Genomic DNA, 72,089 nt, shown 5'->3' with positions numbered 1-72,089 from the left:
ATAATAATAATGAGCCAAAACGTCTAAATGACTCTGAAATATCTGACATAACATAACTGACTAGTCTATGAAACCTCTGACATGAATCTAATTACTAAATTGTTTATCGTGACAAGGCCCCCGGCATACCTTAAGTGCATAACTGAAATAACATAAATGAAGCTAAAACCCCGAATAGAATGGGGCTCACCAAAAGCTGATACATGATGAGTCCTAAGGTGCTGATCCGTCATCCTGTAAATCTGCATTGTGAAATGCAGGCCCCCAGGCAAATAAAGGGGACATCAGTACACTTTAATTGTACTGGTATGTAAAGCAACTGAATGAAGTAAAGCATGGCACATAAAGTAATAGAACCGAAACTGAAACTGTAAGCTGAATCATGAACATGAATATCATCTAACGTGAATATATAAGTATAACATGAGTAAAATATTCTAAGTCTATAAAGATATTTGTATGAGAGCATTATTATAACCAACATGTAACCACCACGTAAGCACGTGGCATCTGGTCTCTGCCCGACTAGCTAAGCCATCTCGTACCTTGTGGGGGTACAAGACATGAACATAAACATGAATGGATCCAATAACCACAAATGGGTAAACATGAAGGTATCGTCCTAACTGGGCAGAGTGATCCTTATCCTACGCTGACATATGTAGTTTCAGGCTGTCTGAGCCTTCTTGGTAATCTATACTACTCCCAAAACATGAACATGGATATAGTTGGATTAGTAGCCCATGAATGATATAACTTGCTTGTAAACATGATTCTTACTTGTATTACAACATGAAAATAATATATAATATGACTTGTATGAAAACATAGAGACATGTAGGAGTTTCATGAAAATAAGCATAATAGTTCATATCTTGCATGTAAGGACCCATGGAATGCAAAGTATGGGTTTTCATGGAATACAGACAGATTCTCAATATCCAAAAGGGAATATTAAGAACACAATAACGAAGTAATCATACAAACATGGTATATCATGGTACATGAACTTAGGGTTATCATAAACATGGCTAAAACTCTAGTTTTGGTGAACTCTTGTATAATCATGGAAGAACAAGGCGTGGGAAAGAACAATGATGTTTTCACTAGTAGATAGAAACCCTACATACTTTGTATGCTCCAAACTTGCAATAAAAATCTGAACTTTGAATAAGAATCCCAAAGCTAAAATCTTGAATCCCTCTAATTGAGTTTTCTTGAAACCCTAGGTTAAGAACAACGATTTTCTTATTTAGATTATATGAATACATGTTAGAATTTGACCCGGAATGATTGGAATAGGATTACCTTAGATTATCTTGAAGGTTGGGAGAAAAGAACTTCGTGCTAGGGCTTAGGAATGTGAAAAGTGAGAAATAAAACCGAAGTCTCAAATTTATACTGTTCAGTGAAGCGGGAGATGTACGGGCGCAAAGTACGTCCTGTACCTTGAAGTATGGCCCGTACCTGGAATGAAAATTCCAATAGCTGGGTTAAATCACTGAGAAGTACGAGATGGAAGTGCGTCCCTGTTACACCTCGGGAATTCCCCCGTGAACGTACAGTGAATAGACTAACGAAGAATACGAGAATATGATGTTTTAATAAGAAGGGAATGACGTTTGACGACCCTAAGTAAGATTTCAAAGGCAATTGCAATGAAAGGTAGGTTATGCTCCACAATGACTAATTGTAGGTTTTGGAAATGTGAAAAGTTGCAGGTTTGCATTCTAGCCAGTTGGTCGTAAAATGAAATACGGACCGTAAAGTGGTATACGGTCCGTAAACTGCCATGGCGTATTTCAGCTTCCAAAAACTTCAACTTTCTGTCAAATGCTGGAATGGTTAAAGACGACTTGGAATACGGACCGTAAACTGAAATACGGCCCGTAAACTGAGTCGTAAACCACCATGTCCTCAGCCTGACTTTCTATTTCTGTCATCCTTAAATACGACCACGAAATACAGTCCGTAAACTGGAATACGAACCGTAAACTGTGTTTACGACCACTGTGCACTTTCGACGACTGTTCATTTAAGATCAGATTTTGGGTTATTAATAAGAGACCAAGTTCATTATTTCATTTCCACATGACACCCCCTTCTCTCTAAAACCTCTCTCTACATTTACTCCACAAGGATTCAAGGATTATTAGTGAACAACAACATAAACTAAGTGAATCAAGTATAAGAAAACCCATTAAGGATCATACAAGTCAAGAAATCTCATTGGAGATAAACTAGGGTTTTGCTCAAGTGGAGTATTATCAACCAAGGCTTGTTCCTACGACATCTAAGGTAAGATTTATGATGTTTCTATGTTGTTTAAGGTATTTAAGAGTTGAAATACTTGGATTGTAGAGAGGTATGGCAAAATGGGTCATGAATGTGGAATAGTGCCATTTTGAGAAATAGTTTGAATTGAGTTATGAGTCTTGATGTATTGTAATGTAAATGTGTTACAAATGATGTTGAGAACATGAGATGAGCAATGTACGTGAATGGACATAGTCGTGTGTTATGGCCATGGATATGGATGATTGAAAAGTGAGTCTAGGATATGGATTATGTGGATGAATAATGACTATTATTGTATTATTGTGAATGTATTGTTGACGTTTGAGAGTTGACAGTTCCCTATACATTCGGGCTATTCTATGACCAGTGCACCTCCACGGTTTTCAGGCCAGAGCCTTGATAGATCTACTCATCCCGGGCCGAGTCAGAGTTATTCGGGGTCCCAGTTTAGAGGCAATTCAGGCCAGTCAAGGCCACCTATACCACAATGTTCCCAGTGTGGGAAGTCGCATTGGGGTCAATGCCGATTGGGTTCAGATGTTTGCTATTCATGTGGTCGACCAGGCCATATTATGCGTGATTGCCCCTCAGTACATGGTAGAGGTACGACCCAACCATCAGGGTCGGTAGCCGGATCTTCGGCATCTGTACGCCCTACGGGGCCAGGTTCACATGCGCCAGTTGGCCATGGTAGAGGTAGAGGCAAAGCTCCCAGTACTAGCGGCCCTCAGCACCGTATTTATGCCTTGGCTGGACGCCAAGATCTAGAGTCTTCTCCTGACGTGGTCACAGGTATATTATCGGTGTTTTCTCATGATGTATATGATTTGATTGATCCGGGCTCCACGTTATCATATGTTACTCCTTATATTGCGGGTCAATTTATAGTTGAGCCGGAGTCGATCAAACCTTTTGAGGTGTCCACACCCGTGGGTGAATCGGTAATAGCTAGCCGAGTATATAGGGATTGTATAGTCACGATTTGTGACCGTCGTACAATGATTTATTTGCATGAGCTAGAAATGGTAGATTTTGATGTTATTATAGGCATGGATTGGTTGGCTTCTTGTTATGCCAATGTTGATTGCCGAATGAAGATGGTTCGTTTCCAGTTTCCGGGAGAACCAGTCTTAGAATGGAAAGGTAATGCGGCATCACCAAAAGGCATATTTATTTCCTATCTAAAGGCAAGGAAGATGATCACGAAAGGATGTATTTATCATCTAGTGCGAGTTCAAGATGTAGAAGCTGAGTCACCGACTCTTCAGTCAGTTCCCGTAGTGAATGAATTTCCGGATGTGTTCCCGAAAGAGCTTCCAGGCCTTCCTCCCGAACGGGAGATTGATTTTACCATTGATGTGCTTCCAGGCCTTCATTAGGCCTAGTTCATCCCCGTGCGGAGCGCCCGTATTGTTCGTCCGAAAGAAAGATGGCTCCCTGAGAATGTGCATTGATTATAGGCAATTGAATAAAGTAACGATTAAGAATAAATATCCTCTCCCAAGGATTGATGACTTGTTTGATCAATTGCAAGGCGCCAAATGGTTTTCAAAGATTGATTTGAGGTCCGGGTTTCATCAAGTGAGAGTTAGGGAGAAAGATATCCCTAAGACAGCCTTCAGAACGAGATATGGTCATTTTGAATTTCAGGTGATGTCATTTGGGCTAACTAATGCGCCAGCGGTATTTATGGATTTGATGAATAATGTGTTCAGGTCCTTTCTGGACTTATTTGTAATCGTATTCATTGATGATATTTTGGTGTATTCTAGATCCGAAGCAGAACATGCGGATCATTTGCGTATTGTCTTTGGAGTTCTTCGAACTCAAGAATTGTTTGCAAAGTTTTCCAAATGTGAGTTTTGGTTGATCTCAGTGGCATTTTTAGGGCATATTGTGGCAGCCGATGGTATTCGAGTGGATAGTCAAAAGATTGAGGCCGTGAAGACTTGGCCAAGACCCACAACTCCTACAGAGGTTCGTAGCTTTCTGGGCTTAGCAGGTTATTACAGGAGATTCGTTGAAGGTTTTTCCTCTATTTCTGCACCACTCACAAAGTTGACACAGAAATCAGCCAAGTTTCAATGGACAGATGCTTGTGAACGTAGTTTCTAAGAGTTGAAGGGTCGGTTGACTTCTGCCCCAGTTCTGACACTTCCAGAGGGATTGGAAGGATACATTGTGTATTGTGACGCTTCATGTGTTGGGCTAAGCTGTGTGTTGATGCAACATGGCAAAGTGATTGCATATGCTTCAAGGCAATTGCGGAAACATGAGCAGAATTATCCTACCCATGACTTAGAATTGGCCGCGGTGGTCCATGCATTAAAGATATGGAGACATTACTTATATGGTGTCCACATGGATATTTACACAGATCATAAGAGTCTTCAATACATCTTCAAGCAGAAAGAGTTGAATTTGCGGCAACGACGATGGCTAGAGTTGCTAAAAGACTATGATGTTGAGATCCTGTACCACCCCGGAAAGGCAAATGTGGTGGCTGATGCTCTTAGTCGTAGGTCGATGGGAATTCTAAGTGATGTACGACCAGAAAAGAAAGAGATGGACCGTGAGCTTCAACAGTTAGCTAGCCTAGGAGTCCAAGTAGTGGACTCAGGTAGCAGCGGAGCTACTATCCAGAATACAGCAGTCTCGTCGCTAGTCGCAGAAGTGAAAGAGCGACAATATGAGGATCCCATGCAAATGCAGTACAGAAATACACTCCCTCAGAAAAAGAAGTCATCATTTGACATTTCAGGAGACGGAGTTCTCCGATGTAGAGGAAGATTATGTGTTCCCGATGTGGCAAGTTTACGCCACCAGATTTTGAGAGAAGCTCATAGTTCCCGTTATTCTGTTCACCCCGGAGCGACGAAGATGTATCATGATCTTAAGTCTATATATTGGTGGAATGGGATGAAGAAAGATATAGCGGAATTTGTAGCTCAGTGTCCTAATTGCCAACGAGTGAAGATTGAACACCAAAAGCCGGGTGGATTGTTGCAAGCTATAGAAATCCCAACTTGGAAGTGGGAAGTGATTAACATGGACTTCATTTCAGGCTTACCCCGTTCTCAACGTAAGTATGATTCCATATGGGTGATTGTGGATAGACTCACCAAGTCAGCTCATTTCTTACCGGTCAGGACGACCTATGAGGCAGAAGATTATGTGAAGCTTTATCTTAACGAGATAGTAAAACTCCATGGCGTCCCGGTATCTATTATCTCCGACAGAGGGACTCAGTTTACAGCTAAGTTTTGGAGGTCTTTCCAAGAGGGTTTATGGACCCGAGTTAGCCTTAGCACGACATTTCATCCCCAGACCGATGGACAAGCTGAACGTACTATTCAGACTCTTGAGGATATGTTACGAGCATGTATGATAGATTTTGGAGGAAATTGGGATGATCATTTGCCACTCATTGAATTTGCTTACAATAATAGTTATCATTCCAGCATTCAAATGGCACCATATGAAGCTTTATATGGGCGAAAGTGTAGATCCCCAATTGGGTGGTTTGAAACCGGAGAAACTAAATTGATAGGACCAGACTTGGTCCAGCAAGCTATAGAGAAAGTCAAGCTTATACAAGATCGGTTGCTAGCAGCCCAAAGTCGTCAGAAGTCCTATGCGGATAATCGTCGAAGAGACTTGGAGTTCAAAGTGAAGGATTGGGTATTCTTGAAAGTGTCGCCAATGAAAGGCGTTATGAGATTTGGCAAAAAGGGGAAGCTTAGTCCCCGATATATTGGACCATATGAGATTGTGAGCAAAATAGGCAAAATGGCCTATGAGTTAGATCTACCTCCGGAATTGGAGTCAGTCCATCCACTATTTCATGTCTCGATGCTTCGAAAATGTGTTGGAGATCCCACTAAGATCGTCCCAATAAACGATATGCAAGTGACAGAGAAATTGACGTATGAAGAGGTACTCATTTCCATATTAGACAGGCAAGTACGGAGGCTTAGAAACAAAGAGGTGGCCTCGGTTAAGGTTCTATGGAGAAGCAGTAAACGAGAGGAGATGACATGGGAAGCAAAAGAAAGTATGCAATCCAAATACCCACATTTATTTCAGCCCTTGGAAGAAGCCCAAGATGAGACGTCGACATCATAAGGTATGTATATTTTCCTTTTATGCTTTTGGATCATGTGTGGCCAAAATTTTATGTTGTTATGTTGTGGCCCTGTGTGGCATCGATATTATGGGTTGTTGTGGCAGGATGGTAGCGCCATATTATAAGGGAAACTCTGGCGAAATTTTTGTAGAATTCCCGAGCACTTTAACATTCGGGGACGAATGTTCTTAAGGGGGGAAGAATGTTACACCTCAGAAAAATTTTCCGTTGGTACGTAAGTGAACGAACTAGTGATAAGTATGAGTGCAAGATGTCCATAAGCAAGAAACGACGTTTGATGACCTTAGGCGAGATTTCGAAGGTATCCGATGTGAGATGAGAAAGTTGGCTAAATTAAGATGAGATATAAGGTGAGCAATGCATGTGCATGGACGTGGGTGATTAAAATGAGAAGTCTAAGAAATATGGAAAGTTGCAGAATTGCAACTGCCCAATGGTCGTAAAGTGCTAGGACGGACCGTAAACTGGTATACGGTCCGTAAACTAGCAGGTCGTAAACTGCCATGCAAGGCTTCAACTTTCTGCCAGCCGAGAAATGGTAAAATACGACCTGGAGGACGGACCGTAAAGTGATTTACGGCCCGTAAACCATGGTCGTAAATCACCATGCAAGCAGCCAAAGCTTCTGGTTCTGGAAATGGTTAAAGACGATCGCGAGGGACGGTCCGTAAACTGCAATACGGGCCGTAAACCATCGATGGACGACCACTGTTCACCTCAGCACAGATTTTGCAAGTCATTAAATAAAGGGACCAACACTTGTTTTATTTCATTACAACATTTCACCACTTCTCTCTAAAACCTCTCTCTACATTTATTATACAAGTTTTCAAGGATATTTGAGGATCAACAACATAAAACAAGGTGAATCAAGAGTAATAACATCATCAAAGATCATCTAGGTCAAGAAATCCAAATGGAGAAAAACTAGGGTTTTGCTCAAAGTGGAGTATTATTAACCAAAGCTTGTTCCTACAACTTCTAAGGTAAGATTCATGATTTTTACATGATGTTTAAGGTATTGAAGAGTTGAAATTCATGGATTGTAGAAAATATGGTCAAGTAGGTCATGAATGATGAATAGTGACATTTTGAGGAATAGTTTGAATTGAATCATGAATGTTGTTGTGTTGTGATATGAATGTATTATAAATGGTACTAAGATCATGAACTAGACACTTTAGACGAATGGACGAAGTTGGATATTATGACCATGAATATGGGTGAATTAGAGGCAAATTAAGGAATCTAGATAATGTGGATAATGTGAATGACTAATGGCCATTGTTATGATATTAATGAAGGTATAGACGCTAGCATTGGAAGGAAGCGTGTCAGTGTAGAATAGTCCGACGAAAAGGTATGTAAGGCTAACCCTTCTTTCATAAGGCATGGTTCCTTGGCCAAACTCTTAAATCCTCTATATGAGTATGTTGTATTCAAATGATTGACACTCCGAGCTCATAAGCTCACGATCCTCGATATGTGCTACGATTGTACTACGCACCCCATATGACGAGTAAGCATAAGATATAGATGTAGCGAAAATGATGATGATAGTGAGGACGATGATAATAATAATGATGCTAAAGGTACCTACGGGCTATTATACTTACATGTGCCTATGAAGGGCTATAATGACACCCCGAGCTTATAACGCCGGGTAGGATATATGTATATGAATATGTATAAAGTATGTATACGATTACGAAACGCGCGCACACCTCTGCAGATGGTACGGATAACCCTGAAGCCTTGGTAGGGCCAGGTATGAGTAACCTTGAGCCTTGGTTGGCCAAGTATGTATGAAACACCGATCCTATGAGGTCGGGTATGCTATGTAAATGCTATGTATATGAAATGACTATGTATATAATATGAATATGAATGTGATAAGACTATGTATAAGAATACGAATAAGGACATGTATACGAATATGAGCACAAGTATGGTACGAGTACTATTATGGAATACGGATGATGACGTAGGTGTACAAATACGTATGAAAAATGGAAAGTCCTACGAAAGGCAGGTAAGTGCTATGACGATGATATTATTGTCTCCCCCTCCTATGCTATTTCATATGCTGTTCATAATGCTTATTTATTGATGTTGCTCATGCTTTACATACTCAGTACATTCTTCGTATTGACTTCCTTTTGTTTGTGGACGCTGCGTCATGCCCGCAGGTGCACAGGGAGACATACTTGATCCATAGCTGCCTATTCGAAGATTACATAGAGAGCTCCATTTCCTTCGGAGCCATATCTTTTGGGTACTCATTCTTTTGTGTATATAATTATGGGCATAGTGGGGTCCTGTCCCGCTAATGTGATATGTTATACTCTTAGAGGCTCGTAGACATGTGTGTGTGTGGGTAGATGTGTTTGGCCTTGTCGGCCTATGTTTTGTATATCATTTTGTCGGCCACGTTGGCCCGTGTACATTGATGTGGCATAGATGCCTTTGATGATATAAATGTGTTGTTGTCCAAATGGGACTAGTTGACGAATGTGGTTCACCTAGATGTAAGCATAAGAGTAAGCTAAGAGGGTGTCCGGGTGGGCTAGCACCGGGTGCTTGTCGCGGCCCCGAGTCGGGTCGTGACACTCGATCCATAGCGGTATTCTCAGAGACCACCTAGCAAAGCTCCATTTCATTCGGAGCCATAACTTTTGGGTACTTATTATTTTGTGTGCATAATTATGGGCATAGCGGGGTCCTGTCCCGCTTATGTGATGTGTTATACTCTCCTTAGAGGCTCATAGTCACGTGTATATGGTTAGATATGTCTGGCCTTGTTGGCCTATATTTTGTATATCATTTTGTTAGTCTTGTCGGCTCATGTACATTGATGTGGCATAGGTGCCAATTATGATATAAAGACATTGTTTTCCAATGGGACTAGCATGATGAATGAATAGAAGTATGTTAAATTATGTGGCTCACCTAGATGTAAGTATAAGTGTAAGCCAAGGGGCGCCCGGGTGGGCTAGCACCGGGCGCTCGTCACGGCCCTCTAGACGGGTCGTGATAGTCCCGCACTTCAAAGTGCGGCCTACACATTGTGCCAGTACTTTGATGGCAATTTTCAGAAACTCCATTTTTCCCCATGCCAATTGCGGCTTAAAAGTACGGCCTGCACCTTGATTGTCAAAATACAAATTTCAATTTTTCAACACTTTTGTCTGATATTCTAAGTCCCAAATCCTGAATCATAGCCTAGTTTATGGTACGAGATGTTACAATTGTGATTTACTATTTACTGAATTAAATGATCTGTCACGCCCCGAACCTGGGCTTGGACGTAACACGACACCTGGTGCTTAACTACATGTGACCAAGCGAATTAATTGGTTGGCTGAATCAACATGTGATATCAAAACGTACTGAATGCAGAAATAAAACTAACACATACTGATCTACTAAAAGACTGGCTGAATAAATCATGAAGTACGGAAGTACTGAACAAAGTCTGAAGTATAACAAAGTTGACAGCATGGCTAACATGCATGTCTGCGCCTCTGACTGATGACTACTCTAGTCTATGAAGCCTCTAAAAAAGTACTGAAAATTGACTGTTTACTGAGACAAGGCCCCCAACATACCTGACTGTTTATAACTGCTATAAAGACTGTAAATAAATGAAAAGGCCCCGAAAGAACTGGGGCTCACCAATTAGCTGATATTGGAGATCCTAGCGAGCAGATGCGTCATCCGGTAAATCGTTACCTGCATCGCGAGATGCAAGCCCCTGGGAAAAGGGACATCAGTACATTTAAATTGCAATGGTATGTAAACCAACTGCAAGAAAGAACTGTGAGTGGGTTGCTCGAGAAAGGGTAGCCCAATAAATAAACAGGCATGCTGAAACTGAAATGAACAAGAGAAGTGGAGTTATGAGTACTTCCTATTGTGTATCTGAATCCCCTTTTTTCCTGTATTTATATGTGGGGCCTTGACCCAATAATAAATGCACAAAGCTATGGCCTTGGCTAAGTAAGTGTGTCAATCTATGGCCTTGGCCAAGTATACGTATACATGAGACAGTGTCCTTGGGAAAAAATACAAGAGTTGCCCTTGGGCAAAATACAAGGGCGGCCCTCGGGCAAAATGCAAGAGTTCAATATTTAACAATTATTATTAAAGAGCTGAGACCCTTGGAATAATGAATAATACTAAACTGAGGCATATATTCTAGAACTGATTATGAGATTTGAAGCCTTAATTTTTTCTAAGCATACAGAGTTTCTAAACTGAGACTCATGGGTATAAAACACGAGTCTACTTAGATTACATTCTGAGTTCGTAACTTTTGAAATGAAAGTCATGAATGAAATACGAAGATAAAGAATAGAGGTCAGCAACTATTCATGAAACTAAAGCACAACTATAACTCTGAGGCAAATCGTAATAGTCAATAAACCGTATCGTAGGGAGAATTATCAACATTCCCAAACATAGAGAGTTTCCCTCACATGCCTTAATTTCCTACCCTTGAGCGTAAAACGACGTTCGTCAACCCTTCCAATGTCACGACCCAAACCGAAAGGCTATGACGGGCACCCGAGCCCTACCTGTCTAGCACCGCTAAACATGCTTTCGTATCATAATCATCAGTAAGGGTGGATCATGAGGATAATCATATAATAATCTTCTAACTCATAAAAGAGAAATATGCTAAAAAGGGATGAGCCCGAAAGGACATACGTATATAACCATGCTGGACATGACTGTACTTGCCAACAAGGCCATCATAGACACCTATACTGCAAAAAATAGGCCGAGAGGACCATACACGTCTAACTATACCACAACTATCTACAAGCCTCTACTAAAGTACATGACATAATAAGGTTGGGACAGAGCCCCGCCATACCCATATGCATAACAAAAATACCATACCAAGACACGATGGCAACTCCGAGACAAGTGGAGTGCTCCAATATCAACTGAACAACAACCTACTGAAGTGGATCGTCACTCTATCTACCTGAACCTGCAAGCATGAAACAAAGCGTTCCCTAGGCGAAAGGGTCATCAGTACGAACAAAGTACTGAGTATGTAAGGCATGAAAGTAACATAAAAGAGACATAAAAATACATAGGATAAAAGGAATGCAACCTGTATATCTGAACAGCCTCTGTGGGCCAATGATATGCATAGGTACTATATGTATATGACTATATAATGCCTGCTCATATATATATATATATACATATATATATATATATATATATATATATATATATATATATATATATATATATATATATATATATAACGCCTATCAAGCCTCTGTAGGCATCCCATCGTATCACATCGGCCTCTGTGGGCATAATAATCATCATATGACCAGCTGATCAGGTGGTAGTGCGTATATAACGCCGTAACCTTCCCCATACCCCATATAGATATCATATAAATATATGCGTATACATGCCTACGGGGTCATAGTGTTTATATATATATATATATAATGCATGAGTATGACAGGAGTACATCCTGAATATATAGGAGTGACGTTAGGTTGTACATCTCCGATCATCGTTATGAGATAGTACTTTCATCAACATATGACTCTATGAAGCATACGAAATTTGGAGAAGAGCTTGCTAAGAACAATATTATGGGAACATAAATCAACATAGAATTCTAGATGTTAAGAACAGAATCATTATGAAGTAGCGTTACGTTTATGTTTTGTTCATATGGATCATGCCAAAAGAAGAAAAGTTAGCCTTAACATACCTCAGGTCGTCAGCACAATCCCACAACGAAATCCGTCGAACTAGTACTCCAATCCTATAACAAAGGAAGGCGTTTACAAGCTTAAATGGTACTAGTATATCACATAGACCCAACAATTAATCGATTCAAAAACAAAACGGGCAACATTTCCCCTATTTCTTAATTATCACACTTATCCAACAGCCAACAATCAACACAACCACCTCATATGATCCTTTTTAAACTCATGTCAACAACATTTAGAGATATATAATAAAACAGCTCGATATACGCTTCACATACGACACATATACACCTCTTTCTTCCAAATACACCAAGTATAACACCATCAAAATAGCTCAAAAACACATTAACAATCATGGCTCAAAATAGATTACAACTCAATATAAACTCAAGTTCATATTTGAACCTTTCCTCCAACTTCTTTCCTTCCAAAGCTAATATAACCAACCATCACATAAACTCATAAACATGGAATTAAGATGAATTATTACCTCAAAGACTCAAGAACACAACAACTCCAAGATTACTCACCTTGAAGTGTCCTCCAAAGCTACTACAAAGAGGAGAAACAAGCTTCAACAACATTTTGCAAACCTTTGGCAATTGATTCTCACTTTAATTCCTTAACTTCACTTGGAAAAATTGATCACATATGTTGGAGAGGGTTTCTAGAAGTGGTAGGGGTTTGGGGAAATGAAGAAAATGTGATAAAAAGAGGAAAGTAAGAATTATATTTTAAAAAAAGAGCTGCCACTGACTTCAATTTACGAACCGTAAAAATTATACGGTCCGTATAATTGGACCGTAAAAAGCCAACAGTGGCTCACCCCACTGTTATCATTTTATGGTGGGGGTCAACCAGATATATGGTCCGTATTATATATTACGGTCTATAATTTCAACCGTAAAATACCACTTTTGCCGAAACGCATTCTTATCAATTCGTTCAACTTCTAATCCTTCCAACACATACTAAGTATGAACTTAAACTCTCGTATGCTCAAGAATAAAGTCTAATTTTATAAAACCTCGAAGATAATTCTACTCTCCAAATCTATAACAACCAACTCATGAAGATACTTAACGTGCAAAAGTATGAGGTGTAACATTCAACTTTAATCTATAGCAACACAAGTCAAAGGAATTCCATATTAGCAACAATTCTCAAGTTCTGGCCATCTGGGCATTTTATTAAACACTTGGTGGACATAAAACTCCACAATCTTCTTTAATGGTGTTTTCTTCACCTAATTCCCATTCTCTTGCCCCTAGGTGATTCTACAACCTCAATTAGATATAACTAACACCAATATTCATCAGTCATAAGATTACAACAATCCTAAGTCAACAATCAAAAACCCTACCATAGTTCATATGATTCTCTTTATCAAACCCATTAGCTCGTCTCAAGAATATGTGGTTTATAATCATTAATCCAATACTATAATCAACTAAGGGATGAAGATAATACCTTTTTGATGTTCAAGAAGATTGAATTTGAATTCTAGGGCTCCTCGTCCAACAATAACATTTCAATCGAAGTTCTATGGATTAGAATGGTTTTAATCAAGTTAGAAGGGTATTAGAGACTTGAATTTATGCTAGAATCATTGAAGAACTCACCTTGGAGGGTTCTTGAGGCTTGAGACTTGTTCTCTCTATGTTTTTTTTTTTTTTTTTTTTTTGTGATTAGGGGTGTTAGGAAAATAACCCTAAGCTTAAATAGGAGTTAAAACACGAAAATCTGGCTTTTTGACATGAAACATGGGCCCAGGACGCATGGACATCGTGGGACCCTCTACAGGTTAGAGTTTAGAGAGCGTGATTTTGTGGACTGGGTCCACATCATGGGGCCATCACATGTGCCCCCATGCGCGATGGATGACCATCGAGGGTGGCCCGTGTTGGCTTCTTGTAACACTCCGTGAATTCGGGTTTAGGGCGAATGTGTTTAATTGGTGTTAATATGGAATTTTAGCTATATGAATCCCTTCGAGGTGAAATTGGGTGCAAGATAGTCGTTTTGGAAGTGAAACCAAGTAGTGAAGTTTGTAAGATTTCTTAAACTCGTCTATGTTTTGGTAGGCCTGACTTCTAGGAAAATTACATGAAAATACATTGAGAATTTGGGAAAAATTCCTTATGAAATTTGTAGGTCTTTGAAATACCTTTCCAATCATATATGGTGGAGCTCAAACGGAGCTCTTTACTAAGAGTTATGCCCATCTTACTAAACGTCGTTAGTGTAGTGGAAAATAAGGCGTGAGTGGTGCACCAGGCCAAATTTCCAGAAATTTCAAAATTTTGACACCGTAAAAAATATACCATGTGCAGCACGGGATGCAATGCCCCATGCACCGCACCAGGCCATTTTATGCCTGAAGCGATTTTTCCCGAATTTTATAAAAGCCTAACTTCGTAAAACCTTTCCCCACTTCTTTTTGGCCGACTTTTTGAGAGAAAACGACCCTAAGGCTCCCCCAAAAAATATAAGGTAAGTTCTTGATTAATTCCCATCATTAAAACATCAATCTAACATCAAATTAACACTAGTTCATCCTTCAAAACCATAGATTCTTCAAAATCGAAGAAACAAAAATTGAAGGAGACTTTGGGAAACTTCTTAAAGGTATGTTCTTTAATACTTACTTAATTATTTAGAGGATTTGGAATAGTGTAGGGTATTGGTAGAAATTCCATGGATGATTCATTGGGGATTCAAGAATAAGATTTAAAGCTTGGAAAAATCCCTAGTTTTCGAAATTAAAGGAAAACTCATAGAAGCGATTAAAGTTCTAATCTTTATCGTCTAAATCTCTTGTAGAGTGATTATTGAACCTTGGAAATTCCGTTGATACCATTTTTGTCACACTCCAAACCATAGGGCATAATGGGCACCAGGCTTTACCAGCCGAGTACCACCTGGCGTATATTCAACATATTCGACTTATAATAATTACGATAAATCATATGACATGTGTATATCGTAAAAGAATCACCTGCATGCAGAAAAGGCCCAACACAGTAATATACATACATATACGCAAGTCAACGAGACTGCCACTAATATCTATATATGATCACATGGCCGACAAGGCCACAACAACAACACTAGTACCAAACTAAGGCCGGCAAGGCCACATGTAACATCTATACATATAACACCTGTCTATGAGCCTCGAGTGAGCATAACATAACACAGCAGTCGGGACAGGGCCCTGCCATACCCAAGATATACATAAATGTAAACATAATATCATACCCAAAAGACCAGGCAATTACGAAACAAATGGAGCCTACTTACTATCCACTGATCCTGTGCAACCAACTGAGAAGGTCCTTCAAGCTATCTGTCAGGACCTGCAGCACGAAATGCAGCGTCCCGAGTAGTGGGATGTCAGTACTGATGAAATTACTGAGTATGTAAGGAAGAAATATAATAATAGCGCAGTGAAACAAGCATAAGTAGAAGAGGAACCACCTGAAAGCTGAAACTTGCCACGAATGGCATATGATATGCATGCTGTAACTTTGAAAACATAAATACATAAGTAGAATCATCATCATCATAACGTACCTAGCTATAGTAGGGCTCGGTGGAATCGTACCCGGCCATGTGAGGCTCGGTGGAAGCGTACCCGGCTGTTGACACCCAATTTTTGACCTGCAAAAATTTATATTAACTAGTTAAGCTTCTTGAATAGCAAACAGAGTAAGAGAATTATTCAGAAAATCCAAAATGCTTTTTAAAATAGCTTTTGGCGAGATTTTACCATCTCTTTGGCAAAATACCTTAATAAATGTTATATATATTTTTACATATAACTTTAAGTATAAATTATATCTATTTTATATATTTTAAATCAATTTATGACGGAAAAACAAGTGTTTATTTTAGTGCGCATCTTGTTGGTAAATTAAAGTCCTTCACTATGTAGCCAATTATTTTACTCTGTTAAGTCGAGAAGCTTAATTAGTTAGTTGGATATTTAATTTATCTCAAACTTATTTAAAATGGGTCAGATTTTACAAGATTTGGTTGAGTTGGCTAATTTTCACAAAAATGGGTTACCATTTAAATTCAATCATAGCCATATTTACTAAAACTTCAAAGACCAGCCTTTTCAACCCAATTAACACAAAAAACGTCCAACCCAATTATACATGACCGGGCCCAATCCCCATTATATCTCAAAACCCCTTTTCTCCAATTCATTTTTTCATCAGAACAACAACCAAACAAACCCTTAGAGCAAACCTGAGCTGTCTCTTTCATCTCAGCACGCGTTCCAGCTCATAATAGTCGTTTCTAGCAAAGATTTAATGGCTTTTTTGACTCGTATAACCTTTGCTCGTCCATTTGAGAAAAGGCTTTAATGTTTTGTCTCCTTCGACAGCTTTGCAGATGGTAACATGACCTTTTCTTCTTTTTCTTTGAATTTTGCTAGACTTCTATTGGAAGATTCGGATTTCAAGGGCTTCTATGTGAATTTGAGTTGAGATTTGGATTCCAAGGCTATTTTCTAATTGTCCCACATCGGTTGAAGTCCAAAAATTGGGACTTTTGTTCAACTATAAATAGAAGCCCTTTCCCTTCATTTTAAAAAAAACAAGGTTCTGAGACCAAAAAATTAGTTCTTACACCAATAGTGTGTTTTTCACAGCCCCTAGAGTGAGAAAACTCAGGAACCCGGCTAAGCCATTGAGTTTTGATGAAGTTCTCATTCGTAGTCTAATTTTTGGAAGTCCTTTCCGCTTGTCGGAAATCGATTCCGGTGAAAGAGTGTTCGTCGTCAACCCTCGTCGCCCCCGTCGCTGCCCGACAAAAGGCTATATGATACACTTGGAGACAAGAAACTGCTGCATTTGAGATGCATTTTACATGTTAAGAAACTGTGGGATTGTTGCTACACTTAGGACACCGCCTAGTATAATAAGAATCATATGCCACATTGATGTCCCTGGTACTGCACTCTGTTTGCTGCTGCTCCCTTTTGAGGTAAGTTGCTGCTATTTATTCTTTCTGGCTACACCTGTTACCACTTGTTGTGCTGCCTGCAGTTGTGGCATTTTGTTAGCTGTTGTACCTTGGTTTGAGGCTCAAAATAGTGTCCTTTTTGAGTGAATTGATGCTGCTTCTGTAGTAGTTATTTGGTTATATTTTTGGCTGTTTCTCCTGGAACATGGGTGCTGCCATCTTGGGTTGGTAAACTACTATTTTTAGAGCAGTTTGCTGCTATATATTACTACCTTTAACTACTACCTATTGCTACTATCTGGTTGTTGCTACATATCAGTCAGTTTTCAACGGTCTTTGCCTAAGAAAAAATGAGCAGATGCTACACCCGAGTTTCCTATTTTTGTTGTTTCTGATCAGTGGTTACACCTTGATGCTAAGTTGTTAGCATACTCTGCTGCTGCATTTATAAAACAGAAACTGAAACTACACTTGGGCTATTATATTTTGGTGATGCTGCTACAGTCCTTTTGAGCTCCTGCTATGGGCTGTTTTCATTTGGTTGTTGTTATGTCTATTGATTATGTGAGCCACATGTTATGGTTAATATGCTGCTGCACTTAAGATCTCTCCATTGCCGTTGTTTGGAGATGATCTTGTTTTAAGGTTGCTCTTTGAGTTGCTGCTTCGCTGGTTTTCGAGCCTACTTCTGGTGCACTCTTTAAGTAAATAATGTGGTTGCCAGTTTAGGCAAAATTTGTTGCCTTGGGTGAACCGATTATTGTCTTTTGAAGTATGAAATTATCACTGAATGTTGCCTATCACTACTGCTCGTTGCAGTTTTTGCTAGAAATGAATAGATGCAACACCTTATAAATGTCCTACTAATTGAACATATACCATACTTGGGGCCAAGGAAAAAAAAAATTGAGGCCATGCCTTGTCTAGAAAGGTTACCCCTCGGTTTGAGCAAGGATGATCTCACATTGATATCACGAGGTAGGAATCGACATGCGCCTGACAAGGCAACTAGAATGATCACTAGTTTGCAGCCGTGACATGATTCAGGTTCCTCTGCCATATTCGGAACCGTGAGTCTGAACCTCCGTAATCAAAGCTACCAAAGTTTGATACAAGTCCGAGGGATATTATTTATATTCATAAACGTCACCCTATGGGGTGGCGTATCATTTGACTAACTATTTTCACTTCATTCTTGCGAGGTACATCTAATCAATATGGATCCGTGAGATGAGATTCTACCAAAGACGGAAGTGAAGTAAAGTTGAAGGCCCGACAACTCGGTTTTCCTAATTTCCCCGGGCGGGGTTAACGCTAGGAAGCCCTTCAAAACAGGTTTTCCTAATTTCCTAAAAATTAGGTGACGACTCTTTTAAAATAAAGTTCGAAAGAGCTGCAACGATTTCGATGTAGCTTTTCCGAGCGTTAACCCCGCCCGCAAAAATACGAACCGTTATAGGTGGTGACGCTACTGGGGACTTTAGGTTCTAACCATAAGGGCTTCAATATAATGTTATTGCTTGTATAAACTGCTTATGTGTTTCCTTTCCTGTATATATAAACTGTCATTGCATGCATATCACAACTCTGCTACTCTTGGCATTTATTTTACACTTTATTCCAAAGGCGACTTCACCTTCACTATAAAACCAAAATACTTCTTTTGGAATTGTTATAAGGCGGGGTTGGTTCGTGGTCGTCCAACATCCCTAACGGTTCAGCCCCAGTTGTCCGCTCGATTTCTCAGTCTTTTGTGAAAACCCACTCTAGTGATAACTAGGATAGAGCGAGCCAAATCCCTACTGAACTAGAACATTCATGCCTAGACGAGCCTTGGATATCTCAAACCCATCTAAGGCTCATTAAGATGACTACCTTATGTATTGATTATGAATGTTTATGTTCCATTTGAGACCTTTTTGGATTGTATGAAACTAAACGTTTGTTCCTTCTTCTGTTGGTTTGTTAAATGCTAATTGACTGCCTTGCTAAGTTTAAGTTAAGATTTTCTTTAGAATTAGTTTGAGGGCCATATTGCCTAAAAGGAAATTAATCAAGTGGTTAATAGAGTCAAAAACTTAAGGGAGTGCCTGGAAAGACTTGGAATTGCTTGCGATCCAGTTCCGTACAGTCAACTTAAGATAATGACTGACAATCCTAATTGAATGATAAGACTAAGGTGGCACTTGGAGAGATTAAGAGTTGCTTGCAACTAGGTCTGGTGCGGTGTCACCAATAGACAAGAGGGGGAGGTCTCAAAGATTAAGCTTGGAAAGGTTGGAGTTATTTCAACCCAACCTAGTACCGCTTAATCGTAATAATAAAAGGAATCAGATTTTAGATGGCTGAAAAAGGGGCATTAGTGAAAACTGCTTAAGTTAAAAAGAAGTGAATACATAGCATGTGTACCTATTTGATAAGACTTGATCCTATTAGATGTATCATGTATATGCAGCGGTACCTCAGCAATATATGAGTATATACTAAGTCAAAAATGGGATAGAAATCACCCAAAGATTTCATGCTTAGTGTTTAATGGTTTGCGATATGAACGCAAGTGTTCCAGCCCATTAGAATAAATATAAGAAGGCCCATTTCAACTTTAAGCTAATATAAGAGATAAGCCTAGACCCGGTTAGAAATTTCCAAGGAGTTTGTGCGATTAGGCTTGCCAGGCCTATTTCCTGGGTTTGTTCTAGCACGATCTCAATCTGGTATCACCGTATACGCATATAGTTTAATGATACACATCTGTGCTTAGCGATGTACGATCAGTTAATCAAAGCCTGATAGTTTCGTTACTATTCAGATGGTCAAAATTCTCTCCGTTCAGTTAGTTCCTTAGGTCGTGTTCAAAAATCTTCCATTTCGATCGAATCCTGGATTACTCTGCCACCGGCAAAGCGAATGCTCTGTTCATTATAACCGATGGACTGATAAAGTTTCCCTTTTGAGATTCTCTGATTGGCTCATGAGGACCACCGAAAGTGTTCCTTTACTAAAAGGCTAAATTCACGATCCTTTTTAGTCCACCCATGCACTACGCTACAAAGTTTCTTTTACAAAAGACTAAAGTCATGATCTTTTTTAGTCCACCCATGCGCTACGCTACAAAGTTTCTTTTACTAAAAGCTAAAGTCACTATCCCTTTTAGTCTACCCATGTGCTACGCTACTCGTCCAAAAAATGTCAAACATTAAAAAATAATTCATCCGTCGTTCATTCAGACTCTACCAGTCTCCACCCACCCTCCCATGGAGAATTAGTTTTGGGATGTGAACTATGCAGACTTGATTCTTGCTCCAGCAAGATACGTAGGCAATCCTACATAAGGGTACGGTCTTCCGCTGTTTCAAACTGCGGACCCTCAGAGCGGATCTGGGGTATGTCTTTGAATCAGTCAAACTCTTCAAATCTTCGTTCATAAACATCTTGAATTAAGTACCCTAAAGGCTGGAAACTAGGGCAACTTGTTCAAAATGTTCAATAACTCTGTTCAAACTCCAAAATGACCCGGTCAAATAAACAAATCCTTTTACGAAAATTCAAGCAAATAAGAGTTAGCACCTTAGTCGTCCCTAAATCAGTTGTTCAGCCCTTGACTCTCAATACTTTTTCTGAGGTTTATATCCCCGTCATCACCAGTCTACGATGACACCTTCAATGGGATCAACACGAGGCAATCACTATCCCACTAGGGAAATTTTCTGCGAGCACAACGACAAGAAAGTTACAAGGATATGAGCCTCAAGTCGACGTTAAGAACATAGCTAATATGCTAAGGGGGGTACGTAACTCCCCAACCAATCGAAACCCGTGCTGACCCTATCCGTGCCAAAATGCCCAGGATGATCGCCTTTCGAGGTTGCCTTTTCACCAATTCACTCTTAAAGAACACAAGTGTCTGGTGCAAACATAATTCAGCTATGACGATACCAATACCCTTTCTTTTAGAAATCAAGGTGACAACGTTCTCAAAAGAAATGTGGAAAACTATGTCTATGTAAAGTCTTATTTATGGATGTGTTGCCAGCCATATTTATAACTACTAGATGGCCCGTGCCCGTGCTATGCACGGGCGTACAGCTGACATCATTGTTTGTATTATTTGTGCAATTATTATAGGAATACTAAAAGGATCATAACACTAAGAAAATAATTTTTCGTGTTTCAGGTTTTAATACTTCATAATATTTACGTGCACTAAGCAACAAAAGTATACAATATTGTGAAATCGTACATTCTTCATTTTCAATGAGGAAATCTGTTTACATTATGGAAAAAAGAAGCACCATGCCTTTTGAAATTTGACCACTCCATAAAGCTTTGTTGTCATAACTCATAAGCCTTTTTTCCCAAGTTGTCAAAGATATTAGAACCTGCCATTAGAAACCATAGGGATGAGTACTTGTCTACCAAAATAAAAGAAAGAATTTGGAAAGCGTAAGAAATGACGTGGACACAATGTGAAGTAGGATGCAAGTAAAATGTTTGTGTCCTGTTAAGGTAAAGAGAAATACTACGATGCTATTATAAAATAAATAGCTCTTGGAACTATAAGTTGGTAGAAGGAACCCATGGGTGCAAGTTGGCATAACTTTGAGTCTTCTCTGTTACCGATGCATTAAGCAGCAATCAATGAAACAACAAGCTATATTGAGTGAGGAATGACAGTTTGTTACTTGAAAGCCCTTCTAAGGCTAGCTAGCACTTTAGTAAAAAACTAAGTAAGAAAACAACTTCACATCATTTGTGATATTTTGCTTTGCAAGTATATTCAGATGATGACAAAGGACTATAAAGGAAAAAATCAAACTTTTATTCTATTGTATTCTGCTTAACATAGTAGGCAAAAATCATGAGATGATAATTTTGAATCCAAACATAGTTTTCACCCGGATTGATCACGTCACAAACCTTATTCGCAAGGGGATCTTGTGCTGATACATAAGCCACCCACAAAGACTTATTAGACCAGAAATTGTGAGTTGGTGTCACAAGTAGCATGTAATAAAACAAAGGGCATAAGAAATGCTTGCAAAAGTCATGATAATACTTGTTTATCAATGATAAGATAGTTGGTACACACTTAAATTTCTTTCATAAGAATTTGCTACTTGCTCTTGTTTATTGAATTCTAAATCTGATGCCTTCAAACACCCCACATAAATAATCTCCAAATCTAGTCTTTCAGCTACAAAATTAGTGTATGTAAAACATATTTGTCCCATTCAAAACACCACTTTTTTCCTCCTTATCCCTAAGCCTTCAGTTGATACTAATTTGCTACAATGATCATCCTACTTTCATTATAATAATTAGAGTAATCTGATCAACACCAGAACTGTCATCAATAATTCATCAAAGACCTTGATCAATTGTGTTTCTTTAGTTCCATGCAAGAGTGGTATTTCATTACACCACAGATGTGGTATCTTGAAAGTGTGATTTTTCATAAGATTGGAAGGTGAAACATCCAGCATAAACATTAGATATTTAACATCGCAACAAATGATAGTTTTTTCTTACATGGCAAACAAATTGGTACTAACAAAAAGAGCAGCGAAAGCAACTCAACTTACATTGCAATCAACCTAGGTCAGGTCAAATTTCAAAAACCTCATCAGACAGAGGATGGTATTAAACTGTACACCTTTTCACCATTCCAAATGATATTAAAGGTAGTTGTTGGTTTTAAATATTTCGAAATGTACAGTGGAAGAGCTCTTATAAACATAATAATTAAGCTGCTCATTTTCTAAAAAAGTTAAAGAGTGAAGCAATGAAGGTTTGTCTAAGTTTGGATCAAACTATTCTGTGTATTACTAAAGAATTACGAAGTTCTTGATGCCATGTTCAAATGCTAGCAATTGTATTTTTTTTAAAAAAGGAAGAGGAAGATAGACTGCTCAATTTATAGATGAAAGTTGGTCAGTACATAACTTGGTATTTGTTATTATTTTTGGTATATGTAGATCTCACGCAAGATAGCCAAGTAGGAGGTATCAGTTTACCGCTTTACAAATTTCTTCAGCCTCATTTGATGACGATCTTAAAGATGCTGAAACTTGTCTTTAGCAGTTCCATAGGCTCTCATTACATTCACTACCTTCAAGTTAAGCACCTTTCTACTGTCCTACAACCCAAAAGAATAAGGTCTAATTTTCTATATCAGTGGGGAAATCTCTGCCAAATTTGTTTGCTAGAATAGTTTTCAATCTATCTCCATGATGGAAATCAATTGTAATTCCTAAACAGACACAAGAAAGGAAAGATGTATTACATACACTATCCCTCATCTAGCTTTCATTAATCACACTGTTAGCTGTTGGAGAAAATCAAAGGCACAGAGAAGAGCAATAAACAAAATATAAGAGAGGTGAACAAATATTTTGCAGACATCGAAGACATACCTGAAGTTCGATTCACACGCCCAAATCAATTTGGAGCAAACCACATGCATCTACTTTTTGGAGAATAATAAGTTCAAATCTTTCTTCAGATTGAGTTGCAACCCGTGAACATCAATTCCTAGAGTATCAGCGAGACATGCTACCATAGCTGTATTTACACACTTATAAAGTGTAAAACCTGCATATGGTAATGGAATTTTGACTCCGAAGTGAATAACATTTTCAAAAGTCTTATGCACAATGAATTAAATAAAAGAAAGAAACATAGGTGTGACATATGAATACTTACCTAGAGTGTACTCAAATACTACTTCAACTACCATAACAGCCCACATAGCATTCCATCCAACAACTTCAGACAGAGGTCTCATGTAATAAAACACAGACACAAGGGAAAGAGCCAATCCTACTTTGAGGCAATGAACAACCTCTTTTTGGGAGAATTAGGTGCAAAAAATTGCCACTTAAGTGTATTGTTGAAATTTGTAGAATATGCAAAGCAAATGCTTTTGGTTTCTTTGACATATATGTCGTCAGCTTCTTCATTGCAATGTTATCATACAACTAAGGAAAGGAAGCAAAGTTACTCTGGAAGCACTCTATCATTAAACTCTAGTTCTTGTTGGGTCCATGCTTCAGTAATTGAAGAGAAGACACTCACAGGCCAACTGAGTAATGCACTTACCTTCAAGGTCTGACACATGAAAATGTTCAAAAAATAAGTTAAACAAGATGAAAGTCACATCATCCCCAAAGAGTAATTGAAAAATGAAAACGGAAAAGCAGAATACACCTACCACTAAGGTAAGAATCTAAGGCAGCCAAAGAGGTGTCATAAGTAAATTCAGCAGATGTAGAAGCTCCCCCTGAACTACAATAACTATGATTAGCAGCCAAGTAACAATAAAAAACATTTGTTCATTGGTACTTTCAATAAAGAATTCTTAATTGATGGAGCAAGCAAAGAACAAAGTATATGTTGAAGATAGAAGACTTACTTTCTCTATAGCGCCTTTTCTTCAATCAATGCATGTACGAAATTGGTTAAAAGAACAAATGCCACAGGAATTTCAAGAATAGCTAGACAAAATTTGGTAATTAACTTCTCCTTGAAAAATAATTAAAGTGGGTTAAACAATGGAATAGTATGATAAAGGAAGTAAGGTTGATGAAAAATGTAAATGGAAGTAATAACTTACATATGTTATATGAATAGTTAGTAGCTTTTTGAAAGTCCTAAGAGAATGCTTTACGGATAATTTCATTATATACTATATTGTAGGTAGAAATGATCATCGGGATCGTCTACTGTTGCGGATCGGATTAATATTTTTACACAGTCTGAACTTCTTTATTTATAGTCATAGCAAAACATAGTCGAATAGGAAATCGTGTTCTTTTAAATTGAATAGGCAATTTTTCGTCTTGTGAACATAACAATGGTATTCGAGGAATAAAAACATGTTTGCCTTTAAAGTCACCACTTGTAATTTTAGCACTAATAATATGAGTTTTGAAATCAGAACAAATTAAGCGTGTACCATTGCATAAACCATCAGAAGGATTTAAATTGCGTAGTAGTATAATTGGACAATTTTGCTTTAGAACTAACTTATAAGGAGACAAACCAGTAGGATTCAAAGTATGGAGGAAGTCTTCAAATTGGCTTTGATCTTTTGGCTCTATAGTTTCATCAATTCCAATGAATGTCACAACAGTTATGGGAAATTCATCTATGAACATCTGATTAATTTCGTTTACGAAATCATTTTTGGTCGTTAAGATAACACGTGATGTTACGGAGGATGTATCAGACATGAGCATCTGTAGATTGGGATAAACAGTTTTGAATAAAATATTTAATGAATCTTTCTCATCGTAAAAGGAATAAGAAATGATTTTGGAACCTCGATTTTATCATGTTCATTAACTTCTTCTCTTCCATCTCCAATTCTTAGTAAATACTCACAAAATGTAGGATCTTTGCATGCACGCATATTTTGTGTCAAATGGAATTTTTGAAGATGATCCCAGATATTTGAATATAATAAAGATTCACGTATGAAATTCTTTTTTGTTCCGCTTTTCACAACAGGTAAAGTCTATCTAAAATCGCCTCCAAAAACTACGACTTTTCCACCAAATAGTGTATTTATACCCAGAAGATCTCTCAAGAGTGAATCAAAAGTCTCAACAAGTTTTTTCCTAGCCATCGATACCTCATCCCATACTATTAGCTTTGCATCTTGAATTAAAAATGCAAGTGAACTCTGTTTACTTATATTGCAACAGTAATTTTCACCTACATCAATAGGAAGTTTAAAACGTGAGTGGGCAGTTCGTCCTCCAGCGAGTATTGAAGCTGCAACACCAGAAGTTGCTGTGGCTAAAGCTATAAATCCTTTTGATCGTACAGTAGCTAATAAAGCGCGGTATAAAAATGTTTTTCCTGTTCCTCCAGGCCCATCAATAAAGAATGCTCCTGGTTCATTTGAGAATATTTTATTAAGTATGGTGATGTACGCCTGTTCTTGTTCTTTATTTAGTTTTTTATATAGTAATAAATCTTCTTCAGTTACAATTATGTTTCTTTCTAAATGGGTGTATCTAGCCTCTTGCATTATTCTAGAAGATGTAAAAGGTGTAATATTTTCTGATGTGAGTTTAAATTCATTGATATTCCGTCCCATTGAATGCAATATATCATTTATGTGGCTTAGAACTAAATAACGAATGTTTTTTGTTTGTATGTTTGGCATAGCTGTAAAGGCTTCAGACATGGAGCATTCAAATCTTTCCCATAATTCTTTTGGATTAGCAGGACTACAATATACTAATAGTGTAGCAAATAAACGTCATAGACTATAAGGCATTTGGTAATTTGAAGCTTCTAACATACATTCAATTAAGTTATTATCAGAAGCTAACAATCCTCTTTTTTCTGCAGATTCTCTAAATGTGTTATAGGATTTTCCGTTTACAGTCTTGAGATCTTCATATGATTTTGGTCCTCGTATGTTCATCAATAATAGTCGAAGGTAGTATCTTTCTCCTTCCGTTGGATGACAACTAATAATACGTCCAATAGCATAACCTTGTCTTCGACGTGACCACATTTTAACAGTCATCGACCAAACAAAATGTTCTGGGAATTCTTTGTACAATAAGTTAAGTTCTATGGCATGTTTATTTTTTTCATTCATTGAAAAACATTCTGTCAACATTGTTCTTCGAGTTGTAGGATTTTTAAGTATTGAATTTAGATTTGTAGTCGTTTTAAAGGAGACAAATTGTTGATTTTTAAGATGTAGCTGAAGTTGGTATACATTGGGATTCATCTCATTGATATGAAACGCAAACAAATGCCACATAGCTTCTGGAGGTGATACCCATTTGCCTGATCTATATTCCTTTATTTCATTTATGTCTGTATTATTAGTGTTATTACTTTGTAGATTGAAAGCAATTTTATCATGCCCTTTACAAATGTATTTATAGAGATATTTAACAACTTTAATATCTGCACAAACTTCAACATTTATGTGACAATTAAACTTGCTTAGTAGATATGGATTGTAAGGAACTACCAATGAATTGTCAAGATATTGGGCTCTAATTTTTACAAATTTTCCAGTATCTCGTCTCCTATATATTGGATATGAATTTTGACCTTTGGATGTTTCATTGGCATAACTTTTGGGGTATTTAAATTTACAATATCCCTTTTTCTTCATGCACGAATTTGTAGGATTTAAAGTTCCACAAGGTCCATGCATCATATGCTTAATAACCAAAGAATGTAAATATTGATTTGTATCAGAATTTGGTAGTTCGGCACAAACAATTCTATCATAAGCCTCAGGTGTCAATAATTTATACTCATCTTCAAGTATAATAAGGAAATGTGCATGAGGAAGACCTCTTTTTTGAAATTCTATAGAGTACATAAAAGCAGCGACTTTACCGAATATACGTTTTTTTAACTATATCAGATTTTAGTTCTTCTAGTTTTGCTTTAAATACTCGGCTTATTAAATTGGGTCTATTTTGTATTTCATCAGTTGGTAGTAAGAAATCTTCTGTTTCTGTCCATGAAGGATTACATGTCATGGTCAGAAAGATATCGGGTTTTCCAAAGTGTTGTACTAATATAATGGCATCCATGTATCGATGTCGCATATCTCTAGGACCCCCAATAAAGCTAGCAGGAAGGAATGTTTTTCTGCCAATATTTGAAGCCTCTCTTTCTCCTAGTCTTAAAAGATCAATGAGTCCTGCTAATACTTCAATTCGAAATAAATCTTGATTGAATAACAAGAAGTCTAATCTTTGTGTTTCCACTTTTATGTATTGATCTACAGAAAACTGTTGGAATACTCTCCCAGAATGTAAAGTATCATTTTCTTCATCATCTCTAATTTGAAGTTTGTAATAGTAATATTCACGACAAGATACAGTGTTCTTTTCTGTCTTTCTTTCTGTAAAATTTCTTGTTCAATATCAAGAAATCCATCAATTGAAGACATGTTGGATACACTTGGAATGTTTTGATGTTTGCAAGAAGAAGAATTTCTAGGGAAGTTTGCTTTTTGTATAACTCTTTGAATACCACAATGCCAACCATTTTCACCATAGGGAAACAACAAAGGATACTGTAATGCATCGTAACAACCATAGTAATAGTGAACCAGTTGGTTAGTGTTACTATGTGTGTAAACACGAATATGTGGTGTAGAAGCAGGGTTGTCTAATTTTTCATCAATCCATATAGCTGCAACTTCTGAAACATTGGGTAAGTTGTATGTTCGTTGGTCCAAAGCAGAATCACATTTAAGTGCACTGTAGAAGTTGGATAAATCTGGAATATGTCTTAGAGATTTTAGAAAAACGAAGTATGGATTAATTTTTAGAATATCGACTAATTTCGCAATAACAGATCTATTGAGGTTTTCTGAAAAGGCCATTCTATTAACTATATCATTCTCATTATCGTAAAAATAAAGTTGTAAATTTCTTGCATTGTTATCTGTAGTAGTGAGGCTATTAAGAAAATGATACATTTGTCCTTGAACTTTAAATGTGTAGATTCCTTGAGTTCTTTGTGCCAATTCCTTATCGTACTTTACTCCAAGTGAAGTGAATGCAAACATATTATTGTATGTTCTAATATAAGTACGGAAATGATTGGATTTATCGGAGTTTCCATAGTAGAAACTTTTTAATTCAGGAGGTAGTTGGTGTGAAACTAATTTTACTGAACCATTACTACAGCAAAAGCTTGGGGCTTCATATTGAAATCTTTTGGGACCTTTTTTAAAATAGTAGGATAGGAAGGTAGTGGATTGATATTCCAACAACCTACCTGTGTTGATTTGCGGCCTGAAATATTTTAATTTTGTAAGATCTAACATAAATAGAGCGGCGAAGTAAAAACGAAGTTTGATTTAACCAACCAATTCGAGAAGAAGAAGGTGTCTCTTGAATGAACAGAGCAGGTTCTCCTGAAATCATGCTTTTCTGAGTAGAACAGTTAGGAGTAGAATTTTCTAAGAGAGTATGTCTTCTCGCAGCATATTCTACCCGACGCCGTTCTAGAAGTCCTGCCTGTTGGGCAGGCGGCATTTCTTTATAGGCAATACGACGTCTAAGATTTTTTTCCATTTGGACGTTCTCCGTCTTTCTTTTTTTGTCAGACATCTGATTTCAAAGTACTCAGTTAGAACCCGTTTATTTTTTTTGTCATAGTTAAAATTTAATATATTCTTACAACACACGCACACATATAATTAAAACCAAAAAATAGTAATAAAATATGAAGATAAACAGTTATAGAAATCAGATTGGTGGTATCTCTCCCTAAAAAATTATACTCACATTGATGGTATCTCTCCCTTGAGATGGCTTTTGACATGGAAGTTACTAAATAATTACTCTAATAAATCTAAATCAAATAGACTCTTAATCTCCTGACATCTTGTTAAATAAATAAACTGATGAAATTTGGATATATAGACTAACTCAGTAATTTAATAATAATGTGAAACCAAAGGCAAAATTACCTTTAAGTCGTAACAGTGTTCGTCTGTGCCGTTGAAGCAACTTTACTTTACAAACACTGCGCAATCAAAATTGTAGGACCATTATATGCCAATTAAATGGATGGAAAAAGTAGGTGATTTTATATAATATAATGGATTAAATAAAATACAAATTCACGAAATACACGTTATAATCCCAATCATAACACTAGTCAATTTCTTTCTATGACAAGAAATTGTTATTAGGTGTGTATGTCTGCAAACTTAGGTGCAACAGATTTAGAAACAGAATTTCACGACATCCTCAGAATTCATTTCAGTCATTAATTCAGTCTTACCTGTGCACTAAATTAATATTGCTGAAGAAGCTATAGGAAAAAATTGAAAGAAAATTAAATAGGAAAGTTGTGGTCTGGTTTGATAACGTCTATGAAACTCTAGCCCAAGTTTAGGAGGTCTAAATAAGCTGAGCAACTATTTTCTTACTGATCGTTGGAAATCAAAGCACATTATATTCCCATTTAATGAAAGACCTCCAATAGGGAACACTATCTTTGAATTTCCACTACTAAATTGTTCACAGTTAAAAAGAGTGTTATTTAATAAAAGCAATGAAATTTTTAATATATCAACATATACAGGAAAATAAGGACAAAGGGAAAAAACCTAATTTCTTAAATTGGTGTTGCCCTTTCTTTCCTTCTCTTCATAAAATAAAATTGAAAAATTGGAAGAAACCCAAATTGGTATGAACCCCAAATTGCAAGTATAAAATTGTAGATACTTTATTATAGCCATATAATTCAGAATTTAAATTGGGTATCTTTTAATTTTGAATTTTCCGGAGAAATTTATTGAAAGATGATGATGGGACAACTCACCAAACATAGAGATGGCAGTGAAAAAGAGAGGAGTTGAAGTGTAAAATAAACCTTACCTAGCGGATGCAGATGAGCATAAGAGAGAGTTGGTTGTGACCCTTTTTTTTTTTTTTTCTTTTCTCGTTAATAGAGATAGGCAGAAAGAGACATGGATATACAGGAAGAGAAAAAAAAAACGAAGCAGAGAGAATATAAGCACAAACCCAAAAGTGAAGGAGCACTTGAAAAATCCAGGATTCACTTTGAGTAGTTAACAGATGTCCATAAATAGAAGAGAAAAAAACCCCAAACACTCTTGACCCCCCGACCTTAATTTATCAACAGCAACAATCAAAGAATTGGAAACCACAATACAACCCTTGCATTTATACAGAGAGAAGCTAGAAAACCAATGAACAAAGAACCATAAACTGGGTGTGCTGGGATTCATATATTCATACCAAAATTAAAAAGAGCGGAAAGAGGGACTTACCAGAAAACCACTAATAAAATGAGATGTAATTCCAAGTAGACAGATCTTGAACACTGGAGGAAGATTTTCAATGGAGTGTCTTTGATTTTGGGAATAAAGAAAGAAAGAGATGAGGAAGGAGGAAGAGTCAAATGGAACGAAGTAGAACCTTCTGTGTGCGTTGAAAAAATAAAGGAATGGAAGATGCAATGACAGATACACTAAAGTTTATCCATAAAAGAGCACATATTTACGATAATACCCTTCGTCGTCCAACAAACCCTCACTTATTAATAGTAGAAAAGAGGTTGCAAGCCTTTTTTACCTTATGCTCAAGTGACGGACACCATTTGTCTCTAATATCTGGCTCAAGTCTTTGGGGTAATACGGGCAACTCAAAACCGCTCGGGCCCATCATAAATCATGGCTTTTCGAAGTCATTCTGATTCGCAAACACTATCCCAGTCTCACGCATAATTCGACAGTGGGGCAAAACAGATCCATTTTTTGACCTCACTACATGAACTACGCAGTGACCTGACTTCCCAAGATGGGGTAGATAGGCAGTCCTTATAGGACTCATACACATTTTAGGAAAAAACACCATTCCTCCGTTCTCAACTACGTTCGACCTGATTCATGACACAGCAAGATAAGTAGGCGCTCCTCGAGCTCGGTTGCACCAATCGAAAAATCCAAGAAACTCCTATGAAACCTCAGGGACGCAGAATCTCAGAGTACAAGTAGCGATGCAAGAATCAGCCAATACCGATCCTAAACTGGGGCAGAATTTTTTGAGGATACCTTAAAAATCTCTATCAAGACAATCAACAGGAGAAGATGATCTACGCATATCGCACACTGGGGAAGAGTTTTAAAGAGACCTCAAAAATTCCCTTAAAGACAATTGACCAGAGAAGGCGATCGACGCAGATCGTACACTGGGGCAGAATTTTTGAGAGGACCTCAAAAATTCCTTCACAATAATCTGGCATAAGAGTCGGCCGACATGAACCCTCAACTGGGGCAGAATGTTTTAGAGAAGGTCTCAAATATTCCAATTCAAAGTTCGACACAAGAGATCGTCAACGCAACCCAGCCCAGGGCAACTTGCCACCCAATCAAATCTCTCAAATGTCTAAAACATTTCTAGCAAACATCTAGGGACATCCTTTATGTGACGTCCTGAAATCGGCTATTTTAGCTTTCAATATCAAAACCATTCCTCAACACGTAATGAACTGTGAAATGACGATGCCATACCAACATGACATTGTAAAAGACATACATCAAGACGAGGATCGCCGCATCGAATGTTTTCATACACAACTTTGTTCGTTGCACCTTACTAATTCCTATATAAAGATTTTTGCGGGGAACACCGTCAAGCATCAAGTCTCTGCATCAAACTGAAGAGACACTCGGTATGCTAGACAAAATGGAAATCGAGTCTTTGACAAATGACCAGAGATATCAAACAAAGCCTATCTGACGGCACAAGCGGAGTCTACGCCAAGTCATCGATAACTTTCTGTGACCACAAGCTGGGATAACTTGCTCCACATCAACAAGTATCAGAGGAATCATAAACCATGTAAAACACATAGTTCTCAGTATATCAATTTATTTTTACCCGCAAGTGGGATACTTGCTATTTGCCTGGAAGATGGATATTTTCTGTTTGCCCGGAAGTGGGAGATTTACTTTTAACTTACTTGCTCGTCCACCTTAGAAAGGGACGAATACGTGCTCATCCACCTTAGAAAGGGATAAACGTTTGCTCGTCCACCTTAGAAAGGGACGAATACGTGCTCATCCACCTTAGAAAGGGATGAATGTTCGTTTGTCCACCTTAGAAAAGGACATACTCGTTTGTCCACCTTAGAAAGGGACATATTTGCTCGTCCACCTTAGAAAGAGACATACTTGCTTGTCCACCTTAGAAAGGAACATATTTGCTCGTCCACCTTAAGAAGGGACGCATATTTATTTGTCCACCTTAGAAAGAGACATGCATGTTTGCCTAGTTCTACAACAAACAAACGATGCTCAGTTATTTTGCAACACCTTTTTAAGATTATTTTTGACTAAAGTCGCTAGCAAAAGCGACGAGGTAGCTACTAACCGTTTTCCTCAAGTATAGGTAAGTATAAATGACAACTCACAAAACTAAAGAGAAGTATTGGGGTGATTGTCGTCAGAGTTGAAGGAATTAGGGGATAATCCCTATAAAAAACCGGGGACTATATAAATGAAAGAACGCTATAAGGACGGCACAATCTAGACAAAAGGGACATATCAAAGGACAAAGCGCTACAAGGACAGCGCAATCTAGCCAAAAGGCCACAAAAGAACAAAATGCCATAAGAGAGGCATAATCAAGCCAAAGAGGGCTAGCCATAAAGGAAAAAAATGGCACATCTGACCAAGCAGGCCACAAGATGAATGGACGAAAGAAAATATGTTCGACCCAGAGATAGATCGCACGAGGAAAGAATGAGGAACACTTCCGACTAAGGGGCTCAGCAAATGACAAAGGTACAGTGGACCAAAGTGGTCGTGAGGAGAAAAAATAACAAAGACATCTGACCAAGAGGGTCCGGACAAAGGATGCAAAGACATATTCGACCAAAAGGGTCATGAAAAAAGTGAAAAGGCATAACCGACCATAAGGGTCAACAGCCAACACAGTGAATGAAAGAAAGATCATCCAGCTACAAGGGCCATATCTGTCGTCTTTTAATTCCTTTCCATTCTTCCATTCTTTAAATTCCTTTCAATTCTTTCATTTAAAGTTTCCAAGAGGGCCATTCATGCAAAACGATGTAAAATTTGGTTGCAAAGCCGCTGTCTTCGTTGATAGACTCAGACGATGTAAATCTGGTCTCAAAAGCCGCAATCTTCATTGTTAGAGTCCGTCTTCATGCAAAATGATGTAAATTCGGTCAAGAGGTCGCAGTCTTCGTTGCTAGGATCAGAAGATATACGTCCGGTTGCGAGGCCGCAGTATTCGTCGTTAGAGTCAAAGATGATGTAAAACCGGCCAAAAAGGTCAAAGTCTTCATCTTCGGAGTCAAACGATGTTAAACCGGTCGAGAGGTTGCAGTCTTCGTTATTAGACTCAAACGATGTAAATCTGGTCAAGAGGTCGTATTCTTCGTTGCTAGACTCAGACGATATACATCCGGTCATGAGGCCGCAGTATTCGAGGCTAGAGTCAAAGATGATGTAAAATCGGCCAAAAAGGTCGCAGTCTTCATCTTCGGAGTCAAACGATGTAAAACTGATCGAGAGGCCACAGTCTTCGTTGTTAGACTCAAACGATGTAAATCCGATCAAGAGGCCGCAGTCTTCGTTGCTAGACTCAGACGATATATATCCAGTCGCGAGGCCACAGTATTCGTCGTTAGAGTCAAAGATGATGTAAAACTGGCCAAAAAGGTTGCAGTCTTCATCTTAAGAGTCAAACGATGTAAATCTAGTCGAGAGGCCGCTGTCTTCGTTGTTAGACTCAGACAATATAAACTGGGTTGTCGACCCTAAAAATGCGACACTTTACTTTATTTCAAAAACGGGTAGTCCACCCTAAAATTGCGACTCTTTACTTTATTTCAAAAGCAGATGGTCCACCCTAAAATTGCGACAGTTTACTTTATTTCAAACCGGGTGTCCACCCTAAAATTGCGACGCTTTACTTTATTTCAAAACCAGGTCATCCACCTTAAATTTGTGAAACTTTACTTCATTTCAAACCGGGTCGTCCACCTTAAAATTGCGACACTTTACTTTATTTCAAAAGCGCGTCGTCCACCCTAAAATTGCGACACTTTACTTTATTTCAAAAGCGGGTCGTCCACCTTAAAATTGCGAGACTTTACTTTATTTCAAAAGCAAGTCGTCCACCCTAAAATTACGACACTTTACTTTATTTGAAAAGCTGGTAGTCCAACCTAAAATTGTGACACTTTACTTTATTTCAAAATCGGATGGTCCACCCTAAAATTGCGAAACTTTACTTTATTTCTAACCGGGTGTCCACCCTAAAATTGTGACACTTTACTTTATTTCAAATCGGGTTGTCCAACCTAAAACTGTGACACATTGCGCTGACCACGGCGAAGTGGAAAGCCACTTATTGCTGACGTGTCTTGTCCCGGGACAAGACACTTAGATTCGAGATGACGTCATAAGGACGTCGCTCCCAATTATGTTTATAGTGCATTTTCTACTAACGGTGTTACCTTGGATTTTGCAGTATAAGCAACTCATGATATGGACTATGCAAAGAGGACGTGCCACAACGTGGAACTTTTTCTCAGAAGCGACTGGGGCAAGTTGCAGAAGAGAGGAACAAAATCTTCGGGGAGAGTCGACGAAAACCTTTCACCAACATCAAACTACACCCCTGTAGAAGGCATGTAGGTGTTCCTTTTCGTGTAAAAAAACCAACATGTTGAGAAGGTAAGAGTCGTCATCTTTGAGTTTCGTACCCAGTATCTCCACTGGGGCATCGTTAATATTTCTGTCAAATATAGGTGACAACCTACTTAAAGTATACGAAATTATGTCCGTGCAAGGACTTGATTATGAGTGTGAAGCATGCCACATTCATAGCTTAGAAATCGCAAGCCTTTTTTTCGTACTCAAAGGTCTGTAGTCATCTCTCTCAAGCCAAAGGCTACTTCTACATAAGGAATACCCTTTTCTAACGATCGAGTCAAACTACATACGGCCTGATTCCCAGGGATGGGGATATGTAGGCGAACTCGGTAACAAAGCTCGGCCATAATCTAAAATCCCCCCAATCAAGTCCCAAGTTCAAGTCTCATAAATTCGACATTGGGGCAACTTTGAAAGTTTTCAAAAAATTTGAGTTGAACTAAAAATGGCCTGAATTCTCATATACCCTGAGATATGTAGGAAACCCAACGCCAGGGTCCGGCCATAATTTAAAAAAAAAAAATTCACATGATCTTTTTCACTTAAGAGATGAGTTGAGTTGGTCGGTCAAAAATCGGGTTTTGTCAAATTTCGTTGCCCAAGGACAGCTCTGCCGTCCCTGCATAATGAAGGGGCAGCTGTTGACTGATGTGCCTGGAATTTTGGCGCATCTAATGCTTTTTAACAAGTTTTACTTGTTTTCGAGCAAGTTTGTGTTAGTTTGATGTGTTTTGTGTATTGTGCAGGTATTTTGAAGTTAGAATGCTCGGAAAGCGAAAAAACGAGGAAAAGAAACAATCTGTTCGGATAAACATAAGGACGGACCATCAACATGCTCGACGGCCCGTCGAGTTTCCTCATCGATAAGTTCCTGCGAAGTGACAATTCATCATATCATCAGCAGATCGTTGACTTGCACCATCGAAGTGCTTCGACGGTGGAGTTCTTGCAGAGTGGTAAAGTACACTCAGATCGTTGATTTGGTCGTCGAGCATGTCGGCGACCGTCGAAGTGCAAAGACGACCCATCGAAGTGCAACCCGAGCTGGAACAGGACTGGATTGATTATTCCGAGTTTTGACTTGTATAAATACCTATGTAGGTTTTATTTTTCAGACATCTGGAGTTTTAGACTTGTAGTAATTACTTTTGAGTTATTATTACTTTTGAAGATTTCCAGACAATTACATTCATTGCTTTCAAGTTTTATTCGTAAGTTCAAGACAATAATTCAATTATGCAATCTTCAATCTTTTATTGTTTTCTTGTTGCCATGAGTAGCTAAACACCTTTACTAAGGTTGTGAACCCAAGGATGGGTGTGTTGTGATTGGGGATCGTGAAATATATACGCATAATGGATTGTTAGGGTTTATTTGTTCTTCATTTTCATCATATAGTTAGTGGTTGCAAACATTAGCTAACGCCATAAACTTTAGTTTATTTGGGAAAATAGCTAGGGTTAGGTAAGAACAAATAACAAGAACTCAGGGCTTTAAACCTTGTTTAATAAATTCACCTAAGAATAAAAGGAATTTACTTGGCATAATTAACCGTTTTTCATGCATACTTTCTTATCTTTGAAAAAAGCATAGAAAGAAATAATCTTTTCTTATTGGGAAATAGTTCAGATTCACATAGAGGTTAAGTGTATCCATACAAATAGTCCATTAGAAGTATATCAAGATCGATACCCATGATCATACACTTTATCTGACCGGGACACAACCTTGGTTCTTTTTACCCACATATTTACAGTATTAAATTTTCAGTTACTTTAATTTAGTCCACAAACCAAATCAACTATAAAAACCTTTTCTGGAATACACCAGGACCGCAAGATTAGTATAATACTTGTTTAGTAAATTTTTCACACCATATTCTCTGTGAGATTCGACCCCAACCTCGTTGGGTTACTATATTTGACAGCGTCCGCGTTATACCATTAATAGGTGTAATTTGAGCGTATCAAATTTTGGCGCCGTTGCCGGGGAATACGGTTTTGAAATTACTAAATAGTGTTTACTCTTCTTAAAGTCTTTGTCATATTCCAACACACCTTGTTTGCTACCTTGTAAACCAGGTGATCATGGCCAACAACGAACTTTCAATCGAGAATGTTTTTGCTGATGAACCAGAAGCAGATGAAGACTTTGCATCTGCAATCATTCATCCAAAGTTGACTGCTACTACTATCAAGTTTGATAATTCCCTCTATCATATGCTCAAACAAGAGGGATACTTTCAGAATGCAGTCGATGATGACTCTCACCAACACATAACGAACTTTCTGGATGTGTGCTCTCAGCATATCCAGCGGGGTGTGACTCAAGAAGCAGTTCGGTTGAAACTCTTCAAATATTCGTTAGTCGGAGAAGCAAGAAAATGGTTCATAAAGCTACCCCGAAACTCTATTGCTACATGGGAAGAGATGGTCAGAGCGTTTCTCAGGAAGTGGTATCGTCCGAGCAAAATAGCTAAAATTCGTGATCAGATTTACGAGTTCAAACAACGTAATGGGGAACAACTTTTTGAAGCTTGGGAGAGGTACAAAGAATATTTGGATAGGAGTCCAAACTATGGTTTTCCAGATCAAATTTTGAAGGAGAAGTTCTATAGAAGGTTGGATCCTATGACCCAAGCGATAGCCAATAATGCTGCCAGCGGTTGTTTCATGAATATGTCCTATGATACTATAACTGATATACTTGATCGATTGACTACACATAGCCAAGCATGGCATTCAAGTAATTCTGATGGGCTATCACTTGGAACACTGTTGATTCAAAATATTGTGAAAGATAGCCAGGACACGCAGCAGACGTTGGCACAATTGGCCACTAGTCTATCTTTACTGACAAAGAGTCTTGATGAGAGAGAAGCGAAGAAGGTGAACGTTTGTGAAGATATCTCAGGCATGCTGCCTAGAATGTACTAAGTCCCAGAGGGTCCTTATCAAGAGGGCCCCCCTCCGCTAGTTGAGAATGTTCAGTATGCAGATTACATAGCGAAAGGGGATATTCCAGCGCTAATTCAGAGATACTGGCGACCCCAACGAGGGCAGGGCCATACAATTAGGGGAACTATAACAACAACCAAGGGAACTAGAACAACAACTATGGTGGACCGAACCAAGGGAGATACAACAACAATAATGGTAATTTTTGGAACAGAAGTTCCAACCCTTATATTCCACCAAAAGGGCAATCTAATGATCAAGGTAGTTCGAGGTTGGAGTCAATGGTTGAAAAAGTGTTGGCGAGTCAGAAAAACACTGAAAAGATATTATCTTGGCTATCAGAGACGGTGGTCTCTCATTCAGCAGCTATTCAGAATCTTGAACAGCAGATGTGTGATATTTCCAGAGAACATCACCCTGCTAGAAAAGGAGGGCTTCCTAGTGATACTATTCCAAACCCGAAGAATAGTGGGGGATTGGAACGTACTTTTTCTATTAGCACGAGGAGTGGTAAAATAATTCAAGGCGCTGACAAGAAAGTGGTTGATCTAGAACCGATTATTGAGGAAGAAGAGGTGCGTTCTGAAGTGCCTATTATTGATGAGGAGCTCCGTGGTGAAGAAAAAGTTGCTGATATTCCAGAAGTTGCTGCTGATACAGGGAAGCATTCGATAAAAGGGGCACTTTGCCCTTTGACTCAGATGTACAAAGCAAAGCCTCCCTTTTCTCAGAGGTTGGCAAAGAAGAATGATGATGCTAAGTGTCAGAAGTTCTATGATCAGTTGAAGCAGTTAACAGTGAATTTTCCATTCTTAGATGCTGTCAAAGAGATGCCCGGATTTGCTAAGTTTGTGAAAGACCTGCTTACAGAGAAAAGGTCTGTTCAACATGAGACAGTGAATTTAACTCATCGTGTGAGTTCAATTATTGCTTTCACCACAGTTCAGAAGAAGGGAGACCCAGGGGCATTCACTATTCCGTGCAATATTGGGCTTCATGCATTCGCCCGTGCTTTGTGTGATAATGGGGCAAGTATTAACTTGATGCCCCTTGCTATTTTCAAACAGTCTTGATTGGGGACTCCTAAACCGACTTCTATGCAATTACAGATGGTAGACAGATCTATCACGAAGCTAATTGGGGTTATAGATGACGTGTTGGTGCAAGTGGGTAAGTTCATATTACCTGCTGATTTCGTGATTCTGGATTGTACGGTGGATAGAGATATTCCCATTATGTTGGGAAGACCGTTCCTTGCTACAGGAAGAGCGCTTATGGACTCTAAAAAGAATTAAATTAAGTTCCGTGTGAATGATGAAGAAGTAACTTTCGAAGCAAGCAAGAGGATGAAGTTGCCAAGTGCTTATGAGAGTATCTCGGTTATTGATTCATTTGATGGGATTGACGACACTGTCGAACATAAAATGGAAGAAGAAAGTCTGGGAGAAGCTCTCGCTGCAGTTCTGATAAATTTTGATGCATGTGATATGGAGGGCTACGTGGAAACTATGAATGCGTTTGAAAGTCTAGGTTCCTATACTTATGTCACGACCCAGCTAAGGGCCGCGATGGGTACCTGGGGCTAACCACCGAGCACCGCTCGTACTAGTACTTCTTAGAATTATTCAATAATCATTTATCGATTTCATGCTCATTTTACAAAAGAAACTGCTTTTTATTACAAAATATAATGCTTTTATACAATAACATATATCAATATATTTACACAATATCCACGTCGTGAAACCACATAACCCACATTGAGTATCTGCGAGCCTCTATTGGATTACACATACAACTGTACACAAAAGATTCATCATAAGCACCTCCGGAACAAGGGAGTGCTTTCAGTCAGCTAACAGCTTCTAAGAGTCCGGAGTAAGATCTCCTCCCTGTCTACCTGTGGGCATGAACACAACGTCCAAAGAAAACGGACGTCAGTACGAACATTGTACTGAGTATGTAAGGCAGGAATGAAAGGAACAATATCATAGAAGCATCATGAATCATAAGAAAAGATATAACCTGCTTGAGTGTTATAAGAAACATACTTTTTACATATATCATATTTTACATCATCATAGTATATGTTTTTCCATATCCCACATATCATCACATTCATCATCATATACATCCTCACATACTTCATCACGTACATCGTCACATCGTACTCCGCATCATTACCCGCGTCCAGGTACTCCTCATATGCCGCCCACTAGTGGTGATCATGCCCGGCCCTCTAGGCTCGGTGTAAACATAGCCGCCCGCATTAGCGGTGAAATGCCCGGCCATATAGGCGCGGTGGAATCATACGCAGCCCGCATTCGCGGTGACATGCCCGCCCAATAGGCACGGAAGAATTTTATATCACAAAATCAATCATAACACATCACTATTACACATCTCATAACATAGCATCATCTTATCATTTCTTGGTATCTTATACATATCATCATCGTATTACAAACTAGCATTGTTAATCATCTTATAGACATATCATATATTAGCAATAAGAGCATAAGTTAAGCTTTAAAGGAAACCACACTATGTCGGGGTGACGTAAGGTCGTGAACCCCGATTACATTATGAATGTTTATGAGTATCGTGCCTCACCTTGAAGGAAATAGAGCATAAGGCGAGTGTTAACAAAGATAACATCATTAGCGTTATAGGAACATCATGCCACAATTTCTTGAATCGCTATACTCTAGCTCATTATCATCACCATCATATTTATATGTAATTCAATATATTGAAGGACTCATCGCTATGCTATCGTTTGCTTGATTTCCTTTGATGTCACGTCTCTACCTTCAAGAGAGAATTCATACCATCGTTAGTCAATCGACGAGAAGAACGCGCTACTATTTCTAGGGGAGAATTGGGCAGCATTTATTTTGTTTCTACTACCTTTCCCATGTTTCATTTCAACTACCAAACATGCACAACAACACTCACAATATCGTATCAACAATCGTCATTTATCTACATTTACCACATTCCACCATTTTTCTCCAATTTCTCCACATTTATGGGTTTTAGCTCATCATCACAATTTATCATACATCACACCTATTTCATGGTCTACACGTCATTTATAATATATTTATACTCCCAACTTATCAACATTCATAATTTAATCCAACTATCATTCAACTGTGGCACTATTCACATTTTATGACCCATTTACTACACTCTTCTATAATCCAAGTGTTTCAACGTATAAATACTTCAATCATCATGAGAAAGTCATAAAACTTACCTTAGATGTGGTAGGAACGAGCCTTGAGTAGCAATACTCTTTTATACCAAAAACCCTACTTCACTTCCTTTGCAATTTCTTGGTGTAGATGAACTTTGATGAGTTTCACACTCTTGATTTCATAGATTTAGTGTTGTTGATCATGATTTTCCTTTGTTTCTCTTGTAGATGAATATTAGAGAATATTCTAGATATTTGTTGAAGTGTGGAGTGAAAATGAAATGAATGGAATGAAAAAGGGTCCCTTATACTTAACTTAAAATCTGATTTTTATGAACAGTAGTCGAAATGCACAGTGGCCGTAAACCCAGTTTACGGGCCGTATTCTGGTTTACGGTCCATCCTTCACGATCGTATTTAAGCATAACAGAACCAGAAAGGTTTGCTAGAGTCATGGTGGTTTTCGATCACAGTTTACGGGCCGTATTTCAATTTACGGTCCGTATTCTGAGTCGTATTTAACCATTTAGACATTTGGCAGAAAGTTAAAGTTTTGGAATGTTGAAAGACGATAGCAGTTTACGGTCCGTAAACCACTTTACGGGCCGTATTCTATTTTACGACCAACTGGGCCGAAGTGCAATTTTGCAACTTTCTCATTTTCAAAACTCGTAAGTAGTCATCCCCTTCTTAGTAAAACATCGTACACTCATACTCTTCGTTGGTCTATTCATTGTACGTTCACGGAGAAATTTTCGAGGTCTAACATTCTTCCTCCCTTTTGGAACATTCATCCTCGAATGTTAAGTCAGTGAGGACTCTAGAAAGTTTTTGCCAGAGTTTCCTTTATAATATGGCACTACCATCCTGTCATAACAACCCATAATATCACATCACTGCCTCACAGGGCCATAACACAATAAAATTCTGAGAAATGATGGGATTAGGGGTGTTTAGATAATTTAATTATTACACTTCATTTAATGCATGCATACCTTATGTTGTTGGCGTTTCACCTTGAATTTCTCCCGGGTGTTGGAATAAATACGGGTATTTGAATTTCATCTTTTCTTCCGCTTCCCAAGTCATTTCTTCCCTGTTGTTATTTCGCCACAACACTTTGACTGAAGCTACTTCTTTATTTCGAAGTCTTCGCACATGCTTGTCTAGAATAGCAATAGGCACTTCTTCATAGGTTATCTTTTCTGACACTTGAACGTCGTCAATTGGAACAATCTTCGTAGGATCTCCAACACACTTGCGGAGCATAGAAACATGGAAGACTGGATAAACTGATTCAAGTTCCGAAGGCAAGTCAAATTCATAAGCTACACGACCCACCTTACGGATAATTTTATAGGGTCCAACGTACCTTGGACTTAACTTCCCTTTCTTACCAAATCTCATCATCCCTTTCATTGGCGATACTTTCAGAAATACCCAATCATTAACCTGGAATTCCAAGTCTCGTCGGCGGTTGTCCGCATAAGACTTTTGGCGACTTTGGGCTGTTAACAATCGGTCTTGGATCACCTTGACTTTTTCGACTGCTTGTTGAATCAATTCGGGGCCTATTAATTGTGTTTTTCCTGTTTCAAACCACCCAATTGGAGATCTGTACTTCCTTCCATACAAAGCTTCATACGGAGCCATTTGAATACCGGAATGTCACACCCTCATCTTGATAGGGCATGATGGGCACCACTCTCATCAGAGTCGAGCGAACCCTTAAACGTTCGCTTTACCAAAACCTGTCATTTCAAAAACTTTTAAAAACAATGAACTTTTCCAAATAAGATCATTATCTCTATACAGATTATGAAAAACTTTCAATCGATTACGTACTTTTTACCAACTGAAATCATATGAAAATACACTCTTTTAACATCTATAAATGATTCGCACTTCTCGACGCCCTATCCACAGGACACTGTCTGCAAAGTCTCTAACATAAACAAAATACCATCATATAAGTACTTTGATCCGGCAACACTCCGAACTGAGATGGAGCTCGCCAATCCCGCTGGAACACCTTTAACAAAGTCTTCTACTCATCTGGGCGTACCTACGTGGCATGAAACGCAGCCCCCGAAGAAAGGGGGTCAGTACGGAATATGTACTGAATATGTAAAGCATCACTGAATCATAAACAAGGAAAGGCGTAACAGTAAACCAGTTTAGAGGCCACCCGGAGTAACCTGGAACAACATTTTGAACCGTGCCATGTAGTGCCTTACACAAATTCTAGCACACAATATAAGTACAGCATACCCAAATTCTAGAATACACAATGTGAATATAGTATCATAATAGTCCCTTCGGACAGCCGCTTCCGGCAGAGTAACAATGATGGCCCCTTCGGGCATGCCGCCTGCATAATAATGCTAGTCCTGGCCCCTTCGGGCATGCCGGTTCCGACATAATAATAATGATGATGGCCCCTTTGGGCATGCCGGTTCCGACATAATACTACCCTGGCCCCTTCGGGCATGCCGGTCCCGACATAATAATAATAATGATGGCCCCTTCGGGCATGCCGGTTCCGACATAATACTACCCTGGCCCCTTCGGGCATGCCGGTCCCGACATAATAATGATGATGGCCCCTTCGGGCATGCCGCTCGTGACATAATAATACTGGTCCTGGCCCCTTCAGGCATGCCACTTGCGACATAATACTAATGATAGTGTCTACACTACTCAATCCATAAATATCAATACAACGAGATACCGCTATGGAGTGTAAACATAAAATCGTAAATGAAACAAATAGTAAAATCTCGCACCCCCTTCAGAGTGGTTTTGGAAATCTAAATAATAAAATCTCGCACCCCATTCGGAGTGGTTTTGAAAATCGACTTTATGTTTCCTTTAGTACAAAACTAATTTTCTTGAAATCATTAGTAAACCACAAACATGTCTCAAGTAAATCCGAGTTAGTATAAGAAAGTTAACAACCATATGCACGAACAGAGTAGTGGGAAACTAAGTACGCATAAATCAACTTTTAAGACTCGATGTATAAGTATACTTACCGACGCCTGAAGACTCAGAAACAAGTTTCGGGTCAATCCGATTTAGTATAAGGAAGTTATGAGCGTTTGCAGTACAGAACCTCCTACGAACGTTTCAGAAGCTATTTTTGGAAAATTAAAGCAACAATCATACCAAGTAGCTTTCAAATATCGTTATGGAAATCATTCATTATAAAACCCCCCATGAACGTTTCTAAAACAATCCGAGTTCACTTTTGAGATTTATGAACGTTATTCATTATAGAAACCTCTACGAGCATTTCCCAAACAATCCGAATTAGCACATGAAGGTTATGAACGTTATTCATTTTAGGAACCTCTACAACCATCTTCAAGCAATCTGAGACCGTCTGCGAAAGTTAGGGACATTACTACTTACAGAACTCTTTAGACTTTTCTTGTTATTCAATCATACAATAAGCTCGGCTATACTAAGTATACTCACGTCAAGACGTGAATATTAATCATTAATAAGCTCGGAATCGAGAATAGAGTTACCCCAAGATAAGTATCATAGCTTACTTAGCTCTAGGACATGCCAAAGAAAGAAAAGGTAAGCTTTACATACCTGTCCCACGTCTAATTAGCCACGCTTATTCGTCCAAACTTGCTAGTCTACATTCAAGAGAATTGACATAATCATTAGACTCATCGACATATGCTTGTCTCAGTCCTTCAAATGAATTCATTTATATTCTGCCGATATTTCGGCAGCATTTCCCCTGTAAATACACCATCCCCGAGAATCTAACTCGGCCAATTTATCAACAATAAATCCGAGAATTCAACTCGACCAAATTATCAACAACAATACCAACAATCATATCCCAACTTCAACAATTATTTCAAATGCATTCTAACACTAGCAATCCTTTCTACACAATTCGACGGCATTCCTTTTATATTCAATTCAACCACACATAGTCAAGCTAACATCAATGATTACACCTTTAAGTATTAATCTGAAATCATTCTAACATGATTCAAGAACACTTCAAACAATTCAACCAACATACCACTTCACCCGAAACCTTCCAAAGTCAACAAGAACAATGACAACATATTTTCTTTTTGTCCAAATTCATGAACTACACCGACAATCTACACACTAACAACTTCCCTCTCATAATTACAAGAAACCATATTAAAATTGCATTAACTTCTACAACAACCCACAAACAATTACAACTTCATTTCAAGTCGTCAAACCTTTATTTTCATCATGGGATCCACAACAACAACAATCAATATACTAAATAAAATCAATTCATCACTTCTTACCAACGTACCTCTATTCGGCCACCAACACAACATCCATATTTCATGATTTTCATCCACTTTTACGTACTACAACACACATAATCATCCATAATACATGTAAAAGGAGATTGAACACATACCTTTTTCCCACTCATCTTCTTTCTCGGCTAGAGTTCACAACTCGCACAACGAATACTTTGCTCACTCCAACAATTACTCCATGTTAAAGAGGACCTTCCAATTAGTAGAAAAGCTAGAAGAAAATAATTTTTGGATCAAAATTTTCAAGGGGTCAATTTTTGCATAGCTTGGCCGAATATGGCCTTCTTGTTTTCCTCTCCAAGTTTCTTGAAATTTCTTAAGGATAAAGATGATAAAATGTGATCCATAAGTCATCTTTTGACTTATTTAGTAAGCTTCCATGTGGGCCTAAGCCCACTCCAACATGGCCGGCCACTTTGGCCCATTTACTTAAGCCCACCTTTTTTTTTTGTTTTGGAATTCATGAAAAATTATTTCTCCAATTTCTAAATTTGCCCTTAACCTTCCTCCGTATTTTCTATGAGCCGTCTTGCGAATTTCCCTTTTTGCCCCTAGCCTTTCTTAATATTTCCACATCAAAACTTTCATGAACAACTTGTGTGCTAAACAAGGTAAAAAATATAGCCTTGCCCTTAACTTCCCGCAATTATCTTGAATTATCCGAATACGCAAAATACGGGATATAACATCCTCCCCCCCTTTAGAACATTCGTCCTCGAATGTTCAACTAGCCTTATGGGGGTGTTATAATACTTCGGGAGAGTCTCTCTTATAGTTGTCCTTTCCTTCATGTTCATTCCTTATCTTTCACCCTGTTTTCCTTATAATCAAACTCCTCGGTCTTCACATGAATCTTCATTCCATGTCATGGGTTTTCTAATCAACTGCGCCAACTCATTATCCTTGTCCTTCGTACTCCCACATGTTTTTCCTATTTGTCTCTTATATCTACATTTATGGAATTTTTTATACACTTCCCAGGGGGTCACCCATCCCAAAATTTCTCTCGCCCTAGCACGCTTAACCTTGAAACTTCGGTGAAATCCAGTGCATTAATGATGATATAATCGCATCCACCTCTTCGCATGACCTTCATTACATGATCTGGAGCAAGTCGAAGTCTTACGGATTGCGAGACATTCTCGTAACACGTCTTTCTCCTTAACAATTATTAATTTAGCCCTTTTTAATCCAAAATATTCACCTTCACTTCCATCCCCCAACTTTACATTTCAATCATATTTCAATATTCTTACCTTATCCAACATGCCTCTTCCACACCGTTACTTACCACTGTACTTTGTAACTGCTAATGTCATCGGTCGCCTTCTTCTGTCAATGTCGTCCTTTAGCTGAAATCAAAGGTTAGTACAAGGGACTTCATTTCCTACGACTGGGCTCTATCACACGATCTTAGATAGGAAAGAAAGGATGACACCCTATTAATGTCTCGTAGCCTCCTGTTTATAGATGTGGTGCACAACACACCGATAAACAAGACTCTACTAGACACGACTTTGCAGACAACCCCTAGGACGACCTGCTCTGATACCACTTTGTCACACCCTCATCTTGATAGGGCATGATGGGCACCCGACTCTTATCAGAGTCGAGCGAACCCTTAAACGTTCGCTTTACCAAAACCTGTCATTTCAAAAACTTTTAAAAACATGGAACTTTTCCAAATAAAGATCATTATCTCTATACAGATTATGAAAAACTTTCAATCGATTACGTACTTTTTACCAACTGAAATCATCTGAAAATACATACTCTTTTAACATCTATAAATGATTCGCACTTCTCGACGCCGTGCTAAGCTTGACTTGAGTGCCAAGACCTTCTTGAAAGGACTTCCAGAACTTGGCTGTAAACTGTGCCCCTCTGTCTGTAATAACAGATAATGGAATTCCATGAAGTCGCACAATTTCTTTTAAATACAACCTAGCATAATCTTCCGCTGAATACATAGTCCTGACTGGAAGAAAATGAGCTGCTTTTGTGAGTCTGTCCACGATCACCCATATAGAATCATATTTCCTTCGTGAACGGGGTAATCCCACAATAAAATCCATATTAATCACTTCCTATTTCCACATAGGAATTTCCATCGCTTGTAATAAGCCCCCTGGCTTTTGATGTTCGGTCTTTACTCGTTGGCAATTTGGACACTGTGCTACAAATTCTGCTATGTCCCTCTTCATGCCATCCCACCAATATATCAATTTGAGATCATGATACATTTTGGTCGCACCTGGATGAATGGAATACCGAGAATAATGTGTTTCCTCTAGAATTCGCCGGCGTAATTCTGCCACATTCGGTACACATAGTCTGCCTCGGTACCTAAGAATTCCATCAATAGAAACTTCAAATGGAGACTTCTCCTCTTCATGAGATAGGTCTCTGTAATGGCACAATTGGGAGTCTTCATATTGTCGCCCCTTCACTTCTACATTCAAAGATGAAACTGCAGGATTGTTAATGCTGACCCTCGCACTACCTGAATCGACTACACGTACTCTAAGATAAGCTAATTGATGGAGCTCACGAATCATTTCTTTCCTTTCCGAAGGAACTTCACATAGACTGCCCATGGATCGGCGGCTAAGCGCGTCGGCTACTACATTCGCTTTTCCGAGGTGGTACAAAATGTTCACATCATAATCTTTCAACAATTCTAACCACCGCCTTTGCCGCAGGTACAACTCTTTCTGCTTGAAAATATGTTGGATACTCTTCTGATCTGTATAGATATTGATGTGCACACCATACAAATAATGTCTCCATATCTTCAACACATGAATCACTGCAGCCAATTCAAGATCATGAGTCGAATAATTCTTTTCATGTTTTCGCAGTTGTCTCGAAGCATATGCAATAACTCTCCCATGTTGCATCAATACGCATCCTAATCCCACTCCGGAAGCATCACAATACACAACATAGCCATCCGGCCCTTCTGGAAGTGTTAAAACTGGAGCTGAGGTCAATCGGTTTTTCAACTCTTGGAAACCACGCTCACAAGCATCGTTCTACTGAAATTTTGCTGACTTCTGGGTTAGCTTCGTCAATGGGGATGAAATAGACAAGAAACCCTCTACGAACCTTCTGTAATAACCTGCCAACCCCAGAAAACTACGGACTTCTATAGGTGTCGTAGGCCTTGACCAAGTCTTCACAACTTCAATTTTCTGAGTATCGACTCGAATACCATCATTTGAAATGACATGGCCCAGAAATGTTACAGAATTCAGCCAGAACTCACATTTTGAAAATTTCGCATATAGTTCCCGGGCTCGAAGAATGCCAAATTCAGTGCGAGAATATACCAGAATATCATCAATAAATACTATCACAAATAAGTCCAAGAGAGGCCTGAATACATTGTTCATCAAGTTCATAAACATAGCCGGAGCATTAGTTAATCCAAATGACATCACTCGATATTCATAGTGGCCATATCTCGTTCTGAAAGCCGTCTTGGGGATATCCGCTTCTATAACTCTTACTTGATGATAACCCGACCTCAAGTAAATTTTAGAAAACCACTTGGCACCCTGCAGCTGTTCAAACAAGTCATCAATCCTCGGAAGAGGATATTTGTTCTTTATCGTCACCTTGTTCAGCTATCTGTAATCAATGCACATTCGTAGGGAACCGTCCTTCTTCCTCACGAACAAGACTGATGCTCCCCACGGCGATGAACTGGGTCTAATAAACCCCTTTTCAAGCAAGTCTTTCAACTGCGCCTTTAGCTCTTTCAATTCTGCGGGAGCCATTCGATAAGGAGGAATAGAAATGGGCTCGGTGTCCGGCAACACATCAATGGCGAAATTAATTTCTCTTTCTGGGGGAAGACCTGGAGTTCATCTGGAAATACATCCGGAAATTCATTCACCACCGGAACAGATTGAAATGTTGGTGACTTTGCTTCTGTGTCATGCACCCGAACTAGATGATAAATATAGCCTTTCGCTATCATCTTCCTCGCCTTAAGGTAGGAAATAAACTGACCTTTTGGGGATGCCGTGTTACCCTTCCATTCAAGTACGGGCTCTCCCGGGAATTGAAATCGAAACACTTTTGTATGGCAATCAACATTTTCATAACACGAGGCCAACCAATCCATACCCATGATTACATCGAAATCTATCATTCTCAGCTCAATCAAATCATCTTTGGTCTAACGATCACACATCACAATGACACAATTTTTGTACACTTTCCTTGCTATCACGGGATCACCAACCGGTGTGAGTACCTCAAAAGGTTTAATTGACTCGGGTTTCACCCCAATACAACCAGCAACATATGGAGTAATACAAGAGAATGTAGAATCGGGATCTATCAATGCATACACATCACGGGAGAATATAGACAATATACCTGTAACCACATCCGGGGAGGACTCGAGATCCTGTCGTCCGACTAAAGCATATACGCGGGGCTGGGTGGCACCCAAAGTAGATGCTGCCCCTCTGCCTCTACCTCGGCCTGCAGACATCTGGGGAGCCTGCCCTACTGGGCGCGCTGACGAGGAACAAGTTGCTGAGCCTGTGGGCTGAATCCCACCTCTACCATACCGTGAGGGACAATCTCGCATCATATGCCCAATCTGCCCACAAACATAACAGACATCTGTGTCCTGGCGACATGGCCCTGAGTGCAATTTGCGGCACCGACTACATCGTGTAACTGGGGGTCTCCCTTGACTATAATTACCCTCAAACTGGGAACCTGAAGCCCTCGAGCTCTGACCGGTCCTGAGCGAAAGGAGCGGTCAAATCTTCTGTCTGGAAATCTGGGAGGTGCACTAGTCACCGTCTGGCCTGACTGCCTAGAATAATTCTACCTCGATCCCCCTTTGTACTCGTTGTTCGCTCCCATAGATCTAGCCCTCTTGCTTTGCCTCCTGTCCATATCACGATCACTCCTCGATGGTTCTTATCGCCCATCTTAAGTTCTGGGCATGGGCCTGTATACGGGAAATGTCCATCCCATCTTGCAATGAGGCCATCAAACAATCTTTGAATAAATGTGGTCCCAAACCACTCACAAATCTGTGAACACAATCTCCCCTGTCAGCCACTATAGCCGGGGCGTACCTGGTCAAAGAATTTAATTGCATACTATACTCCCGGGCACTTATACTTCCTTGCTTCAAATTTAGAAATATATCCGCCCTAGGTCGGCGAACCTCGGGTGGTAAATAGTGACGAATAAAAGCATCCAGAAATTCCTGCCATACGGGTGGAGGCGCATTCTCTCCTCTTGATAATACCCAATTATTATACCATAAGACTGCCACATCCCGGAGTCTATAAGAGGCCAACTCCACGGATTCAGTCTCGGAGGCATGAATAATCTTTAAAGTCCTCAACATCTCATCGATAAAGCCTTGCGGATCGTCATCCGGCTTTGACCCAAAGAACTCTGGAGGGTTTAAAGTCATCAAGTCACGGGCTCTAGTACTGGCTGATCGATCACTCGGGCCCGCATTTTGCCGTTGTGCCTGGGCGACAACCAACTGTGTCAATAACTTAATGGCCTCGGTCATTTGTTGACCCGAAGCAACCAGCGGAGGAATTAGAGCTGGAGCTCCTCCTTGCTCTTCCACATTAGGCGGGGTAGAGGAAGTGCTAGATGGAGTCTCATTTTGTGACTCGCCTTCCCCAATATTCACCGGAGGCTCTCTTTGTACCCGCCTCTTTGTCGAAGTCTTGCCCTTCTGGGCGGCTATATCTTTTCCCTTGGGTGGCATTCTGAAATCACAACAAACTATTAGGGAGGATAAAATCTTATACACGGCCCTATCGCACGATCTCATAAGAAGAAAGATGGTCATTTTCCTAAATTCCCCGTAGCCTCATGTTTATTGATGTGGCGTGCAACACACCATAAACAAGACTCTACTAGACACGGCTCGTAGACACTTCCTAGGACGAACTGCTCTGATACCACTTCTGTCACGACCCAGCTAGGGGCCGCGACGGGTACCCGAGGCTAACCACCGAGCACCGCTCGTACTATTACTTCTTAGACTTATTCAACAATCATTTATCGATTTCATGCTCATTTTACAAAAGAAACTGCTTTTCATTACAAAATATAATGCTTTTATACAATAACATATATCAGTATATTTACACAATATCCACATCGTGAAACCACATAACCCACATTGAGTATCTGCGAGCCTCTATTGGATTACACATACAACTGTACACAAAAGATTCATCATAAGCACTTCCCGAACAAGGGAGTGCTTTCAGTCAGCTAACAGCTTCTAAGAGTCCGAAGTAAGATATCCTCCCTGTCTACCTATGGGCATGAACACAGCGTCCAAAGAAAACGGACGTCATTACGAACATTGTACTGAGTATGTAAGGCAGGAATGAAAGGAACAATGTCATAGAAGCATCATGAATCATAAGAAAAGATATAACCTGCTTGAGTGTTATAAGCAACATACTTTTTACATATATCATATTTTACATCATCATAGTGTATGTTTTGCCATATCCCACATATCATCACATTCATCATCACATACATCCTCACATAATTCATCACGTACATCATCACATCGTACTCCGCATCATTACCCGCGTCCGGGTACTCCTCATATGCCGCCCACTAGTGGTGATCATGCCCGGCCCTCTAGGCTCGGTGTAAACATAGCCGCCCGCATTAGCGGTGACATGCCCGACCATATAGGCGCGGTGGAATCATACGCAGCCCGCATTCGCGGTGACATGCCCGCTCAAATAGGCATGGTGGAATCTTACCATCATAAAATCAATCATAACACATCACTATTACACATCTCATAACATAGCATCATCTTATCATTTCTTGGTATCTTATACATATCATCATCGTATTACAAACTAGCATTGTTAATCATCTTATAGACATATCATATATTAGCATTATGAGCAGATGTTAAGCTTTAAAGGCAACCACACTATGTCGGAGTGACGTAAGGTTGTGAACCCCTGATTATATTATGAATGTTTATGAGTATCGTGCCTCACCTTGAAGGAAATAGAGCATAAGGTGAGTGTTAACAAAGATAACATCATTAGCGTTATAGGAACATCATGCCACAATTTCTTGAATCTCTATACTCTAGCTCATTATCTTCACCATCATATTTATATGTAATTCAATATATTGAAGGACTCATAGGCTTCATTTTGTAGAAGGATGATATAAGACATGAAGGATTCATGCCTTTTGAAAGAAAGGATAAGCCTCACATACCTTTGTCGTTTAACTATGCTACCGTTTGCTTGATTTCCTTTGATGTCACGTATCTACCTTCAAGACAGAATTCATACCATCGTTAGTCAATCGACGAGAAGAACGCGCTACTATTTCTAGGGAGAATTGTGCAACATTTCTTTTGTTTCTACTACCTTTCCCATGTTTAATTTCAACTACCAAACATTCACAACAACACTCACAATATCGTATCAACAATCGTCATTTATCTACATTTACCACATTCCACCATTTTTCTCCAATTTCTCCACATTTATGGGTTTTAGCTCATCATCAAAATTTCTCATACATCACACCTATTTCATGGTCTACACGTCATTTATAACATATTTATACTCCCAACTCATCAACATTCATAATTTAATCCAACTATCATTCAACTGTGGCACTATTCACATTTTATGACCCATTTACTACACTCTTCTATAATCCAACTGTTTCAACATATAAATACTTCAATCATCATGAGAAAGTCATAAAACTTACCTTAGATGTGGTAGGAACGAGCCTTGAGTAGCAATACTCTTCTATACCAAAAACCCTACTTCACTTCCTTTGCAATTTCTTGGTGTAGATGAACTTTGATGAGTTTCACACTCTTGATTTCATAGATTTAGTGTTGTTGATCTTGATTTTCCTTTGTTTCTCTTGTGGATGAATATTAGAGAATATTCTAGATATTTGTTGAAGTGTGGAGTGAAAATGAAATGAATGGAATGAAAAAGGGTCCCTTATACTTAACTTAAAATCTAATTTTTATTAACAGTAGTCGAAAGGCATAGTGGTCGTAAACCTAGTTTACAAGTCGTATTCTGGTATACGGTCCGTCCTTCACGACCGTATTTAAGCATAACTGAACCAGAAAGGTTTGCTGGAGTCATGGTGGTTTACGGTCACAGTTTACGGGCCGTATTTTGATTTACGGTCTGTATTCTGAGTCGTATTTAACCATTTAGACATTTGGCAGAAAGTTAAAGTTTTGGAATGTTGAAAGACGATAGCAGTTTACGGTCCGTAAACCACTTTACGGGACATATTCTATTTTACGACCAACTGGGCCGAAGTGCAATTTGCAACTTTCTCATTTTCAAAACTCGTAAGTAGTCATCCCCTTCTTAGTATAACATCGTACACTCATACTCTTCGTTGGTCTATTCATTGTACGTTCACGGAGAAATTTTTGAGGTGTAACAACTTACCACCCAAGAAAGCTTGATCTTGATCTCACAAATAGAACTACTCCACCAGCGAAGCCTTCTATTGTCGAGCCACCAAAGCTTGAGCTTAAGCAGCTCCTAGCGCACTTGAGGTATGAGTTACTTGGTCCGAACAAAACATTGCTAGTGATCATTTCAGCATTATTGACTGAGGAACAGATTGAGCGGTTAGTTGAGATTTTGTGCGAGTACAAACGTGCTATTGGTTGGACCATAGTAGACATTCGGGGTATTTCTTCTAGCACCTGTGAGCATAAAGTTCAGCTAGAGGAGGACAACAAGCCGAATGTTGAGTATCAGCAGAGATTGAACTAGAACATGCAAGAGGTCATGAAAAAAGAGATCATAAAGTGGTTAGACACTGGGGTAGTGTATCTGATTGCAGATAGCAAGTGGGTAAGTCCTGTTCAATGTGTACCAAAGAAAGGAGGCATCACCGTAGTGCCTAATGCAAAGAATGGGCTGATTCCCACTCGTACAGTTACCCGATGGCGTGTATCCATGGACTATAGAAAGCTGAATACTGCCACTTGTAAAGACCATTTTCCCATGCCATTCATTGATCAGATGCTGGATAGGCTGGCTGGGAGGTCTTACTATTGCTTCCTAGATGGATACTCGGGCTATAATCAAATCAACATTGCCTTGGGAGATCAAGAGAAGATGAATTTTACTTGTCCTTATGGGACGTTTGCGTTCAGTCGAATGCCCTTTGGGTTGTGTAATGCACCAGCCACTTTTCAGAGTTGCCTGATGTCGATCATCTCTGACATGGTAGAAGACTTCTTGGAGGTATTTATGGATGATTTCTCTGTTGTTGGTGATTCGTTTGATGATTGTCTTGACCATTTGGGTCAAGTGCTGAAAACATGTGATGAGACGAATCTCGTGCTAAATTAGGAGAAGTGCCACTTTATGGTGAAGGAAGGGATCGTCCTCGGTCACAAAATTTCTGAAAAGGGAATTGAGGTCAATCAAGCGAAGATAGATGTGATTGCAAAACTTCCTCCACCCATCTCAGTCAAAAGTGTCCAAAGTTTCTTGGGACATGCTGGGTTTTACAAGCGATTCATTAAGGATTTCTCCAAGATTTATAACCCGATGTGCAAGCTTCTTGAAAAAGAGGCTAAGTTTGTGTTTGATGACAAGTGTCGAAAGGCGTTTGATGAATTAAAGGAGCGTCTCACTACTGCTCCTGTGATTGTTACTCCGGATCGGTCCTTACCTTTTGAGCTGATGTGTGATACTAGTGGGTTTGCAATAGGTGATGTGCTTGGTCAGAGGCACAATAAAATTATGCACCTGATCTACTATGCTAGTAGGACACTTAATGCGGCGCAGATGAACTACACGGTGACCGAGCAAGAACTGCTTGCAATAGTTTATGCTTTTGAGAAGTTTCAGTCCTATTTGCTGGGGTCCAAGGTTATGGTGTACACTTACCATGCTGCGTTGAGGTATTTGATGGCAAAGAAGGAAGCTAAGACGCGACTTATTCGTTAGGTCCTTCTGTTACAAGAGTTTGATTTCGAAGTAAAAGATCGAAAGGGATCCGAAAATCAAGTCGCAGATCATTTCTCTAGGCTTGAAGAAACTGGGGTGCCAGCAGAAGAACTTGACATTGAAGATGCGTTTCCAGATGAGCAAGTTTTGGCAGTTTCTATGCAGGTGGCACCTTGGTTTGCCGATTTTGCTAACTACTTGGTAACTGGTAGCATTCCCGACGAGAAAAAATCATATCAGAAGAAGAACTTATTGCGGGATGTTCGTCAGTACTATTGGGATGAACCATACTTATTCAGAACTTGCGCTGATAACATTATTCGGCATTGTATCCCAGAGAGTGAGGTATGGAGATTCTGAAGGCTTGCCACGACCCTCCAGTTGGGGGACATCTGTCACGACCCAAACCGATGGGCCATGACTAGTGCTCGAGTTGGACACTCGTATATGAACCTGCTAGATATAATCAGACTGATACTCCGGACAATGTGGAAATATGTAAAAACATGTTGTAGACTCATAATGCCACATATCAGAATGAACCTGTCTCTTGAGGAGTCGCAGTTAACTAAAAATAACAAAATACGCAAGCCGACAAGGCTGCCAATATACACGGGAATATCCAAAACGAACTACATCTGTATAGCTAACCAAACCATATACATAACCCACACATGTCTACAGACCTCTAAGAGTATAACAAAGCCTATATCAAAAGATCTGTACAAAATGACTCAAGCTCCGGAACAACAGAGCTCTCCAAGCAGCTGAGCAGAAGTCCTAGACCAGAGGATCACCGAACTGAGTGTCTGTACCTGCGGGCATGAAACGTATCCCCGAAGAAAGGGGGTTAGTACGAAAAATGTACTGAGTATGTAAAGCATGAAGTACAATAAAGAAGATCATGACTGAGTAAAATGTTATAGCCCGTATTTTGTGCGTTCGGATATTTCGAGATGGTCGTGGTAAGTCAAGGGCAAGACCATTTTCAAAAATTATTTTAATGTACAAGTTGGTTATGAATATTATTTATGAATATTATTAGTAAGGAAATATTGGGAAAGGCTAATGGCAAAAAGGGAAATTCGCACAGTGGCTCATGGTAATATTGTGGAAGGCTAGTGGCAAAATGGGAATTTCACAAATAATTCAAGAAAGTTCTTGAATGAACCATGGTAGTCGTCCAAGCAAAGGGTGGGCTTGGCCCACATGGCTAATTAATTAGGCTTATATATATGACTTGCTAGTCATATTTCTCATACAAAAACTCTAGAAACTTGGAGAAAAAAAAAAAAGAAGGGCCATTCGGCCATGTCCCAAAAAAAAAATTCCATGAAGTTGATCAAGAAAAATTATTTAATTTTAGCTTTTCTACTAATTGGAAGGTCCTTAACAACATGGAATGATTGTTGGAGAAAGCCAAGCATCCATTTGGGTGATTTGCAAACCTTAGTCAAGTGAGAAGACAAGTGGAGGAAGGTAAGATTTAATCTCCTTTCCTATGTGTTAGAGGTGATTTGTGAATGTTGAGGTATGTAGAAATGGATGAAATTCATGAAATATGTGTGTGTAGGGAGGTGGCCGTGTGAGTGGTTCTTTGTGTAGAAATGATGAATTAATTTTATTTAGTATATTGATGGTTATAGTCGTGGATTCCATGATGTAAAATAAGAATTTAATGGTTTGAGATGAAGTTGTAATCGTTTGTGGATTATGGAAGAAGTTAATGTGATATTAGTATGGTTTCTTATGATTATAAGAATGAATGATATTGCTAAAGTATAGATTGTTGATGTAGTTTATGAATTTGGAAGAAAGGAAATGTGTTGTTAGTGTTCTTGTGAAATTTGGAAGAATTCGGGTAGTGTATGTGTTGGTTGGGCCATTTAAAATGTTGTGCGGGTTGTTGAAGTGTTCTTGAATATTGTTGAATGGTTTCGGATTAGTATTTGAATATGCGAACAATTATGAATTGAAAATAAAGGAAATGTTATTGAATTATGTAAAAGGAGCTACTACTGTTGGAATGTATTTTGAACTAATTGTTGAAGTTGGAAGATATGATTGTTGATATTGTTGTTGATAATTTAGCCGAGTTGAATTATCGGATTGTTGTTGAAAAATTGGCCGAGTTAGATTCTCGGGGATGGTGTATTTACAGGGGAAATGCTACCGAAATTTCGGCAAATTATAAGTGAAATTATTTGAGAAGCTAAGGCAAGTGAATGACAATGAATCTAATGATTATGTGAATTCTTTTGTATGTAGACTAGGAAGCTTGGATAAATAAGCGTAGCTAATAGGACGTGGAGCAGGTATGTAAGGCTTACCCTTTCTTTCTTTTGGCATGTCCTAGAGCTCAGTAAGGTATGACATGACACGCACTTTGGGGTAACTCTACTCTCTGATTCCGAGCTTGGTTATGATGCTTATTCTCTTTTGTCATGAGCATGTTTCATATGGTTGAGTCTATTGTATGATTAATAAATGAATAAGCTACTTCATATGGTTTGGATATGTATCCATGATTCCGAAGCTCCGTTTGATATGTTTCCGAGTTTGTCTATGATTCTTATTCACTTTTGATATGAGTACGCTCGATATAGTTGAGCTTATTATATGATTGGATAACGAGACGAGCATAAAGAATTCTGTTTCTAAATGAGTTCTGTAAGTTATAATGTCCCTAACTTTCGTAAAAGATCTTGGATTTTCTTTGAAACGTTCGTAAAAGTTCTGTGGTAAAAATTTCCGTAACTTTCTCATACTAACTCGGATTGACCCGAAACATGTTTATGATCCTTCAAATGTCGGTAAGTGTATGTATCTATCGAGTCTTGATTTATGTGCATATGGTTTCGCATTACTCTATTCGTGCAAGTCTCAGTATGTCCTCCACTGCGTCCCGGGCCAGGGTATGTTCTCGTGCGTACTTCTCTGCATTGTTCACCGCGTCCCTCTCACTTGCGGGCTGGGGCATGTTATATATGATATGATGACATTATGATGTGATGACGGGGTGGTGGCCAGGATGGCACATGATTTATTCACCGCGTCCCGCAAAAGAGGGCCGGGGCACGTTACATTCATATATGATACATGACATTTGTATACATGACCTCATTCACCGCGTCCCTCACTGGAGGGCCGGGGCACGTTATATGCATACATGACCTCATTCACCGCGTCCCTCACTGGAGGGTCGGGGCACGTTATATGCATACATGATATATGATTTACCGCGCCGCTCACTGGAGGGCCGGGGCACGTTATATGCATACATGATATATGACTTACCGCGTCCCTCACTGGAGGGCCGGGGCACGTTATATGCATATGGGATATATGATTCTGACATGCATGATCCGTGTTTGAAAAGTAAGCTCTTTTGGCACTTTGGATGATTCACTTATTTTCTGTACTTCTTCTGACATACGACATCGGTATACATGATTTGTGTCTGGAAGGTAAACATTTTGGTATTCTGGATAGTGTACTTACTCTGGTACTGGTTGTTTCGGTTATGGTTCTGCCTTCTGTATTTCATGCCTTACATACTCAGTACATATTCCGTACTGACCCCCTTTCTTCGGAGGCTGCGTTTCATGCCGCGCAGGTATACCCAGGTGAGTTGAAGCTATTATAGAAGATGTTCCAGCGGAGTTAGCAGGCTCCACTTGTCCCAGGAGTGCTGCCGAGTCAGAGTATATGTGCTATGATGTCTGATCAATGTTAGAGACTTTGCAGACAGAGTTGTGGATATAGAATGTCAGTTTTGTAAGCGGCTCCATCAGCTGATATGTCATTTGTGTTATGTGATAAATTCCATATGATTACAGATTTCGTTGATTTGAGAATAAAGAAGAAGAATATTTTTGAAAGCCTACTATGTACTTTATGTTTATTTGATTTAAAAGTTTGACAAGATTATGTGTGTACTAAGGGTCAGAGGGTTCTCTTGGCCCTAAGTAAGGGTCGGGTGCCCATCACACCCTAGTAAGGTTAGGGTGTGACATAAAAGATGACAAGAGGCAAGTAAGACAATCAAGGATACCAATGCATCTGTGCCTTATGAGATGAGAAGCATGCATATATATAATATACCGTACCCGGCCCATTATGGGACTCGGTGAATGAAGTCATATATATACCGTACCCGACCCTCTAGTGAGGGACTCAGTGAAATAATCATATATACACCGTACCCGGCCCTCTAGTGAGGGACTCGGTGAAATAATCATATATATACCGTACCCGGCCCTCTAGTGAGGGACTCGGTGAAATAATCATATATATACTGTACCCGGCCCTCTAGTGAGGGACTCGGTGAAATGAGGCCATAACAATGTGTATGAATAGAGTATTACGAGCAATCATGTACAAACTGAATCATCGTTTGAGACTTGATAGAATAATTAGAATGAACCAACACTTGAGAATCAAAGACAACTGTCATGTTAAGTACCACTGAGAACTAGAGTTCATTGGAGTCATGTATGCACGTCGTTCCCTCACTTTATGTAATTCATGCCAAAAAGAGGGAAGGGATAACTTTACATACCTTGAAGCTTATCTATTCGCTCAACTTCTACTTCTCGAACTCGCAAATCTACAATCAAGGGAATTCATACTATCGTTAGGCTCGTTACCAAATGTTTATCCTAAGCCTTTAAATTAACTCTTTCTAGGATCTGCCAAAATTTCGGTAGCATCTCCCCTGTTTATATCCCTAGCCCGAAATCACTGTTACCAACAACCAACAACAACAACAACAACAATAACAACAACATCACTAACATCAACGTACTCCATAAGACACCTCATATGATATTTATCCGATTTTCAACCAACTACTCCGCTATATGGCTACCTAATCGTTCTATTCCCGTACTAAACCAAGATTAGCATTAATAATAAGAGATTCATACCTTCCTCCTGATAATATTGCTATATCTTCACTTGTTCCCACCATTGACTGAGCCAAACGCATTGTTATATGATTTTGTAATCGTAACTATACGCTACCTGGACCGAAATTCGGGAATTATACTTGATCCGGGCTAAAATTTGGTGTTAAAAAGTTGTGGGAGGTTTCCAGAATTTTTAGGGTGTTCTTGGGTGTTTTGGATGAAGAAGGGGGGGTAAGCCCCCCTTATATAGAGTTCTAGAATCTGCCCAAACCGACATAAAATTTGGTCAGCGCGTTCACGGTGCCTTCTGGCGCGTTCGCGCTGGCTTAATTTTTCTGTCTGCGCGTTCGTTCAGTAAAAAGGTCATAACTTTTGATACCGACATCGTGTGAGGGTCCACGACCTATGGTTGGAAAGCTAATTCAATTATCTACAACTTTAATTTTTTGTGTAACTCCAAATTCCAAATTTATCATGGCGTTTTGGCCTCCTCAAGTCGGATCATCCAAAACTGTATCGTTAAATCATCCTTTCTGAGGGCTTATGCCCACATTTGGCTTAAGGGTCCTTCTTAAGACTTGCTCGACTCCCCATGTACTACTCTTATATGTTTTCATATGTCCTTTATAAAACCCCGACATGTGGGCCCCACCTTAGCTTACGGTTACGGGGGCTTTTCATCAAGTAACGTATGAACTAATTTACACCATACGATCTCCAAATGTCATATATATATTCTTATGCTCAGATCATATTATCTTCATCCCTGGGCTGGGCCTGAAATTCGCTCAGCGCGTTCGCGCCCTGTGGTGGCGCGTTCGCGCAGGCTATTTTCCTGGCCTGCCATCCCAACTCATAACGTCCATATCTCCTTACCCCAATGTCCTATTCAGGAGAGGTTTTTTGTGTTGGAAACTAGACTTCATGAACCTCACTCTAGCTTTTGCATTGTCTCAAAACTCGTCACATTCCAAACGATATCCTCCCAATACTTCTCATACATGATCGTAAGCCCTTATAACCATAATATAGGCGCATATCACATCAGATCGCAATTAAAACAACTAACACCTAATGAACCTCAACGTCCAAAGCAACGAGGTGTAACATCCTTCCCCCCTTTGAAACATTCATCCTCGAATGTTGTAGCTTACAACCCACAACACCTCCGTTGATTCGTTGCCTTCCTCTAAGAATCCGATCGCCGTACTTTTATGCTATACATTGATCAATTTCTTCCCGTTAGCTCTTAACTCTTTCCTTGGACTCATCTATGCACTCCATCACCTCTTTGTTCTTATAGGCTTAATCAAGTATCAGCTCGTATCCCAGTCTCGTTCCGTTTCCCTTATCGTAGTCTTGGCTTGCCATGCCATAACCGCTCGTCGTCTTACAAGTACTCCTTTCTTCCCATTCCTTATTTCCCTATTAGGAGGCAGCTCCCTTGCTGAAATGCGGCACCCTTTTTGCATTTACTCCTTCGGTGCCATCTCGAATTATTCCTTCTTGTATCCGTTGATTTTGGATGCACCCTGTATTGACTCTTCGTAGTTTAGCAGTTAGGCTCTCTAATCCTTTATATCCTCATCACAGCCGCTCTCACACTGATACCCCAAGTATTTGCTCAGTATTTCTTTATAGCTAGTAAATATAACGGTTATGTTCCTCGAGCTATCCTTCCCAACTCCCTTCCGAAATCAATCATAAAAATATCCCACAATGCATATGTACATAATGTTTCCTCACTATTTTCATTATTCTCCGATGCCTATCTGTTATATCCCACATTCTTGCGTATTTGGATAATTCGAGATAATGGCGAAAGGTCAAGAGCAAGACTATAATTTTGATCTTGTTGGGTGCATAAGTTGTTTATGAAAATTTTGAAGTGGGAATACTAAGAAAGGTCAAGGGTATAAAGGGAAAATTCGCAATATGACTCGTGGAAATATAAGGAGGACGAAGGGCAAATTTGGAATTTGGAAAATAATTTTTCATGGATTGTAAAAAAAAAAAAAAGGGAGTGGGCTTGGTAATGGGCCATGTTTGGCCATCCACTTCTTGGTGGGCTTAAGCCCACATGGAGTTTAATGAACCAAATAAAAGATGACAAAGTCATCTTATTTTCCCATAACTTTCTAGAATTTTCAAGAAATTAAAAGAACAAGAAAGAAGGAGAAACTTCTCCAAGGCCATTTCAATTTCGGCCAAGTCCAAAATTGCCAAGGAAATTGACAAAAATTTCTTCAAAAATCATTTCCTACCAATTGAAGGATTCTTAGCAAGGTGGAGTGGTTTTTGGGAGGAGAAAAATTTCATATTCTTGCAAATTGGAAGTATTAGCCAGGTGAAGAAGTGAGGAGAAAGGTAAGAATTCATTCTCTTTACATGTTATGGATATTTTTGCATGTTGTAGTGTACAAAGATGGATGAAATTCATGAGGAATATGGAAGTGGGGGGTGGTGGCCGTGAGGTAGCATGTGTGTGTGTAGAAATCATGTTTTAATTATTTTATCTAGTAATTGGTTGTTATTGTTGTGAATGTTATGTTGATAATGGAAGTTGAATGATTTTGGAGAGGTTGTAGTTGTATATGCATGATGTATAGCCGTGTATATTTGGTGAATCATGAAGGAATGTGAGCAAGTTTTATTTGCTATGTTGGTTGTTGTGTTGTGGATTTTATATTGCAAATAAAATCCTAAGGAGCTTAGTGAAGTATTAGTAGTTGGAGGCTTGTCTTGGAAGATTATGTAAATTGAATATTATGTTCTTACATGTATGGAAGATAATGATATTAGTATGGTGTTGTTGGAATATATATTGTAAGGTTGTATTTGTTTTTATTGGAGTTGGAAGGTTTTGAAAGAAGTAGTAAATTGATTAAGTTGTTATAATGTGTCTTGGATTGAATATGGAAATTGTTAGTGTGGTTGTTGAAATTATGTTGATAGTTTGGCCGGGTTGAATTCCCGGGATTGTTGTTGATTGGAATTGGCCAAGTTGAACTTGGTGGGATGGAGTATTTACAGGGGAAGTGCTGCCGAAATTTCGGTAGCCAAGTATTATCTTAAGATTCCAATTCTAAATGCTCTAACCAAAGTTTGGTAAATGTGACCAATTTGTAGATTTCAGCGGATTTGCAACTTGAATTTGGGATAGCATAAGGAGCGGAAAGAGGTATGTAAGGCTTCACCCTTCCTTCTATGGCATGTCTTAGGCATACTAGGTTAGATACGATCCTCGGGCACAACTCCATTCTCCGGAATCCGCACCTAAAGTTTCCCCTTTTTCATTCAGTAGAATTGAATTAGAAATTGTGTAAAATGTTGGAAAACCTTCCTAAACATATAGAACTTGCATAAATATGACCCGACTACCTCAAAACCCTCACAAGTGACGTCATGAAATATAATGTACGTAAATTTGGTACGCCACCTCATTTGACCCGAGGTGGGCCCATTGTTCCCGGATTTTCCCTATTGCTCCGTTTGACTTATTTTGGAGTAGAATCTAAAGGAAACTTTTGATCCTTGTTCCGATTATCAAACGATAAGTACCGCACCATTCTAATGGAAATATGTCTATGATGACCATGATAACGATGACACTAAGGAAGAGAATACGTCTATGATAAGTGTGAAAAGAATGATCTCATGACTAAGAGTGTTAAGATAAGGACCCAATATGAATACGAGAGTGTCAAACTAGTTCTTGATTTTTAATTCTATTCCTTGATTATGATACCCTCTTCTAAAGGTTCCAAAGTAGATGAATTGATTTCTATGTCATCCATGATTTCATTCTATGCTTACTTCTAATGCTATTCTTCGTTGATAGTTTCGCCTAAAATACTCGTTCGTTCGAGGTGAGACAAAGCAATCACGGTTATTTCATAATGTAATCGGAGGTCACCGACCTTACGTCACTCCGACGGATACATGATTTTCTTTGGATTCTCCTGCACGCTGATATAATATATGTATATGAGGTATGTATATGAGATATGTATATGATGTGTATATGTATATGGGGGAAGGGAAAGGGACATATGTTTCATTGCCACCTGGTCAGCTGGCGTTATCATCCTGGACGCGGGATGCCCGGACACGGGATATATGGGCGAGCCGATGTATTTTGGCGCTATGTGGGCGAGCCGACGTCGTTCGGTGCTATGCTATGATATGATATGATATGACTTGATATAATATGATATGCATTGATATGACATGATATGATACAACATGATACGATACGACATGATATGATACGATATGGCATGAAAAAAGAAGAGACATGATATGGAATAAACTCTATTTTCTATGACTATGAAAAAGAAATGTTTTTTTTTCTATATAAGGGAAAACGAAGCATGCATGGTATCCGGCCTAAAAGGGCATTCCTATGTACAGGTTACTTTCTTATCTCATTACATGTCCTATGATTCCATGATATCGCTATTCGTACTTTATGTTCCTGTTTATATTATCTTCCATGCCTTACATACTCGGTACACTATTTGTACTGACGTCCCTTCTTGTGGACGCTGCGTTTCATGCCGCGCAGGTCAGCAGGTAGACGGACCTGATTCCTAGGAGTTCTATCAGCAGTAAGTGGCAGCGCTCCAGTTGTCCCTGAGCCTCAGTCCCTTGGTACTATTTTGTGTATATATTCGGGCACGGCAGTACTCGGCCCTTCCTATGTATATGTGTACTATGTTTAGAGGCTCGTAGACAGATATGTACAGTTAGATGTTTTGTACTTTTGATGGTCCTCGTTGTTGTATAAAGTGCTAACCGAGTTTGTTAGCCTATGTTTATAACTATGCTACTAGTGTTAATGGTAAGTAGAACAGAAAAAAAAATATGGTGCAGTTTATACGGCCCACTTAGTAATAAGAATACGATATGAGATAGAGGGGGCTCGGTACAAGTATCGGGTACCCGTCGCGGCCCTAGTTGGGTCGTGACAGAAGTGGTATCAAAGCAGTTTGGTCCTAGGGGTTTGTCTACGAGCCGTGTCCAGTAGAGTCCTGTTTATGGGTGTGTAGCGCGCCACACTTATAGACAGGAGGCTGCAGGGCATTTAGGAAATATGACCTTCTCTGTACTCTAGATCGTGCAATTGAGCTGTGTTACCAGGTTTCCTTGTTCTTTTCTTAATTCTATGTTACGATTTCAGTAATGCCGAAGAAGAGGAAGACTACGGCGGCCCAGAAGGGCAAGTTGGCGGATGGAAGCAGAGTTGAACGGGAGCCAGAAGAAGACGAGTCCTATAATGAAGCTCCCCCTCAGACTCCTCCTGCTTCCCCTGTACCAGCAGAGCAGGAAAGAGTTCCAGCTCTAGCCCCAGCACCTCCAGTTCCACCGCCAGCAGCTCCGGGCCAGCAGATGACAGAGGCTATCCAGTTATTGACTCAGCTAGTTGCCGCACAGGTTCAGCGGCAAAATGTAGACCCGGGAGACAGGGCGGTGAGTGCAAGGGCTCGTGACTTTATTACCCTGAAACCTCCGGAGTTTTATGGATCGAAACCGGAGGAGGACCCGCAAAGCTTTATAGACGAGATGCTGAGGACACTGAGAATCATACATGCCTCAGATACAAAGTCAGTGGAATTGGCTTCATACAGATTGCGGGATGTAGCAGTTCTGTGGTATAGTAGTTGGATATCTTCGAGGGGAGCGAATGCCCCTCCCCCGGTTTGGCAGGAATTTACTGAGGCATTTCTGCGACATTTTCTTCCACCGGAGGTTCGACGGGCTCGAGCCGATATGTTCTTGAACCTTAGACAGGGAAATATGAGCGTCCGAGAATACAGTCTTCGTTTCAACTCGTTAGCCAGGTATGCCCCAGCCATGATAGCTAATATGGGAGATCACGTGCACCGGTTTGTGAGTGGGCTGGGGCCACATTTAGTCAAGGAGTGCTTGACGGCTTCACTCTAGGATGGGATGACTATTACTCGTATCCAGGCCCACGCCCAAAACCTGGAGGAACAGTATCAGTTACGGAGAGAGGAGCGCTATTCGGATAGGGGTCCCAGAAAAAGGGGCAGATCCTCCGGGACTAGAAGCGAGTATAGAGGGGGACAGGTACAGGAACAATCTAGGTATTCAGGCCAATCAGCGGCCAGTGCACCTCCTCGATTTGCGGATAGGGGATTTGACCGCTCTGCCTATTCGGGACCAGATCAGGGTACTAGAGCTTCGGGGTCCCAGTATAGAGCTGATTCCAGCAGGACGGGGCAACCCCCACCACGGTGTGCTCGGTGTGGCAGGCCACACTCTGGACAGTGTTACCGGGATACAGGTGCATGTTATGCCTGCGGACGGACCGACCATTTGATGCGAGATTTTCCGCTAAGGAATGAGGGAAGTAGAGCCCAACCCGCCGGGTCAGCAGTGGGTTCGTCACCGTCTGTGCGCCCTCCGGGACAGGCCTCCCAGGCTCCAACAGGTCGTGGTCGAGGCAGAGGAGGGGCATCCAGTTCAGCCGGCCCTCCGCACCGTATATACGCATTGGCAGGACGACGGGATCCTGAACCTTCCGCAGATGCGGCCACAGGTACACTTTCGGCATTTTCTACGATGTGTGGGTGTTAAATTGAACTGGATTTTTCTTTATCATGCACTGTTCCTTTTACTACTGAACGTATTAGGAATTCGGGAAATCTAGGACAAAAGTAGTCATATACATAGGTAAAAGGATGAATATTGGGGATTGCGGAGGTTAGAATTGTAATTGAAAGAAAAGACGTGTTACGCGGGCGTTTTGAAAACTGCTAAGACCCCAACTTGTCCCATATTGTGTGATATAGGTAGTGCGGGGAAGTGGAGGCGAAAATACTAACACTAAGAAAGCGAAATGTATTAAAGTTTCGAGGTTAAGAGTGCTAAGGCGGGAGGATGGGTGACCCCCTGGGAAATATGCTGAAAATTTCATAAATGTGGGAACAAGAGACGAATGTGAAATTAGGTGGCCTAAAGTGAATTAGAGTGCGTGAAGTGAGTAGAAACCCTATAGAAGTCGTGTAAGTCAAGACAGACTAAACTAGTAGAAGGGGAGAAAGCATGACAGAACTTCAGGACTAAAGAAAGTTTGATTAGTGCTTGGAAGTGGTTGTACGTAAAACAGTGGTGGGAATGTATGTATGTATGTATATGACATCTTATCTGTGACTATAGAACCCTAACAAATAGTGTCGCGATACATGGAATATGCTAGTCGAATGAAATCCGAAAGACGTGATGAAGGAGATAAGTACGGATGTCACAGGGTAAGACCGATGCCGAACCCATGCTAGTTAAGGCTAGAAAACCCTAATATGGTGATATACGGGAACATATATATATCAAGGGAATAGACGCGACAAACTCTGCGAAGAAGGAATTACAATTGTAAAAGGATCGCAGAAGGCAACCCAAGTTCCTGAAATGGACATGTTAAGCGACATGTGAGATATCTACGAAGGAGACCTCCCCGAAGTATTATAAAACACTACGAGGCCAGTTTAACATTCGAGGACGAATGTTCTAAAGGGGGGGAGGATGTTATATCCCACATTCTTGCGTATTTGGATAATTCGAGATAATGGCGAAAGGTCAAGAGAAAGACTATAATTTTGATCTTGTTGGGTGCATAAGTTGTTTATGAAAATTTTGAAGTGGGAATACTAAGAAAGGTCAAGGGTATAAAGGGAAAATTCGCAATATGACTCGTGGAAATATAAGGAGGACGAAGGGCAAATTTGGAATTTGGAAAATAATTTTTCAAGGATTATAAAAAAAAAAAAAAAAAAAAAAAGGGTGGGCTTGGTAATGGGCCATGTTTGGCCATCCACTTCTTGGTGGGCTTAAGCCCACATGGAGTTTAATGAACCAAATAAAAGATGACAAAGTCATCTTATTTTCCCATAACTTTCTAGAATTTTCAAGAAATTAAAAGAACAAGAAAGAAGGAGAAACTTCTCCAAGGCCATTTCAATTTCGGCCAAGTCCAAAATTGCCAAGGAAATTGACAAAAATTTCTTCAAAAATCATTTCCTACCAATTGAAGGATTCTTAGCAAGGTGGAGTGGTTTTTGGAAGGAGAAAAAATTCATATTCTTGCAAATTGGAAGTATTAGCCAAGTGAAGAAGTGAGGAGAAAGGTAAGAATTCATTCTCTTTACATGTTATGGATATTTTTGCATGTTGTAGTGTACAAAGATGGATGAAATTCATGAGGAATATGGAAGTGGGGGTGGTGGCCGTGAGGTAGCATGTGTGTGTGTAGAAATCATGTTTTAATTATTTTATCTAGTAATTGGTTGTTATTGTTGTGAATGTTATGTTGATAATGGAAGTTGAATGATTTTGGAGAGGTTGTAGTTGTATATGCATGATGTATAGCCGTGTATATTTGGTGAATCATGAAGGAATGTGAGCAAGTTTTATTTGCTATGTTGGTTGTTGTGTTGTGGATTTTATATTGCAAATAAAAGCCTAACGAGCTTAGTGAAGTATTAGTAGTTGGAGGCTTGTCTTGGAAGATTATGTAAATTGAATATTATGTTCTTATATGTATGGAAGATAATGATATTAGTATGGTGTTGTTGGAATATATATTGTAAGGTTGTTATTGTTTTAATTGGAGTTGGAAGGTTTAGAAAGAAGTAGTAAATTGATTAAGTTGTTATAATGTGTCTTGGATTGAATATGGAAATTGTTAGTGTGGTTGTTGAAATTATGTTGATAGTTTGGCCGGGTTGAATTCCCGGGATTGTTGTTGATTGGAATTGGCCAAGTTGAACTTGGTGGGATGGAGTATTTACAGGGGAAGTGCTGCCGAAATTTCGGTAGCCAAGTATTATCTTAAGATTCCAATTCTAAATGCTCTAACCAAAGTTTGGTAAATGTGACCAATTTGTAGATTTCGGCGGATTTGCAACTTGAATTTGGGATAGCATAAGGAGCGGAAAGAGGTATGTAAGGCTTCACCCTTCCTTCTATGGCATGTCTTAGGCATACTAGGTTAGATACGATCCTCGGGCACAACTCCATTCTCCGGAATCCGCACCTAAAGTTTCCCCTTTTTCATTCAGTAGAATTGAATTAGAAATTGTGTAAAATGTTGGAAAACCTTCCTAAACATATAGAACTTGCATAAATATGACCCGACTACCTCAAAACCCTCACAAGTGACGTCATGAAATATAATGTACGTAAACCCTCACAAGTGACGTCATAAATATGACCCGAGGTGGGCCCATTGTTCCCGGATTTTCCCTATTGCTCCGTTTGACTTATTTTGGAGTAGAATCTAAAGGAAACTTTTGATCCTTGTTCCGATTATCAAACGATAAGTACCGCACCATTCTAATGGAAATATGTCTATGATGACCATGATAACGATGACGCTAAGGAAGAGAATACGTCTATGATAAGTGTGAAAAGAATGATCTCATGACTAAGAGTGTTAAGATAAGGACCCAATATGAATACGAGAGTGTCAAACTAGTTCTTGATTTTTAATTCTATTCCTTGATTATGATACCCTCTTCTAAAGGTTCCAAAGTAGATGAATTGATTTCTATGTCATCCATGATTTCATTCTATGCTTACTTCTAATGCTATTCTTCGTTGATAGTTTCGCCTAAAATACTCGTTCGTTCGAGGTGAGACAAAGCAATCACGGTTATTTCATAATGTAATCGGAGGTCACCGACCTTACGTCACTCCGACGGATACATGATTTTCTTTGGATTCTCCTGCACGCTGATATAATATATGTATATGAGGTATGTATATGAGATATGTATATGATGTGTATATGTATATGGGGGAAGGGAAAGGGACATATGTTTCATTGCCACCTGGTCAGCTGGCGTTATCATCCTGGACGCGGGATGCCCGGACACGGGATATATGGGCGAGCCGATGTATTTTGGCGCTATGTGGGCGAGCCGACGTCGTTCGGTGCTATGCTATGATATGATATGATATGACTTGATATAATATGATATGCATTGATATGACATGATATGATACAACATGATACGATACGGCATGATATGATACGATATGGTATGAAAAAAGAAGAGACATGATATGGAATAAACTCTATTTTCTATGACTATGAAAAAGAAATGTTTTGTTTTCTATATAAGGGAAAACGAAGCATGCATGGTATCCGGCCTAAAAGGGCATTCCTATGTACAGGTTACTTTCTTATCTCATTACATGTCCTATGATTCCATGATATCGCTATTCGTACTTTATGTTCCTGTTTATATTATCTTCCATGCCTTACATACTCGGTACACTATTTGTACTGACGTCCCTTCTTGTGGACGCTGCGTTTCATGCCGCGCAGGTCAGCAGGTAGACGGACCTGATTCCTAGGAGTTCTATCAGCAGTAAGTGGCAGCGCTCCAGTTGTCCCGGAGCCTCAGTCCCTTGGTACTATTTTGTGTATATATTCGGGCACGGCAGTACTCGGCCCTTCCTATGTATATGTGTACTATGTTTAGAGGCTCGTAGACAGATATGTACAGTTAGATGTTTTGTACTTTTGATGGTCCTCGTTGTTGTATAAAGTGCTAACCGAGTTTGTTAGCCTATGTTTATAACTATGCTACTAGTGTTAATGGTAAGTAGAACAGAAAAAAAATATGGTGCAGTTCATACGGCCCACTTAGTAATAAGAATACGATATGAGATAGAGGGGGCTCGGTACAAGTATCGGGTACCCGTCGCGGCCCTAGTTGGGTCGTGACACTATCGATTGGAACAACCTATAATCCGAGTTCAACTAATTTCATAGCTCACCACATCTTCGAATTTCTACCAAAACTTTTCCCTTAATTTCCTTTCCTCAACCTCGCATATCACTTCAGATCGTAATTAAAACAACTAACACCTAACGAACCTCAACGTCCAAAACAATGAGGTGTAACATCCTTCCCCCCTTTGAAACATTCGTCCTCGAATGTTGTAGCTTACAACCCACAACACCTCCGTTGATTCGTTGCCTTCCTCTAAGAATCTGATGGTCGTACTTTTATGCTATACATTGATCAATTTCTTCCCGTTAGCTCTTAACTCTTTCCTTGGACTCATCTATGCACTCCATCACCTCTTTGTTCTTATAGGCCTAATCAAGTATCAGCTCGTATCCCAGTCTCGTTCCGTTTCCCTTATCGTAGTGTTGGCTTGCCATGCCATAACCGCTCGTCGTCTTACAAGTACTCCTTTTTTCCCATTCCTTATTTCCCTATTAGGAGGCAGCTCC

General features: G+C 39.4%; 1 protein-coding gene and 1 long non-coding RNA gene across 10 annotated transcripts; one reads left to right on the top strand and one right to left on the bottom strand.

Annotated features, from left to right (window-relative positions):
• The first annotated feature begins 16,436 nt into the window (after positions 1–16,436).
• Positions 16,437–23,715, top strand: LOC132603532 (uncharacterized). Its single transcript, XR_009568386.1, has 2 exons — positions 16,437–17,199; positions 23,154–23,715. It is a non-coding gene; the product is annotated as an uncharacterized LOC132603532 (long non-coding RNA).
• Positions 21,318–31,192, bottom strand: LOC132603531 (uncharacterized). Of its 9 annotated transcripts, XR_009568384.1 has the most exons (5): positions 30,983–31,191; positions 24,389–29,706; positions 23,592–24,285; positions 23,193–23,314; positions 21,318–21,557 (listed from the first exon to the last, which is right to left on the bottom strand). XR_009568384.1 is itself a non-coding variant. In XM_060316636.1 (2 exons), the coding sequence occupies exon 2, from the start codon at positions 29,000–29,002 to the stop codon at positions 27,947–27,949; it is 1,056 nt and encodes a 351-aa protein (XP_060172619.1). In that variant the 5' UTR covers positions 29,003–29,706; positions 30,983–31,192; the 3' UTR covers positions 26,751–27,946. The 9 variants fall into 9 exon arrangements, 1 of the variants encoding a protein (XP_060172619.1); XR_009568380.1 differs by having other exon boundaries at positions 23,193–24,285; XR_009568379.1 differs by lacking the exon at positions 23,193–23,314.
• Positions 31,193–72,089: the final 40,897 nt, after the last annotated feature.

This window comes from Lycium barbarum, chromosome 7 (genome assembly GCF_019175385.1).
Source record: "Lycium barbarum isolate Lr01 chromosome 7, ASM1917538v2, whole genome shotgun sequence".
Taxonomy (NCBI): Eukaryota; Viridiplantae; Streptophyta; class Magnoliopsida; order Solanales; family Solanaceae; genus Lycium; species Lycium barbarum.
Note: the sequence above shows the minus strand (reverse complement) of the source record. Positions and strands in the feature narration are given on the sequence as shown.

Coding starts and splice junctions, on each gene's coding strand:
- LOC132603531 (XM_060316636.1), bottom strand. CDS start 29,002: ATGTTAGATCTTACAAAATTAAAATATTTCAGGCCGCAAATCAACACA.